Here is a 72,089-nt window from a genome sequence, read left to right as displayed (position 1 = left end):
GTATGTCTTCTTTTATGAGGGTATTTATGGATGATTTCTGTATGTTTGGATCCAAAGAGATGCATTTGGAGCACTTGAGGAAAGAGATGCAGGAAGTATGGTATGTCATTGAATCCATACAAATGTGCAATTGCAGTTAAAAGAGGAGTCTTGTTGGGCCACGTAATTTCAGAGGAAGGTATATAGGTGGATCCAAGAAAAATTCAGAGCATCATAAAGTCCAAGAGCCCAGTGAATCTGAAGGAAACATCTAGGTTTGTGGGTCAGATCAAGTGGCACAGTAGACATTTAAGATATTTGTCAGATGTATGTGCACCCTTATCACATTTAACCAAGAAAGGAGTAGAATTCAGGTGGTCAGAGGCCCAGGAAAAGGTATTTCAGACTTTAAAGAAGATGATGGTGGTAGCTCCAATTTTGCAGCCTCTTGATTGGTCTTTACCATTCCATGTATTTGTTGATGCCTCAGACATTGCAGTAGGAGCTGTTCTTATGCAGGCAAAAATCAAGAATTGGTTCAGACCTGTCTACTATGCAAGTAGAATGCTAACTTCAGCTGAGAGGAATTACTCAGTTACAGAGAGAGAAGCTTTGGGCATGGTGTTCTCTTTACAGAAATTTAGACATTATCTCTTGGCTAACAAAGTCTTCTTCCATGTTGACCATCAAGCTCTGTTATTTCTTGTGAAGAAACCACAGTTGAGAGGAAGGTTAGCAAGATGGATGTTGTTGTTGTTGCAAGAATTTGACTTTGTGATAGTACATACTCCAGGGAATCAGCATGCTGTGGGGCTGATTATTTAAGCAGACTTGAAAGTAAAGAGGATGCTGCAAGAGTTAATGATTATTTCCTTGACTCTGATATGTTTGCTGTTCAGAGTTGGAGCTCTGACTCCTTTTATGATCAAATGTTGCTGTTTCTCACTCATGGATTACTACCAGAAGAGATGAGTGTGGATCAGAAAAGGGAGTTTGTGCTGAAAAGCAAGCCATTCTTAGTCATTGCAGGAGCATTGTATAGAAAGGGGATAGATCAGATAATAAGAAGATTTGTTCCTGATTTTGAACAAGCAGTAGTGGTACAAGAGGCACATGCAAGGTTGTCTGGAGGTCACTTCTCAGGGGAAATAACAGGAAAGAAGATTTTACAATCAGGACTATGGTGGCCAACAGTTTTGAAGGATGCTCACACATGCCAAGGAATGTTTGGTTTGTCAGCAAGTGGGCCAACCCAATTCTAAAGATAGGATGTCAGACCACCCTATGCTACCTCTAGATCCATTTCAGATCCATTTCAGAAATGGGGATTAGAATTTGTGGGTCCTATCAAGCCAAAGAGCAAGACAGGTAAGAGTTATTCTGGTGGCTACAGATTACTGTACTGAATGGGTGGAAGCAGTGGCTCTCAGAGACAATAAAGCAGCTAGTGTGGCCAAATTCTTGTATAGTAACATCATGACAAGGTTTGGATGTCCCATTGAGCTTGTCAGTGATCAGGGAACACACTTCTTGAATGATGTTATCAGAGAGCTGACTCAAACCCATATGATTTTGCATAAGAAGTCCACTCCCTATCATCCTCAGGCAAATGGACAGGCTGAGAGTTCAAACAAAATCCTGCTTAAAATCATTAAGAAGATTGTTCAAGACGACAAGTCTGATTGGGATATGAAATTGGACTCAGCTTTATGGTCATTTCGAACAGCCTTTAAAGTAACCACTGGAATGACTCCTTTTAGGCTTGTTTATGGGTTAGAAGCAGTAGTACCCATGGAGTTTGTGGTGCCTAGCTTGAGAGTTGCTGCAGAAAGCAGACTTCCACTCAGAGAATCTCTGATCTATAGACAGCACAATCTGAATCAGTTTTGGAGGAAGACAGAGCAATGAGTGCTTATGTTTCAGAGATCATTCAAAAAAAGAGACAAGCTTGGATAAGTAGGAATGTCAAGTTCAAAGTCTTCAAAGTGGGAGATTGGGTCATGCTTTACAATTCCAAGTTAGGGCCACACCCAGGGAAGTTGAGGCTCAGGTACATTGGGCCGCCAGACTTAGGGCAAGGAACCTTCATGCTTTCAGATGCCTTTGGAACATTGGTACCAAAGGGGGTGAATGGGTTTAGACTTAAGTCATTTGTGGGTACTCCCCCTGTAGTTCAGAGTACATGTTCAGATCAGGGCGGAGCAAAAGATCAGAGAACAGAGGAAATTCAAAGCTTGTGTGTGGATCAGAGTCCGCTTGGATTTTTTAATTTGAACGGTGGGGAATATATTTCGCACGAGTCGGCTATCAATTGGCTTGATTTAAATTTTTGTCCGATATTATTTGCGGTAATGGCCGACGTGATGCATGAGAATCCCTATAAATCTGTAGCAGTGAGGGGACGGCATGCACGACTTCATCCAGCTCGTTCTAGCAGTGCATGGAAGAGGAGATCGCGTGAGGAGACATCTGCGTTTCAGAGGCATCCATTCCAGAAGCCTCATTGTGCTGTGTGCTGTGTGCCTCATTCTTTTTCTCTTTGTTCTACTTATCCCCCTGCTCACATGCCCCGTAGTTCTACCACTAGGCGCCAGACCTTCTTGCTCTGAATACTGTTAGGCAGAGGTTGGCCATGGTGAAGGGTAAGCAGGCTATGCAGCAAGGGCGACCTAAGGTGGAGACTACATCAGTTCGATGGTCCCTGCGAGAGCATTCAGCACCAAGCAAAGAAGTGGAGCAGTGTTTTAGCTCGGATTCTGAAGAGACGAGACAACAGGAGGAGACTTCTACGAAGGATATTTCTACTGCTGTGGGTAGCCTGATGGAGAACTTTACACCCTTCAAGTACAGCATGGATTTGGAGAATAACGCAAATGTTCAGTGGCTTACTTCAATTGGGTTGATCGGATATGCAAAATTGGCCTAGGCTGAGTGGCAAGACAATATCTATGCTCCCACACAGCTAGCTCTGCTGAGAAAGACAGAGGGAGTACTCAAAGGAGGTACAAGGGTAACCCCAGCTCTGATTTCTCAGGTATTTGACTTACCTTTTAACCCAGGTTTGGAAGCTTTGAATTTAGTTTCTGATGAGGATATGGAGAGAGAATTTGGGAACCCTGTGGGCTCCAGACATTATTATCATTTGAAGATAGTAGAGGCCGCTAGGAAGTAGCAATTGCGATGGTTTATGGAGCGTGTTCTTTTACTTCAGAAGGTTGACTACATGTCAAAGGAATCTTATACACCTTTAGTTGTAGCAGCAGAGGCAGGAGTGGATGTGGATTGGGCCACTGTGGTACATCAGAGGATTATAATTGAAGTGGGAGAGAAGGATAAAAGGAGAGCAGTTAGTAAGAGCAGGCTTGGCCCTTTCCTCAAGGCCTTATTTGATTATGACTCTTTTCAAACATCTATACCTGCAAAGCCTGTGGACCCTAGACTTTCTTCACATACATTGGCTCTGACTCTGAAGAGGAAACTTAGGGATAGACAGTTAATAGAGGAGGAGCAGAAAACAGTAGGGTGTCTCTTGGAGGCAGGTTATAGTTTGGAAGAGGCTACAACTTCTGTGTTGCGGTCTGGGATAGATGAAGATGATGAACCATTTTTAGGGGCAAAAATCTCTAGGATAGGGAAATCTTCGACTCCTTCTCAAACCAAGTTGGGGAAGAAGATACAGTTGATTGAAAAGGAACATGTGGCAGGAGGCAGCAAAAGATATGACCTATTGAAGATGCAAGGGATGCCTTCGAAGGTGACTCCGCCGTTGGCAGCAAAATCCGATTCAGATAAGGAGGCAGCAAAAGATATGACCTATTGAAGATGCAAGGGATGCCTTCGACGGTGACTCCGTTGGCAGCAAAATCCGATTCAGAGCAGTCTTGGACTGTCACTACAGAAAATGTGGGAGATACTCTTGTATTTCTGAGGAAGTTTTGTCTGCAGAGCAAGTTGAAAAGATTAGGGAATATCAAAATAGAGCCTATGCGGAAGAGCAGTTGCAAAAGGCTAATGATCAACTTAGACTAATGCTTGCAGAAAAAGCTCAAGAAGTTGAAATGTTACAGAATCAGATCAAAGCTCTGAATGCTGACATGGCTGAGTTGAAAGTTTCTTCAGCCAAGGAGATCTCTGAACAGACTAGTCAGTTGGTTAAGAATAGATTCTTTGAAGTTGTTTGAAGAATGGACAACATCTTTGAAGGATAGTGTAGAGTCAGAGATGCAAAGATTTCTTGAAAGACAGGTGGAGCTTGAAATAGAGAATAGGATGCTTTTAAATAGATTGGAACCCTTAGAACAGATGAAGGAGGAAATATTAAGTGAGCATGAAGAACTGTCTGTATAGGAGGTGTTCTGGTCTCTGAAGCAGATGTGGGGAGAATCAAATCAGAAATGATTCAGCAGGGATCAGTGATATGGAAAGAGATCAGAGAAAGAATTGGGCAGTTTGTTTTCAAGCCATATCAGAACCTCAAAGGAGTTGTGAACACAATGGAGCAAGAGGTGAATTTGAAGCGCATTGCTCAATTGGAAGCTGAGGTGGTATAGCTTGTAGCTGAAAAGTCCAAATTTTAGAGCAAGGAAGATGAAACAGAGGATATGCTGGAATATAAGACGCTGAGTGGTTTTGCTCTGAAAGGCACAATCAGGCCAGAGGAGTCCCATATGATGGGGATAGAAAGTCCTAGTTCTAATCCTTTTAAGCTTGTTAAGTTGAAATCATTTGCAGGGAAGCTGAAGAAGATTAGAGCCCTTTTTCAAACACAGGAAGAAGGAGAAGGTGCTGCTGAAGGACAAACATCTGGAGCTGTTCAGAAAAAGAGCTCTGATGAGCACGTGAGCTTGTTGATGGGTATGGATAAAGCTTTACCAGATGATGAGGACCCTGAGGCGGTGATCAACATTGCAAAGGAGGTTCAAATGGACGTGGAAGCTCAGCAGGAGCAGGCCTTAGAGATTCAGACTCACCAACAGGGTCAAGCATAGTGATGCTCGGGCCACAGTGTTTTTCAACACTAGTTTTTTTTTTAAAAAAAACAAAACAAAACAAAACAAAAACAAACAAACACTAGGCATTTTCTTTTTAGGGAAATTTCATTTTGTTCTAGACACTCTCTTTATATGATCAGAGGTCTACTGCAGAAATCAGATTTTGCTGATCAGGGATTGATGGGTTCAGGTCAAATTTTTGGGAAAAATTTAGCCACCAGGCTGTGCCAAGTGTTAGGGCTTTCTTATATAATTCTTAGACCTTAGTCAAAGGGCTTGGGGGTTAGTTACGTGTGGATGTACCTTTTGGGATCTAAACCGAGTGGTTATTCCCTGACAGTTGCATCTAGGGAATGGCGATGATTTTGATCGCTAATGAATGAAAGAGACGATCTGCTATGTCTTTGCTCAGCGTTTATCATGTCTTTCTTGATGTTTGTGCAATCATTATGTTATTCCCTGACAGTTACATCTAGGGAATGGCGATGATTCTGATCGCTAATGAATGAAAGAGAAGATCTGCTATGTCTTTGCTCAACGTTTATCATGTCTTTCTTGATGTTTGTGCAATCATTATGCTGTCGTGATAAATCAGAGTCTGTGCTCTGAATGGTGTTGAGTGAGTATTGTTTGTTAATGTCTTGTACAGAACCTTTTAGAGGCCATGTACACAATAAACCCTAAACCACAAGGGCTTATGCAAGAAGCCTAAGGTGAAGGGCTAATGCGCATAAGGCTAACACAAGAAGCCTATGCATAAGGGCTAATGTAAGAAGCCTATGCATAAGCCTATACGCATAAGCCTATGCATAAGCCTATACACATAAAGGCTATGCATAAGGGCTTATGCATAAACCTATTAATCAGCCTAAATCCTAAGCCTATTTCATAAACCCTAAACCATAAGAACTAATGCAAGAAGGGCTAATACATAAAGGCTAATGCATAAAGGCTAATGCAAGAAGCCTATGCATAAGGGCTAATGCATAAGGACACATGCAAGAAGCCTATGAAAACTCTATGCATTAGCTTCACGTAAGCTTGCAAGAAGCCTATGCATAGAGCTTACAAGCTTGCATAAGCTTGCAAGAAGCCTATGCATAGAGCTTACAAGCTTGCATAAGCTTCAAGAAAGCTTGCAAGAAGCCTATGCAAGCTCTATACATGCTCTATGCATAAGCCCTATACATGCTCTATGCATAAGCTTGCATACAGATGTAAGCTTGCAAGAAGCCTATGCATAGAGCTTACAAGCTTGCATAAGCTTCAAGAAAGCTTGCAAGAAGCCTATGCAAGCTCTATACATGCTCTATGCATAAGCTTCATGATGCAAGCTTGCAAGAGGCCTATGCAATCTCTATACATGCTCTATGCATAAGCTTCATGCAAGCTTGCAAGAAGCCTACAGCATGCTTTATCTACCTACCTACCTATCTCGGGGCCTCTTGTATACAAGTTTATAATTTAAAAACAACAACAAAAGAAGAAGGGTTATTTATTACTCCATACCTGGAAGTGAAGAGGTTGCAAAAAGATAGGCAAACCTGTAAAACAGACACAACACAAGCATAGCAACAAGTAAATCAAACCATTAATAAAGCTTGGGAAGGCATGCAAAAAAAAATAAAATAAGAAAGGGATGGGGAAAGGGAGAGGACACAATTAGACACACACATTTCCTAAAATTGAAACAAGAAAGGGATAGGGGAAGAGAGAGTGAAGAGAACGTTCAATTTTTTGAAGAGGGAAAACAGTTGCAGGTTTTCAAAAACGCTAATAATGAAGCGTCGCAAATATCGAGACTACCTTCTTGAATGGTGACTTATATGAGAAGGTTTATGCATCTCAATCTCATGGTTTTGTTGAGAAGGGGCATGAATCTAAAGTATGTAGGTTAAGAAAAGCTTTATATGGTCTTAACCAAGCTCCCAAAACATGGTATGAGAAGATAAATGCATACTTAGTTGCAAATGGTTTTTGCAACTGTCTAATTGAGAGTACCCTCTATGTAAAGAGAAGTAAAGATTGTTTTTTGGTCGTCATTTTATACATTGATGACATGCTGCTCACACGCCCTAATGAGGAGAAGATTTTAGCCTTCAATTTTGAATTATATGTGTGATTTAAGATGATATACTTGCAAATGGTTTTTGCAGCAGTCTAATTGAGAGTACCCTCTATGTAAAGAGAAGTAAAGATTGTTTTTTGGTCGTCGTTTTATACATTGATGACATGCTGCTCACACGCCCTAATGAGGAGAAGATTTTAGCCTTCAATTTTGAATTATATGTGTGATTTAAGATGATATATTTGGGCTCCTTGCATTATTATTTGGGTATAGAATTTATGTAGCATGATAATGGTATTGTGATATTGCAGTCAAAGTACATACAAAGGTTGCTTACATGGTTTGGTCTTAAAGATTATAAGCATGTGGCTACACTAGTAGTAGAGACAAGTGCTAAGCCTAGTCTCTAGGATGTAGGTGAACCATTTGGTGCATCACTTTATGAGCAAGCTATTGGGTGCCTTATCTATCTATGTAACACAAGGCTAGATATTCAATTTGAGGTTTCCCAGTTGAGCAGGTTTATACACAGTCCCAGAAGTAAGGGTTAGGTAGGTTGCTAAGCAAGTATTCATATACTTACAGAGCACTCAGTCCCTTGGCTTATTTTATGCTTAGGGGGGTGATGTTTAGTTGCATGCTTTTAGTGACTCTAATTAGGCTAGATGTTATGACATGTGAGTGTCCACTAGTGCTTTTGCTTTCACCTTGGTGATTTATGTATATCATGGCTCAGCCGACGACAAAGGCCACTTTGAGCTATGAAGCCCTCGTTACCTATACTCATAGACACAATTCATGTTAGTTAAACAATTAATTGAACACATCAATTAATCCCAACATCATCATAAGATATAGGCAACCCTAAAAATCAAATTACACGTACCACTAGGCGCACGATATACATGGGTATCCCCGATTAAAAAATAAGAAATATAATTCCCAGTAATCAAGAATTAATTCTCATATCCCAACATCATCATAAGATATAGGCAACCCTAAAAATCAAATTACACGTACCACTAGGCACACGATATACATGGGTATCCCCGATTAAAAAATAAGAAATATAATTCCCAGTAATCAAGAATTAATTCTCATATCATTTCCTCTTTTTGTTGGGGTTGCAATTGTCCTCAGTTGCATAAATCCATGAGAGGATGGCTTCATGATTGGTGTGGAAGACTAGATCAACACATAATGCATACGCAATGAACCAATCAAATAAATGTATGAAAAATGGGTCTGTATCCCATACCACATAAGTACATTCCACATATATACATAGGATGGTAAAAGATAGAATACATAAATCTGTCTAGAGTAAGTATATGAAACCAGGTTGATGTCCCATACCACCAGATTAATTCCATATAGCACTCCTTTAGAATAGAAGTTTGAGACGGAGTGGCTATTCCCTCTTAAACTTAAATTCTGACACAAATTTTCTTTATCTTAAAATTTTATTTAATTTACTGAATTTGAAGTAATCTTAATGTTCAATCTATAAGGTTCTTATGTCATAAAAATATTATACAAATGCTTAAAGAAAATATACAAATGCTTAAAGAAATATAGAACAAATTTGAATAATGTACAAAAAGAAGTAAATGTATACATACCTTGGTCATTTGTTAGATTTTTTATGGTGATAACCTCTTGCTTGAGATGTTTGTCATTAGTTGTAGATAAAAGCTTGTTCTTGTTTTTGGTAGAACAATCTATAACATAATGTCCTCTTTGATGACATCTATAACATTTAAAGACAGACTTCTTGCACTTTTTGTTATTAATAATGGAGTTATAGATTGTGTCTATTTTCTTAATCTCGTTATTTGGTGTTATTTCTCTTTTATTGTTCCTACTTAGTCGTCTCAAAAATTTCTTTTGGAATTTCTCTCGAAGTTCTCGTTCTTTATATAAGAACGCGCAAAGAGAGTCAATCTGTTCTTGAATTGTAGGACTTTGCGGTAAGTCTTGCCATTGTTGAAAACTAAAGAAATAACAAAAAAATTTGATGAGAAAAATTGGTAGAGAATACATATCTTGTTGTTTAATGTTATTGAAATGATTTGGTAAAAACAAATTTAACACTCCAAAGAAATGTGAGTTTTATGTTTTTCTATACATAAGGAATATAAACTTAAAATAAATTATTAAAGTTAGAATTAAAAACTTGCTTTTGCACAATACTAGGAACAAAAATTGAAATAATAATTGACATCATAATAATAAAAGACAATTTGATCATGGGTATAAAGATAGGGGGATACTGACCGTGAGATGAAAAGTTATTTGATACTAGAATGGAGTTCGACATGGATAAAAACAAAATCAATATAAGAAATTGAACAATAGTTTTTACAATCCTCTAATGATGCAGATGTGGTCAGGTACAATTATTTTCTCAGGTGGTAACTTGGTTTGAAGATAATGAAGTCGAGTAATAAATTCATCATCAGATATTGATGGGTCATCCTCTATGCTATATCCATGAATGATGTTTATTTGATCCATAAGGTGACAAAAATGTAAGTTCGGAGCAAAAACTGTAGTATTGCCCATGGGTATGAAGATAAAATATTCTTCATCATTATGTGTCCAAATCTTTGACCATTCGTCTTGTTGTTGATTGTTGAAGATCCATAGTAAATGTTGAAATAGAGTGCCATTCCGTTCAGACAAATATGCTAGGACACTCTGCCATGAGTTGTAGGAGTTCTGAAGGTGGATAAAGATCGCGAGGTGATGGTGGCCGAGTTATAATGCTATGGACATAAATTTTTTGGCATGAGAACTTCGCCAATCTCTCTTATGGATATTCTTTGTCCTCCTATAGACGGATGTGTGCTAGAACATTGTTGTGGGATGGCTTGAGTCTTGAGAGCCTACAATCCTATGCACCATAGTTATCTCGTGTTGACTTTGACATGGAGGTAATATGCGGTTGCACCTACATCCTTTGGTTGTATCTATTATGTCACACAATCTTGTACATTCTATGATTACATCTAGTGTGTTGTTGATTATGTGGTATGTAGTTAATTCATGATTGTGTGCAATCTATGATAACATCTATGGCTAGTTTCAGTGCTATCCCCATTACTTCTTTTGCTTTGGTGAGAGGTGGAGGATATTGATACATGAGACTGAGCACCAAGTAGAGGCCGCTTATTGTCTTTTTAGAAAATCCATCAATATTTTCGGGTTCCACGTGGATATGTACAGTTATGGGAGAAGGTGAGGGTAGCACTTACACCATTTGGTGATATTCCTCAGTTGGAGGATCAACAACCTTGGTTAGATTGGGCATTTAGAAAGCCTTAAGACATTGTCCAGTGCAACAAATCAAGTGTACCATATTATGGTAGAGATAAGCATTGGATCACTGAGAAGGCTAATAGGGTATGGAATATCAGGAAGAGTAGGGCCTAGAGGAAAGAAGAAATCTTACAGAGCTGGTGGTCTAAGATTCCATATCAAGGTAAGGTTTTCCTATGGTGCATATGCTAGTTGGAGGCCTACCATTGGGGGACCAATTGCGAAAGCGGCAGATTGTTTAGTTGGTGCAATGTTTTACAACTAATTTTGGTTTCATTTTTGGAGGTTTTTGAGAGTGTACAATATACAAAGTTGAGTTTTTCAATAACATAAGGGCTAAAAGGAGTGTCCTAATCGAAGATGTATTATTCATTGTCAATATAAAGTCCAAGTCCAAGTAAGAGAAGTTTCGTTTAAGGGTCCTAGAAAATTAGCTTGTGAACAAAGTGTTTTTGTCGAAATATCGAGGTAAAGTTCTCATAAATGTTTCAATCACATTTTAAAAAAAAAAGGAATATGAAACTTGACTAAACAAGAAACATAGATTTTAAGTTAAACTCTTTTTTTATGCTATGCTTTAAGCCTTAAAGTAAAATTGTACTCTCTTTTCTCTTTAAAAGGGAGTTAAAAGGGAATTAAATATTAAATTAAAGCGTTGGTTTAAAGAAAATTAATGGTTGACTAAAATTTAAATTAAGGTATTTTAAATTTATAGCTCAAAAGGGTAGATTTAATAGTTAGAAATAGCCATATTATTAGCTCTCAGCTAATATAGCTTGCTTATGAATGAGATATATCTAAGAGTTTTATAAGGATGTAAAGCTTTTAAAAGCTTTTAGTAATACGAAATCTATAAAGCTTTAAGGCATTAGTTTTACAAAATAAGCAAACATTTTTAATAGCTTCTAAAAAGATTTTTTTTTAGTCTCTCAATAAATTTTGTCCACGGCCATAGCATTAAGGAACATAAGGCTTTGTGTGTGTGTGTGTGTGTGTGTGTGTGTGTGTGTGTGTGTGTGTGTTAAGATTAAGCTTTAAATAAAGCTTAAATTAAACCTTCAACAAACAAGTCTTTCTCCACGGAGAACCATGCGCAACACTGAGAGAAATTAAGGGAGATAATTTTGTGCCCACGTCATCACCATCGCCGTGGTTCAGAGAAGAGTTTCAATAGCATAATTGGAGAAGGTGAGGGAGAAGGCGGGTTCGAAGGTGGTGGCGAGTAGAGAGAGAAGGAAAGTATAGTGGCACAATAGCACATGTTTTTTTTAAATTAAAAATATATATATAATTTAAAGCTTTGCTTATAGATTTGGTGAAAAGCGACTAGCGCTCAGTGCAATATAGAGGAAGAAAAAGCGAAAAGATGAATTTGGAAAAAAGAATAATTATGCACAGGCCTCATCCTCCATGATGGATTTCATTCTCCATCAATCTTCTAAAGATCAGAGAGTGGGGAAAGGGGTTTTGGGCTATGGTGAATCCATCCATATGGTTGGATTTGAGGGAGATAGAGTATAGAATAAAACCACTTTCAACCTTGAAGCATGGTTTTCTACTTGTGCAGGGTGGTTTCAACAAGAAGAAGGTGATGATTTACTCCCATCCCTTAATCAAGACCTTCATCCACGGGTTCACAAATTTCCCATAAACCTTCTAATTTTTATCCAAAGGTCCTAAGCTTTTCATTACTCTACCCTAAGGATTTTAGAGAGTTTCCTCTATTCTTCCAATCAAAGTATTCCAAGCTCTAATACCACTGTCACAAGATCTTTAAAAAATTACTTAATGAAGAATAGTACAAAATTCAAATAATACAAGAATATGACCATTCAATTAAATACAAATTGACTAAAGTGCATGAAACAAATTTGCAACAAAAGATAAAGTAGAAGGTACCACACAAGACTAGATTGGTTGCAATCTCCCCCCTCAAGCGTGTAGCCCCCACTTCCACGACTTGAGTATTTAGAGAATTGTATTCCATAAAAATAGCCCAAGGAGCTAACAATGGTTGTGGGTAAAATTTGGGCTTGCTTTTCCCACTTTTGGGTTTTGCTTTACATATTATTAACCATATCAAAGTTCCTAAGGTTTGTACATATCAAAACCTTTGCCCAAATATAAATGCTAATGGGCATTTACACAAGAAATAACCTTGTGCATATTTGCACGTAAAATAACCTAGCCACATGAAAGGCTATAAATAATTTATGAAATTATAATACATGATTTAACAAAATGATCTCTATCTTCATGCCACCACTCAATCCACCATCCATACGACACCTCAATCGGTACCCTCACACATCTCATGCCATGCGACACATAAATCGGCACCCTCACACATCTTGTTACCTATACTCATGGACACAGTCCACTTTAGTTAAACAATTAATTGAATACATCAATTAATCCCAACGTCGTCATGAGATATAGGCAACCCTACAAATCAAATTACATGTACCAAGCATCCCCGATAAAAAATAAGAAATATAATTCCTAGTAAACAAGAGTTAATTCTCATATCATCATAGCTGTATGATCTGATACAAAAATCTTTCAGGGGGTGACTTGTATTCAAGATAATTTAAATGATTAAGAACTTTGACCAACAAATTTGAGAAAAGGTGAATGATCTTAAATAGACATGCTCAACGATTGAGTATTGTTAAAATTAAATCTACAGTCAAATAGATAGAAAATAACAACCTTACACGATTTGCAAAGAGAGGAGGGAAGTTTCTAGGGTTTAGAAAACCAATTGGGATAAATAAATAGGGTTGATTGGGTGTCTTGGTGGGTACAATACATGGAGAAAATGTTGGCTAATTATTGGTCATGCACAAATCTTGTCATGTCTCCATAAATTCACGACCTTCAAATTTGAAGCTTGCTCTATCCTGTGTGATGCACCTCTAAGCATGTTTAGGGTGTATACCACCTATCTTAAATTGAAGAGGTAATCTTAATGGCCCAAAATTAGATCCCCCATATTCCTACCATCCAAATTTGGAGGGAATGCACCAACAGGCTCTATCCTAATTGGTAGAGGAAGGTCTTGCATCGAATACCGTGTAGGCATCGATAGTTTCGTAACAATCTCAACCCTTTTTTTTGGGAGGGAATGTGTCTAAACATCCTTGGTCTTTAGGCAATATGGGTCCCAAATGATTTTTCAATTAATTAATTGGCGAGGAGGGGAGGAGAGGGTCAGGTTTTTTATTTTTATAGGTGGGACCCTTGGAAGTGATGTTTTACTTTTATTTTTATTTTTAGGGTCTTGAGGTGATGTTTTTTGGAGGATCCTCGCATCTCTCTCTCTCTCTCTCTCTCTCTCTCTCTCTCTCTCTCTCTCTCTCTCTCTCTCTCTCTCTCTCTCTCTCTCTCTCTCTCTCTCTCTCTCTCTCTCTCTCTGTGCTGAGATAGGTTGGGCGAGAGACATAGATGCACTGCGTGTGCAAGGGGCAGGTTCATGAGATATAGAGTCAAAGAGAGAGGTTACGCAGGAGAGACAGAGAGGTTATGCAGTTAGTAATAATGTAATGATGAATGCATACATTATGGTAAAAGAGGTTTTAGGTCTAGTAAAGTGAGCCTCACTGAAGTAACTAGTGGCATGACCCGTCTTCGATGGGCAAGAGTATTCTTGTCTCATGGGAAGAGGAGAAAAAGACCTTACATTTGAGGTCCACTTTGGGCCTCATGGTCATCAACTTGACAACCTACATATATATATCCACACTATGCTTACCACAATATCAGAGCATACTATGCAACCAAACATACATGAGCAAACCATTAAAACAATCTTTGAGGGAGTGGATTACCTCTCCTTAGAAGCCTATACTCCTTGCCGCCACCGCCATCTGTCTAAATATATATATATATAAGACAATAACATTTGCTATTGCAAAATATAATTTTAAACAATTAAAAAGTTGAAAGATATAACCTTACAAAAGTCATTTGGTGAATCAACATTTGAAACGAATGATGTTTGAATAGGCTTATAAACAGCAAATCAGAAAATTCTATAATGTCTAGTGCCTATGCACATAAAATCTAACTTATTAGGCTTTTCATAGTCTACAAACATTACATGTACATGAAGCTGATCCACAATCTTAGATTGTAAATTCTAAGGATCCCAAAGCTCTCGTTGCAAGCATTTGGACCATACAAACCTAGCAATAATCTAGGTTCCAAAATATAAAGATATTCCTTGTTTCATAAATATATATAAATAGCAATCAAATGCAAAAACTACAAAAAAGTAAGTTTTTATACCGTAATATTTACAATCAAATGCAAAAACTACAAAAAAGTAAGTTTTTATACTGTAATACCCCAGATACACTCTAATAGTTAGATCATTAGAGATGCATTTCCTCGTCCTTCCCACGAAAGAGGGTCTACAATTGAGCCATGAAAATTAAATAGATTATGGTAAACAATGATGCCTATATTATAGTAAATATCGAGACTAATACCTTCAATATCTTGTCCATTGCCATAAACAAATGAAAATGATCTCCTTGCCCCATTCATCCTATGCAATATTGCCCGTGATATCAAATACAACACTACACTTCACTAATTCATTGTGACAGAGGATTATGAGGTCAATCTCTCTCTCTCTCTCTCTCTCTCTCTCTCTCTCTCTCTCTCTCTCTCTCTCTCTCTCTCTCTCTCTCTCTCTCTCTCTCTATGGTCGTTAAGTATTTAGAACTAAGAAAAAGTAATAATGCCATTGTAAAGGAAAGAAAGTCAAAAGGAAAACATTTGCTTTTATCCAAATGTTATAAAAACAAAGAAGAACTCACTATGCCCCTATAGCCATCTCAAAAAATTGAACCACCCCTTGGGTAATAGATGGGGCACTCCATACTTGTGGATCTACATGGTGGCTTTATCTCGTATCAACAATTTATTCCACACAATGTAAGTATATTTATACATATCAATTCAATATTACTGGCAATGGAACCTATTTAACTTGATGTCTTCGCATCACAAACAAAATTGTCATTCTAAAAGAAACATCAATCAACTTGAAAGCATGGACACTTATTACTGAGAGACAACATAGATTGCACATGTTACATCTTTGCAAACATTCTCCTTCCAAATGCTTACTTGATTGATACAAAGATATCTATGAATGTAGTCTCCAACATTTGTAGGCTCCTATATCAAATAGCTCATTCTATACCGAATGGGCATAGATACCATTTACATTCTTCTAGATGCCATTTACAATACCTCTTTGTAGACAACATTAGCTATGTAAACTTCATTTGTACCTTCGTTGCTTCTTTCATGGTCCACGGTATCTTTTACACACACTTTCATTGTATTTGATGATCTAATACGTGACATAGCAACATACAATTGTCCATGCGTGAATACTTGTGTAGCCAAATAAAGTCCCAACGCACTCAATGTTTGACCCTGGGACTTATTTATTGACATACCAAAAGCTAGCCTCATAGGAAATTGTCTCCTTCTCATGTTAAAAGGCAATTGAAGCATTGATGGAATGAATGTTATCCTCATAATGAAGACCTTGTCTCCAATGTTTGTACCTATAACAATTTCTACTTCTATCACCTTTGAGTGAAATTGCTTACATATCAGTCTGGTACCATTACAAAGTCCCTGCCAAGGATCCAAATTGTGAAGCAACATCATATAAGCATTCACCTTTAAAAGCAAGCAGTGAGGAGGGTAACGACAACCTTTAAAAGCAAGCGGTGAGGAGGGTAACGACAACCTTTAAAAGCAAGCGGTGAGGAGGGTAACAACAACCCAGGTTCAAACTATTCAAGTACTCAACTGCATACAATATTATGTCACTCTCAGAAGAAACAACCAAATTTGTGCTGAGGTATTCTCTTTCAAGTCCAGGTAATGTAGTCAAGGCTAGTTCATTAATCTTGTCCATATCTTGATTTCATGGTGCAAGAATAGCATAGTCTTTGAAGAAGCATACATAATCCTCCACTCTTTGAGGATCTATGTACGCCCATTCTACCAAACTCAGGGGAGTTCCTATGGATCAACATTCATGGTAGAATTGCCACTTTACCTTGATTGTTTGGATGATCTATAGAGCCATCCCCAATTCGCAAAGTCCAATTGGCAAAATCTAGTTCTGTACAATCATAACCACTCTGAATGACCCACATGTTTTGGGTGAGCTTTAAAACATTCACATATCTCCAAAGAAATGACTAGCACAACGTTGCCATCAACAATATCCTCACATGAACCCTTTGCAACAACATGTAAGATTTGCCTAAAGTTACACCACCAAAGAGCATAATTTTTCCACCAAACACTATATCACTTTACATGATATCTTTTAATGTTCTATCCAATGCTTCATATGCATACCTATGCATCATTGGAGCCTCATCCCAAATGAGCAATCTTGAAAGCTTCAAAATCTTGACCAATGGGCTATTAGCTTTAATACTACATGTGCTAAAAGCATTCAAAACCAATAGGATTTTGAAACATGAGTGTGTAGTGCGTCCATTTGAAAGTAACAATGTAGCTATTCTAGAAGATGCACATGCCAAAGAAACTTGGTTCTCTCCACATAATCGAGATAGCAAGGCATTATAAAGATATGTTTTACCTAATCCACCCAGTCCATCGAGGAAAAAAACACCATTGTTCAAATTAACGGCCTCAAGGATGGTATGAAATGCTCTTGATCGACAACTATTAAGACTCCTTTCCATGCAAAGAGCCAAATCAGCCTGTTGAATAGCATCAAACATCATCTCTTCCATCAACAAATCATTGTTGACAATAGCAACAGTAGATCTATCATAAAAAGATAATCCTTCAAAATCATGTAGACGTTTTCCATATTGTTATAAGAGTTCTTCTATGTGTAACAGAGTTTGATTCTTAGCTATAGATTGACAAAAACCAACGTCAGCACACCCCCTCTGCAAGCCATGGAAAAAATCATCTAAAAGTTTGGCACAAAATCTAACCCAAGGTTGTTCGGGAGACATAGGCTCACAAAAAACCAGAATGATGATAAAGATTTAGGATATTTGGAATCGTGTTTTCTGAAATGCAACTTCTTGAAGATGAATATACTGCTCATCATCACTCTCTAGCATTCCTCTCGCTTCACTGTAGCATTATATGGTAGTGATGTGTGTGAACACACTTAGGACCGCCAGGGCACTTTTTCCCTCACTAGGAGGCTTTTTCCCCTGTGTGTATGTACACCCTCTTATCTAGTCATTTTGGGGTGTGTACTTATCTTTTGTATCTGGCATACATTTGTTAATTCTAATCTAGTGAGTTTGTGTGCTCTCAAGCTTCTCTATCTTGTGTGTGTGCATTGTTGTAATCCTAACCCTAATTCCAACAATTGGTATCAGAGCTAGCTTCCTTGATACTTGATCTAGTAGTCTGCCTCCATCCTCACGACCCTGTTTTTTTGTCTCCGATTGAGATACCCTCTTAGGAGAAGAAGGTATATATTGAAGTGACAGTCATGGGCTGGCAATAGGATTGTATTCAACATGTTATCTGCTGAGAACAAACTTGATGGGACTAACTACCCATTGTGGTCCTATATGATGAGTCATGTATTGGTTGCTAAAGGCCTTTGGAATGTGGTCAATGATAGTGAAACGCATCCTTTTTCACAACTACCAGTGCAACAGGCAGGTACATCTAAAGTAGAATTTGATACAGATGTGGCTCCTCCACATGCACCACCAGTACCTCCCACTACTACTCAAACGAGATGGGATGGAAGAGATACACAGGCACATGCATTGCTTGCACTTTCTGTGAAGCGAAGCATTATTCCTCATATTCGGTCATATAAGACTTCAAAACAGGCATGGGATACACTTGCTGCATTATACCAAGTGCGCAATGAAGCACATGTTGCATATCTGCGCAAATAGTTGGAGTCTGAGCACATGAATGAGGGAGACTCAATGGACAGCTTCTTGACTAAGATTAAAGATTTTAAGGAGCAACTCGCTAGTGTGGATGAGATATATCCTGATAGTATATTGTTGCCCACAGTTCTCAATGCATTGCCGGATTCTTATCAGAGTTTTGCCTCTACCCTTAAACTCATGGATGAAGGGAAATCCAAATACCCTTACATTTGATGAGTTGGTTTTAGTACTCTTGCAAGAAGAGCAGTCTAGGCAAAACAGATCTGTTATGGAAGTTGGTGACCAAGCTTTTGTTGCCAGCCAGAAAGGAAAAGGTAAAGCTTCTTCGCATGGTGGCTATAAGCCAAAATTAGAATCCTCAGGTAAGGATGCAAAGAAAGAAGGTGATAAGCCTAAAAAGAAGGGCAAGTGTCACAATTGCAGGAAACCAGGGCACTACATAAATGAGTGCTAGAAAAGGCTAGAGAAGGAGAAAAGAAAGAATCAGGCATGGCTGTGTGGTTGATGCATTTGCACCAAGTGCAAAGAAGAAGGAATTTGCAAGTTTTGCTCAAGATGATTGGGCATGGACTGTACATTGTAGATATGACCCTTTTGTTCATGATGTATGCATGTCAGTGGAAGAATCGGATGCTTGGTACTTTGATAGTGGTGCTAGTAAGCACATTACTTCACAAAAAAAATTGTTCTCATCTCTTGAATCTATCCCAAGTGCAGGGACCATCACATTTATAAATGGTTCCTCATATCTTGTCAAGGAGTTAGTAGAGTTGTGCTCACTACTGCAAATCACTACTGCAAATGGGGGCGTATTTACTCTTCCTAAAGTTTTATATGTGCCAGGCATTAAGAAGAACTTGCTGTCAGTTTCAGCCTTAGCCTTGTCAGGCTTGATGGTGAAATTTGTGGACGACAGATGTACAGTTTATGATAGAAATGATGGTTATTCCATCATTGTCTCAGGTACCTTGTTTCATGGCCTATACAAGATGGATATATTTGAGAAGTTGCAGCATGATGCTTGCTCAGTCTTTACGACTCGTGCTATGAGTTATGTAGAATTATGGCCTACATGATTTGGCCTTCTGAATTATGGCAATTTGTTACGCCTTCAAAGGTATGATATGGTGTATGAGTTGCTAAATCTTGAGACCCCTGCTAGACATGTATGTGAGGGGTGTATTCTTGGTCAAATGCATCGGGCAACATTTCCAAAAGGATGGATCTATGAGAGCTATTAAGAAATTACATGTTATACATAGTGATGTATGTGGTTCTATAAGGACACCATCTATTGGGGGATATCTCTACTTCGTCACTTTTATTAATGATTACTCCAGATATAGCTGGGTGTATCCATTAAAGTAGAAGTGCTTTAGGCACTTTGTATCCATGGCTGAAAATGCATGTGAATGTAACGTTGGCACCCTTTGTTCAGATCGAGAGGGGGGGAGTATATGTCCAAGGAATTTCATGCACATATGACTGAAAAAGGCATAAGGCATCAATGTGAAGTGCCATACACACCTCAGTAAAATGGTGTGGCTAAGAGGAAGAAAAGGTCTCTCATGGAGATGGCACGATGTATGGTGAAACCCAAGATTTATCTCATGGTTTTTGGTTAGAGGCAACTATGTGCGCAAACTATGTGTGCCTAAGCAACAACGCAGTAAGCTTGATAATAAGGCAATTAAATGTATATTTGTGGGATATAGTTCAGAAAAAGCAAGGGATATAGACTCTACCATCCGGCCTCAAAGCGGATTTTGATAAGTAGAGATGTTGTTTTTGTTGAAAACTCAGTTCATCCCATGCTTTCATGCAAAAAATAGCAGAATGTATGCTCACAAGACGTGTTTAATTCGCTCCTACCTTTGTTTAATAGAGGACAGCCATATGTAAAGCAATTGAATGCTCGACCAAGTGCTAAAATTCAACCTTTGCAAATCAGGTGCAAAATTAGCCTACAAATCAGCCTTTTGATGAGGCAATTATTAAGGATGTAGTGGATGAGGAGAGAGCAGCCATAGAAGAACTCGTGCAAACATTTAGGGATAGTAAGTTGGCAGCTCCTTTACCTAGGAGAACTCGAGCAGATTCTCATCATGTAGATTATTCTCATGTGGATCATGTTCTCATTGCTACTTTATGTAATGAGGAGAAACCTAGTTACTTTGAGGAAGCACAGGATGATGATCATTGGATGCATGCTATATAGGATGAGTATAACTCTATACTCAAGAATGACACCTCGTATTTGACAGATCTACCTCATGGCAAGAAGGCCATTCGTACTAAGTGGGTTTACAAGCTAAAACATAAAGCAGATGGTAGCATTGATCGCTACAAGGCCAGACCTGTTACAAAGGGGTATGCCCAGCAAAAGGGCATTGATTATAATGAGACCTTTGCACCCACATCTCATAAAAATGAATACCATTAGGTGTCTCATTGCTTTGGCAACACATCATGGGTGGAATGTACATTAGTTGGACATTAAGACTGCATTCTTGAATGGTGATTTACATAAGGAGGTGTATGTATCGCAGCCTCCTGGTTTTGTTGTGAAAGGAGAAGAGTCTAAAAGTATGCAAGTTGAAAAAGGCTCTTTATGGCCTTAAGCAGGCTTTTAGAGCATGGTATGAGAAGATTCATGCATACTTGGTTGCAAATGAGTTTTGCAACAGTCCAATAGAGAGTACCCTCTATGTGAAGAGGAGTAAGGACATATTTTTGGTCATCGTTCTTCTATACGTTGATGACATGTTGCTCACGGGCCCAATATACATCAAATTTTAGCCTTTAATGCTAATTTGCAGTCATCATTTGAGATGTCAGATTTGGGACCCTTGCATTACTATTTGGGGATTCAGTTTATGTAGCGTAATGATGACATTATTATGTTGCAGTCTAAATATATACAGAAGCTATTGAAGAGGTTTAATCTTGAAGACTGTAAACCTGTGGCTACACCTATGGAGATAGGTACTCGACTTAGTCTTCAAGATGTAGGAGACTCTTTTGATGCTAGTTTGTATCACAGTAAGCTGTTGGATCCCTTCTTTATGTGTGCAACACGAGGCCAGATATACAGTATGCGGTCTCACAGTTAAGATTTATGCATAGCCCAAGTACGAAGCATTGGCAGGCTATTAAGTGGGTTTTTCGCTATTTACAGGATACTCAGTATTTTGGATTATTTTATCCAAAGGGGGGTGAGTCATAGCTGCATGCTTTCAGTGATTCAGATTGGGCTAGTTGTTATGACACATGAGGATCCACTAGCGGGTTTTACTTTCGCCTTGGTGATTCATGTATATCATGGCTCAGCAAGAAGCAGCCTATAGTGGCCACTTCCAATTGTGAAGCTAAGTACAGGGTAGCTTTTACAACTACAGTTGTTGAGTGTGTGTGGCTCAGATGTCTTATGGCTGATTTGGGTGTTGGACAGTCGTCTAGCACTACAATTTTCACTGACAGCCAGAGCGCATTAGCAGTTGCGAGGAACCTAGTGTTTCATGCTCGCACTAGCACATTAAGGTGCATTACCACTATGTCAGGGAAAGAATCTCTGCAAAGCTGAGATCAGATTGGTCTATGTGCCTACACATGACAACACAGCAAATTTATTCACGAAGGCTCTTCCTTGTGAAAAGTTCAAAGCTTTTTGTAGAGCTTTGGGCGTACTGCCTTTTCAGGATTTATCGACCATACCCTGTACATGTTCACATCATCACTCTAAGGGGGATTTGTAGCATTATATGGTATTGATGTGTGTGAACACACTTAGGACCACTAGGACACTTTTTCCCTCAATAGGAGGTTTTTTTCCCTGTGCATATGTACACCCTCTTATCTACTCATTTTGGGGTGTGTATGTATCTTTTGTATCTGGAAACATTTGTAAATTCTAATCTAGTAAGTTTGTGTGCTCTCAAGCTTCTCTATCTTGTGTGTGTGCATTGTTGTAACCCTAATCCTAATTCCAACATTCACATGCAGCCTTAAAACATGGATACAAATGCCCATTCACTGTTCATATTTCCTCAAAATATTTGCAGCCTTTACACAATGTTAGTAGCATGCGTAGATAGTATTACTCACCTACATTCGGGCTAACATTATACATACGTCCAATCATATTTCCCTTTTTTCTTTCAGTCCATGATTGAAGAGATATATTCCACACCCACTTGTAAGGGTAAGGGAAATCAACATATAGCAAGCTATTTGCATCTACATGCAATTGATTATCCCTAAACCATTCAATGAGAGTAGTTCTTTGGTTTCTATCACAACTAATTACATCACGCAAATCATCATGGTCGTTGAATATAACATGATTTTGCAAGGGAAGATGAACATACAACCTTTATATATCTCACTTTTCATCATGCAAATCATATTGGTATAGGCGCTTACTTACCTCTGATGCAAACACGTATCTTGCATCCAAATATTAACTAAGCTCATCAATAACCCCATGTGTATCTTGCAACTCTATAATAGCTCTGTCATGTCCTTTATATATATACTTATACAAATATTTCACTGCTATAATGGTAGAGCATACTTCTATGTTAATATGGGCTTTGTATCTGATTGAGAGAAAGGGGTTATATGGAACAACTCATTGACTATCCACCCTATGATCCTTTACTTTGATAAAACTACCATCATCTCGTCGCATATAAGTTGGATACCCATTGTCATTAACAATAGTAGTCTCATAAAACTTTCGGGGATAACGATGTTTGCAACTCCGGTTAACCATGCAAGGAGAATGCATATTTTGTTCCCTGCATGGCCCATGAACATTACACTGACTGATTATCTCATGCAACTCAGGAAACATCACCTTATCTGGAAGTTTAGCACATACCAACTTATCATAGTCAACAATCTCAATAGGTTTACATGTACCTTCTAATATCAATAATATATGTGCATGTGGCAAGCCTCTTTTTTGGAATTTAATAACAGAAACAAATCCCACTACCCTTTTAAATAATGCTTTTTTCACCAATAAGTGCAACATACTTCTCATAAAAAACCCATGCCATCAAGTCAAGTCGATCTTAGGCAGCTTGACCCGGCAATAAATCATTACTTATTTTATCCCACTTTGGATTGCAGGTAAAGGTAATAAAGAGGTCAAGCTTACCTATCTTCCTAACAATTGCCATATTGAGGCCCCCAAGTGTATGTAGACAGTAAAACTATCCTGCGTCCAACAATGTCCCTAGAGACTCTATTGACCCCATCACTTATATTAACCATATCTGCAAGCCATTGGTATACTTCAGCACATAAGGCTTTCTGGTTATTGCTTATCCATACTAATCTTGATTCATCCATGCTGCTATATGCATCAACAATATACTATTGCAAAAGTCAACCACCGCGTAGAAGGTAGGCATTTGTATCTTCCCTTATTTGTAATCTATATGCATAATATTTCCGTTGAGTTATAGTCTTTATCTCCTCATTTGAACCTTGTGTATTCCTACCATGGAGTGGAATTCCAACATGCCAACTATCCTCTCCTCAAGAAAACAGAAGAACGTACAATAGAGGTATATGTGAACGATGCAAGTTAGATCTTCTTTTCATAGCACATGTGCGAGACATTATTTGAATATCTCTATGACCTACATGAAAATCATCCCTTTAACCCGACATGATAGCAGCTACCTCACTACCCATAGGAACCAAGTATTTCCTTGACGTTGATTGAGCTTTAGTGTGATGTGACCATTCTCAAATCTGCATGTGTACTAGACTATAATATTTGTCTCATTGTACAAAATGTGTTGGCATATGGATTGTGTTCATACATCATTGCTTGTAACCTTTCAAGCACATTGTGATTTAAAGAAGGCATCCCATGAAATCTGTTCTCCAATTCATGCTCCGTATCGTACACATACAATTGGGCGAATTGAGGAGCTTCATCTTGTGTTTCATTAGATATTACAGAGCCAACACAATAATAGGTAGTACCATGGATTCAAAAATTAAATACACCTCTTCCCCTAGTGAATTGATTATCCAATTGAGCACCTTATGAAACGAATGCTAAGGCATTATTATAAGAGCGTATATTCTTCATGTATTCCTTACTAACATTATCATTACACAGTAATAGATCAACCAATGTAGTACGAGGATTTTTCAAAGGTGGTAAAGAGATGTTCCCACTTCCACAACAATGTAACGTGCCCCAACAAGTAAAACCACCTCTGAGCCACTGATGATGTAGGCCATGTGGTAGATGTATGTGTGAGCACTTTAGTCAAGGTCACGGGAACTTGTAGTAGCCTTGGACACATAGAGAGAGAGAGTGTCAAGGACTATGCATTTAGGGACTTGGGGCACTGGTTTGCAGACTACCAAGTAAGAGGGAAACTTGGTATAGGGTCCAGGTGTGCTAGGAGTATTCACTTGAGGGGAGGTGTTGAAATATACAAGTGAATAGGGTGTGTGTGGGAACAGGCCCTTAGCAAGAGGCTGTAAAAGAGAATCTGTAAATGAGAGTGTTAAAAGGTGAGAAGTATCTACTGGGAGAGAATAAAGGGTAGCATGAGAAGATTGAGGATGTGTCGAGATATTCACATATTGTCGAAGCTTTCTTGACACCTCACATTTCCAAATTAGTGCCCCACAAAAATGGCACTTTTAAGCAAGGGGCCCTTAGGAGTGGAGAGTACAATCTCCACTCTTTAAAACCATGGTTATCGCATTATGAGGAAATGAAAACACACGCCTTATAGAAGGACATTCGGATCTAATACCTTTCACATCTCCAATTGAATAGAAAATAGGTTGAAAATTAACAACACGACCAATCTCATCTATAGGTGGCTCATTTAAATAAAAAGAAATAGGGCCTCCTGCCATATCTCTATGTGCCCGAACATTCGGATGTTCATTGATAGGTTCTTGAAGGACTTAGTAGTAGGAGTTGCTCTCTTACCCGAATCCAAGTTGATTCCAGCATAGAATTCTCTATACTCCTCGTCTTCAACCCTTCCAAATGTTTCGATTTCATTTACATTGAATTACTCCATTAAATCAGCATGGCTAGCCCTTGTTCATAAATAATTACGGCGAGATGTGTGTGTTACATCTAAAATTCGAAGCCCATGAACTTGGTTCGAGCTTAGGCATATATAGCTCCTAGCCATCTTAAAACTCCCTTGAAAAACAAAAAAGAAAATACTAATTTTCTTATTACATTTATTCTACTTCAAGTGCCATTATCCTCTCGTATCATCTTGGCACGTATATCACACATGTGACCCTACTCTCAAGGATAGACTCCGCACATTCGCAAACATAATGTAATTATTAGAGAAATTTATAATAGAAAAGTGTGTCTAACAAATACAATTAATTTACACTAATAAGTGATAACCTCTCTCCGTCTCTCACCTTTCTTTGTTGTGACCCTACTCTTAAGGGTAGACTCCGCACATTAGCAAACATAATGCGCCAATGGGCTCTATCCCAACCGATAGAGGAAGGTCCTGCATCGAGTACGGTGTAGGCATCTATAGTTCTGTAATAATCTCTACCCTTTTTTTGGGGAGGAAATGCGTGTAAACATCCTTAGTCTTTAGGCAATATGGGTCCCAAACGATTTTTCAATTAATTAATTGGAGACGAGGGGGTAAGGTTTTTTATTTTTATAAGGTGGGGACCCTTGGAAGTGATGTTTATTTTTAGGGTCTTGAGGTGATGTTTTCGGGAGGATCCTAGCAATTCTCTCTCTTAGTTGGTGCTGAGATAGGTTGCGTGAGAGACATAGATGCAATGTGTGTGCGAGAAATGGGTTCACGAGAGAGAGAGAGTCGAAGTGAGGGTGCAGGAGAGACAGAGACGGAGACAGGGGTTATGCAGGAGAGACAGAGATGGAGAGAGGGATTGCGCAATTTATGGTCGAAAGAGGGCTAGGCAACCTGTCGTTAAGGTAGGGCTTGGGATTAACAAACAAGCAGTAGACAATGTAGGGCCTGGGCTAGACAAGGCAGGGCTTGGGTAGCATGTGCTTGATGAGGCAGGGCTTGGACAACTTGTGTGTTATAGATGAGAGAGGTGTGAGAGTAGGGAGGCACCAACGCCTCATGACCTCAGGCTAGGCTAAGGTGTTAAATAACTAATCTGGTGTGGCCTGGGCAGCTTGTGTGTTATAGACAAGAGAGGCGCGAGAGCAGGGAGGCACCAAGGCCTCATGACCTCAGGCTAGGCTAAGGTGTTAAATAACTGATCGAGTGCCGCGAGAGGCATGAGAGTAGGGAGGCACGAAGGCCTCTTGACCTCAGGCTAGGCTAAGGTGTTAAATAACTAATCGGGTGCAGCACCCGATTAGTTATTTAACACCTTAGCCTAGCCTGAGGTCATGAGGCCTTGGTGCCTACTCTCACGCCTCTCTCGCCTATAGCTAATATGCATATATAGGTACTTTGCATGTGAGGCAATAATAAAAGGATGATGTAATGAGAATAGAACTAATTTAGAGTTTAGGGGGGTGCTTAATAGCGATCAGGTCTCCTACGTATCACACATGGGAATAGTGAGTGGGTCGGTGGTGATTTTAATGAGCTCGAGTGGGTGTATGCCCAACGTATGTCGACGGGTGGTCGGCGTATTGGGTCTTGCATGGCAGTGGCCCCTAGTAGGTGGCTCCTTCGCGAGGATGAGGGGGCAATTGGATGGGGAGATTGGATGGGGAGATTGGGATTCAAAGGCAAAGGAGGAGATGAAGCGCAGAGGTGAGGAGGTTGAGGTGGAGTGCGTCAAAAGGAAGTGTGTTCTTGACTGGCTTAACGAACGACTTTGTAACCATGTGAAAAGTAAGATATGCCTGAAGCTGAGCCAAGATTTCATCAGAGGCCAAGTAGGGTTATTCTTAATGTGTAGTGTGTTTCTTTTTTGTCTGGGCAAGCCTTCATCGAAGGGAAAATTAGGCAGGTGGCTTTACGAAACTATCTTGCATGACTGTGTTGTGTCTAAGATTTTCTATCTAGGTAAGGGTTTTTTAAATGTGTTGTTTATCAAAGGACAGTTTGTGTCTAAGTTGTTTGTTGCCAAGGGATCCTTGTTCTTTGGTCAAAGGTTGATACATGTTTTCCCCTTTGACCCTTTGTTTGATGTTAATAAAAGCCTTCAAAACGCATGCCCGGTTTGGGTTGAAGTGATTGGTTTGCCTCCTTGGCTTAGACCAGCGTTGCGTGATATAGCTCAGTCCCTTAGCCCGATGTTGTTTGTTCCTAGTGATGAGGTAGGAGGAAAGCAGGGTAACAGTGTATACATCACATGGGACCCCTCTAATGAGACTCCAAAATCTATGGAGGTAGGCTTAGGCCAACTAGGTAAATTGGAATTAAGCCTTAAGCTCGATGCATTTCCTGGAGCGTGCTTCAGGTGTGGGGCTTTTGGGCATATTGCTAAAGACTGTCCGGTCATAGAATCCATAAGGGATGAGCCTAAAGGGGTGAATAGAGGGGGAAGCAACAAGGAGAGTTGTCCGGTGGAGATTCAGAAAGTAGATTCAAAAGGGAAGGAAGTGGTGTTAGAAACTAGGGAGAATAAGAAAGAAGGGGGTTGGAACAAAGTTAAAACCATAACCAATGTTAGGCAGAGTAAGGCTGAAGCTAGGAAGGCCCAGAGCAGTCGAGGTTATGAGAGTGGGAGGAATGGGAGGGGGGAGAATCTAGATTCTATCATCTTTTCTAACCCTTATAGCCCACTTCTTGAGAGAGATAACTCTTTGTGTGTTGGGGTAGAACAGTTTTCTGATAGGGCTTTGAGTGAGACTAGAAAGGAGATTGATCTCGCTCTCTCAGAGTAGTCAGAAGGAAGGCGAGGAAGTGGAAATGGTTCCGAAAACTGCATTAACATGATGAATAATAAAGAGTTCAAAGGATGCACATGGAATGTGAAAGGGATCAAAGAGAAGAAGAAAAATACTATATTTTGGGATTTAGTGAAGTCTTGGGACTTATCTCTTTTGGCTGTACAAGAACACAATCTTTTTGGGAGAATATCTAGGATACATAGTTTTAGGGAGTGGGATGTTTTTTATGGGAGTATTAATTTAAGTTACATCGAGGTTATGACTATAGCTAAGAGGGATCTTAAACCTAGTATCATAGCTAATCATCCAGAGGGAAGAATATTGATTGTAGAGATTATAGTGAACGGTGAAAGAATATGGGTTATTAATGTGTATGGGTCCCATAATCCTAAGGTTAGGAGTAGTATGTGGTATTGGATTGCAGGGTAAGATGTTCATGTGCCTTGCATTGTATTAGGGGATTTTAATATGGTAGAAAGAGCTGTTGAAAGATGTGGTGGTAGCATTGTTCTATTAAGGAAGGAAAAAGGGAAGTGGGAAGATCTTAGAAGGGGCTTGGGGCTCAAGGATAGTTGGTGTCTTGGGGACTGGAGAGACAAATCGGGGCACACATATTTTAGCCTTCAATATTTATCCTCCTCATCAAGAATTGATAGAGTTTTCTTAGTCAGCATGCCTCATGGGTACCTCACACTTTGAGGGTGGCAGTGGATTGCAGCTCTACCTTATCTGACCATCTCCCTCTGAAGTGGGGTTGGTCGCATTTTGATGGGAATGATATGGACTTATCTCATTTCCCAACAACAAGGAAATTGAGAGTGAATAATTTACTTCTGAAAAACCCTCTTTTTGTGGAATATACTGAAGTAGCCATTAATAAATTAAAGAGGATAAAGGGGGCTGAGGGTTCATGGAAAAAGTTTGCCAATGAGATGCGAGGAGTCATTAGTGCTGTGGGTAAAATTGAGGGCTGAGGAAAGGAGAGGTGAGAAAAAAAAAATGGTCTACATTGCTTAAGGATCTGCTGCCTGCTGAAGTGATAGACTTTAGGACTAGACTATGATGACACTGAGTTGTGTTTTAAGTGTCAGGCCAACATCAAAGCTGAGGAAGATAAATGTTTTAGAGAACATGAGTATTGGACTAGAAGGAATCTATTCAAAAATTTAAAAAAAACTTGACAATAGGTTTTTTAAACTTTCCAAGAATAAATATGATAGAGTGATGGGGGGGAATATTCTGGATGAGGATGGCACTCCTATACATGACACCAAATCACTTGCTCTGAAATGGGTCAAGTTCTTGGGTTCAACATTGAGCTTGAAAGAGGACTACTCCTTGAGGAGGTTTCAAGCTGTAAATAGGTTGCTTGGCCTCCTTAATCAGAAGATGGATTCTGATAAAGCCAAGTGGTTAGAAAGAGATATTGAGATGGATGAGTGCTGGTGTGCTCTACTAAAGTTGGGTAGGGAGAAGGCTCGTGGTTGGGATGGTCTTGAGTTTTTCATAGCCTTTTGCCCATCATTAAAAGAGATGGTCTCTCAACTGAGTTTTTCATAGCCTTTTACCCTTTATTAAAAGAGATGGTGGCTGACATTTGCAAGAGAGATTTTAAATTGGGTCTTTGGGACAAGGCTTTTAAAGAAGGGTTGGTGAAAATCATTCCTAAATAGACTGCTTGTATAGCAGGTTTGGGCATTGGAGGCCTATCACTTTATTGATTGTGATGTATAAAATTTTAGCCAAGGTGATTAGCCTCATAATTACTCTTGTGCTGCAAGAGATCATCTAAAAAAACAACATGGATTTATTAAAGGCATGTCTATTTATGATAATATTTTTACTGCTCTACTAGGTAGAGACGTGGCCATTAAAACTCAGTAGAAATGTATTATGATGCAATTGGATCTTGAGAAAGCCTATGATAGGATACAGTGGTCATTTATTGCTAGAGTGATGGAAAGAATGGGATTTGGTGCTAGAATGGCCACATGTATTTATACTCTCTCCTTGGGTGAATATTCTAAAGTGCTTCTCAATGGAAGAATAGTAGGGGTTTTTGAAATCAACAAGCCAGTCAGACAAGGGTGCCCATTAGCTCCCTTACTTTTTGCCATTGCTTCTCACCCTCTAATTTTGTCACTAGAGCTAGCTTGCAAGGAAGGGAAGATTACATGTTTAAAACTCAAACACAATGAGCAACTGGTTATTCAATGCTTTGTTGATGATTCTCTGTTATTTTTAAAGGCTGAGAACAACAATGTGAGATTGGCCTTAGAAATTATTTAGGAGTTTGCCAATGTCTTAGGTTCTAGATGTAACATTCTGAAATCTAGGATCATAAGCTTGCTGACTGAGGACAATGATTTTGATCTTCAGAGGTGGGGATGTGAGGTGGTACAAAAGGGTCACATTGTTAGACTACTTGGGGTGCCTTTTGGGGTTGGACTTACTAATAAACAGCTGGTCATGTGGGCCATAAATAGGTTTGTGGAGAAATTGAAGAAGTGGGAAGGCTTGAAAGTTCCCTTTGATATCAGAATTGAAATTTGCAATTTAGTGCTGAATGCTTATGTCATGTTTCTAAGTCCTATATTAAAATTTGGGAAGTGTCATTGTGGAAGGAGATCATAGGTCCTATCAGAGACTTTCTGTGGAGAAATGGCATTGGTAAGAAAAGAGGTCCGGCTTGGTTGGCTTGGGAGAAGTTGTCAATGCCCAAAAAGGAAGGGGGTATTGGTATCATACATTTGCCCACTCACTGTGCTGCTAGAAGGACTTTGATGCTACCTAGGGTGCTATCTCAAATTTCTACTTGGACCTTGATGATAAGGGAATTGGTGGAAATGGTTAAGGGCAGATGGGGGAACTTAATCTAGATAGACAAATTGTTTTCATTTGCTCCTTGAAAATCACATGCTCAGATTTTTACAAAATGCTCTGTAATTGTTGGAAAGATAATCTGGGCCTTATGGTTGGTATGGTGGGGGGAGGGTAACTGGGAATTCCATGCTCTCTTTGGGGTTATGGTGGACTCACAAGTTTAACCCCCCTTTAGCTGCACTTGATACTGAAGTGGCAAAGTCCCTTATAACAAAGGCATTAGATATCTGGCTGATTGTTGGGACAGAGATGTGGCTGGGTGGAAAGAGATAAACCTGTTATCTATGGAGTTTTAGTTAACCAGGAAAGAGAGAAACTTGATGACTCAGGTGTTGGAGTTGCTGCATAGTGAATTATGCTCCACAGCCCCACTGATATTTCAGTCTGGATCAAGGACTGGTCTTGGATTAATGGTGTCAAATTAAAGGAAGGAAAAACTAGGGATTTTTATGCCTTGATGAGAAAAGGGGATACTAATGTTATGTACTGTAACAAAATATGGAATGTAAAGTGGAGTGCTTCTAGCTGGAAAAAGAGATGGCACTTGATATGGAACTGTCAGGTCCCTAAGAAGTTTCAAGTCTTCTTATGGAAGGTCTACATGTGGGCACTTTCTATTGGTAATAAGCTGCATAAAAGAAACATGGCTAGTCGCATTTGCCCTAGATGTAGGTCCTCTATAGAAAGTGGCAAGCATGTGTTTTGGGAATGCCCAGCCTTAAGGAGCACCTGGTGCAAAATGACTAAGTGGATACAGAAGGGTCTCAATATACACACCTTTTGGGAGGACTGGCTACTTGGGAAGTGGGCAGTCAATGATGAGCTCAGTGGGTTGGTATTTAACATTATCAGAACTTGCACTTTATGGGAAATTTGGGCTAGCATAAATGAAATTGTTTTTTTGAAGACTACATGTACAGGATTGCAGGATACTGAGTTGATGTATAAATGTATATGTATGTGTTGGTCTGTATGCAATGTAAATAAAATTAGGTCTTTGGAGCTGGATTTGCTGATTCTACATAGGAATGCCTTGATTATTTCCCTGTTTTTGGCAGAGCTTCATGCATACTAGGGGTCTCTCCCTAATGTGGATTTGTTGGATGCAGGTGAGGTGCTGGATTGAGAAGAAAAGGCCTCCTAGATTTGGTCCTAAAACTCAGAGATGGTACTGCATTGGATCATACTTTTGTGGCTTTTATTGAAAACCTTGTCGGCACTAGACCAACTGTCAAGGTGTGGTCAAAGCATGGAGGAATGTTGAAAAAACAATCTCCCTGGGGCTGCACTGATGGAGGCTTGCTTATTATTGGGATATCAGATTTCATGGGATCAGTCTAGCTTCTTATGTGAAGATGAAGGATGGGAATTTCTTTGTAAAATCTTGAATGAGATAAAAAAGGAGTAGATAATTGTGTTTGTGGGGGTGATTTATGACTGAGTTTGATGCTTGGGTTCTTGGGGGTAATGTAAGACGGATTTTGAATAGTTAATATAAATATATTATTGATTAAAAAAAAAGGATGATGTAATGAACGAATACATTTTGGTAAAAGAGGTTTTAGGTCTGGTAAAGTGAGCCTCACTGAAGTGAAGTAGATGCGTCTCTTTCAATCAAAGAGCAAACAAGCAGCATGGCTATGAACGGGCTTGGCCTCTTCGTCGATGGTGGTGTTTCCATGGCGTCTCCTGCTGTTGACAAAGCAGCAGACTACGCCAACTACTTCTGCACTTACGCCTTCCTTTACCACCAGAAGGAGATGCTTTCTGATCGCGTCCGCATGAACGCTTACCACAATGCCATCTTCAAAAATTCCAAGCACTTCAAAGACAAGGTATGCCCGTGCGCTTCTCCCTTTGTTAAGCATTTCTAGGAGCCTTTCCACACTTCTGTGATCACTATTGATCCTATCAAGGACACATGAAACAGTACATCACATATGACAAGGGTGTATCGTGCACACATTACATCGGTGTGTTGGTTGCCACACATGAAATGGGTGTGTTTAATTGTCAAAATACGCAGCGGAGATGATAACAAAATCTGTGACTACAAGAGCAAGTAGAGTGCAGAAAATAGACAGCACAAGAGAAGGAGAGAGATAGGCGTGTAACTCTTCTCTATACACAAGATCCCGCAATGAAAAGATGATACAATGAGTGGGGAGCCATGGGGCCATTTTATATGGCCCCATATATGCAGTCGGCCTGCAGTAGGGACAGCCGACAGGACAAAAAATGCCCACGACCAGTGAATATTCGGCTTGCTTCTCAGGGTCGGCCCTCACACGTGTGGAGTCTGCCAGCAGGAGAGAGATTCTGGGACTACCTCCTGTGACCAATCAGCCAGCATTTGGTACAGCCGACAGGTCCAATACTGCCTCCCATACCCTGGAAAAGTAGGGAAAAATGGGGAAAAAATACGGGGAGTGAGGAAAAATGATAAAACACCTACAAAGGGCGGGCACACCCACAACAGAGGCCCTGGTGTTTGATAAAGACAGGAGATGACTTCTAACACCCCCTCTCAGCTCCTGGCTGTGAAATCAACCCTAGGGAGCTGGAGTGCCGCCTGAGCCTAGCCTGAGGTAGAGACTTCGTGAAGAGGTCCGCCGCATTGTCCTCCGTCCAACAATAAAGTAGCAAGATGTCACCAGCCAAGATTTTCTCACATACAAAGTGATACTGTATCTCTATGTGCTTGGTCCGGGCATGGAAGACCGGGTTCCGAGCAATAGCTATACAACTCTGGTTATCACACTGGATGACTGTGGGTTCCTTCTGTGGAAACCCAATCTCACCTAGCAGCCTCCACAGCCACACAACCTCGCAAGCAGCATCACAAGCAGCCTGGTACTCTGCCTTTGTCGAAGATAGGGCAATAGTTGGCTGCCTCTTACTGCTCCAAGAAACTACTCCTGAGACGAGGGTAAAACTGTAACCTGAAGTGAACCTCCTCGTGTCCTGATCTCCTCCCCAATTTGAGTCACTCCAACCTTGGAGTCTGACTCCATCCCATCCTGTGTAAAAGAGTCCTAGCTTTTTCGTACTCTACATATACTGCAAGATCCGCAATCCTGCGTCCCAATGAGACTTCAATGGCGTCTGCATAAAAGAGCTCAACAGCCCCACGGAGAAGCTCAAGTCCAATCTGGTGTTGAGCAACTAGATCAATGAACCAACCAACTTCCGATATTGTGAGGCATCAACTGGCTCACAAGGATCATTAACAGTTAACTTTGTGTTTGGGTCCATCGACGAAGTAATAGGCTTGCAGTTCTCCATCCCAAAGGTCTCAAGCAACTCATGAATATACTGCTGCTGAGAGACAAAAAACCCCCATTTGGGTCTGCCAGATCTCCAATCCCAAAAAGAAGTGGAGTAACACTCAAACTCCTTTGACAAGGCAGCCTTCGTCACGCCAATGTGCTCCACATGACCGCCGGTGAGAATGAGATCATCCACATAAAGGATGATAATCGTAACCATGCCGTGTTCTCGAAAGAGATACAAGTTGGGATCTGCAACCGATCTCTGAAAACCAGTCCGAACAAAGAAGGAATCAATCTTCTGATTCCAAGCCCTGGGAGCTTGCTTAAGACCATACAAGGCCTTACGTAACCTGTAAACCATCCTTTCTGATCTTGGAACAACAAAGCTTGGAGGCTGCTCAACATACATCTCCTCTTGCAGGTCACCATTAAGGAAGGCAGATTTTACATCCATTTGATACACTGGCCACCTCTCTGAAGAAGCAAGGGCAAGAACGGTCCGAATCGTGGTCATCCGTGTTGTTGGTGCAAAGGTATTCTCGTAGTCGATGCCTGGCCGCTGAGCATAACCTTTAGCCACAAGTCTGGCTTTGTGTTTGTCCACCGAACCATCTGACGCATATTTGGTCTTAAAGACCCATTTGACACCAATGAGTGACCGTTTCGACAGCCTCGGTACCAACTCCCATGTTTTGTTCTTCTCGATGGCATCAAGTTCCACCTGCATGGCTTTCCTCCAAGTATCCTGTGAAAGGGCTTCCTTAATACGAGACATCAGAGCATAGTTTACCTGAAGAAGCTCCACTGTATTGCTTTTGTCGCGGACTCTGTGTGATCTTCGAGGGCCGTCCTCTGTTGTCCACTCGGAGGGTAACTCCGTGACACCCGACTCCCGAAGGGTGTCCAACAACCACTTGGGTACTCGAACAGATCGTGGAGCCTCTTGCCGTTGCGGGGGCTCTACTCCAGCTACGGGCTCAACCTCCTGTACGAGCTGGGGTTGATCAACTAACAATGGTTTGGGAATTATCATGAGACTCTTCTGGATCTCCAAGAAGTGGCGGCTCCTCGACAGTGGATACTGGAACATGCTCATCAAAAACCACATCCCGGCTGACAACAATCTCATTCATATCTGGATCATACAATCTGTATCCCTTGGAAAGAGAATTATACCCCACAAATATAAGCTTGCGGGATTTGGAGTCAAGCTTCCCTCTCTGTTTCTTTGGAATATGTACATACGCATCACTCCCAAAAGCACGGAAGTGCGAGACATCAGGTTTCTTGCCAAAGTATGCCTCAAACGGAGTCATATTAGGCACTGAAGTCGTTGGAGACCGGTTGAGGGTATGGACAGCCGTTGCCACAGCATCTCCCCAAAGTGGACGAGGAAGATCACGATGCTCCAGCATGGTCCTCGCCATCTCCACCACAGTCCTGTTTTTGCGTTCTACAACGCCATTCTCTGAAGGCGATCCTGTATTGGCCAGTTCCCTCTTGATGCCATGATCTGCACAAAATTCGAGAAATACATTTGAGGAGAATTCACCCCCTTTGTCAGCCGTGATAGTCTTTACCTGCAATCCAGACTCTCTTTCCACCATCACGTGCCAATCCTTGAACCGTGCAAAAGCTTGGTCCTTCTGTGAAAGAAAGTAGACCCACGTGAATCTCGTACAGTCATCAAGCAGCAGCATAAAATAGAGAGATCCTCCCAGTGATGGTGTCTGCTGAGGTCCACACAAGTCAGTGTGAATCAACTCCAATGGTTTTGAAGCCCGCCTGGAAGCTTGCTTCGGAAAGGATTCCCTGTGCTGCTTACCATGTATGCAAGAACTGCAACGTCCTTGCCTGCTGCCAACATCTGGCAAGCCAAGCACCATCTGGTCCCGGAAAGCTCGCCGCAGTGCATCCACATTTAAGCGGCCAAAACGAAAGTGCCACAGATCTCCGACCCGAGAACCTGTCAATGAGGAGAGTGCAGAGAGCTTGTAGATACCATTCTCCACACCGCCTTCCCAAACAACTTGGCCAGTCTCACGGTCCCGTAGAGCAAGTGAATGCTCCTCAAATTCCACCCGAAAGCCAGTCTTGCATACTTCATGCACGGACAGAAGATGAAAACCAAGAGCAGGGACGTAAAGAACATGGGAGGCATGCTTGCCCCCCTTGCCGTCGGGAATAATCTCCATCCGGCCCTCACTGTGAATCAGAATGGTGGAGTTGTCGCCAATGAAAATGTGACGTGACTGCCGTTTCAGATCGAGAAAGAAGTCACGGGACGGAGTCATGTGCCTGGAAGCACCACTGTCAAGAATCCATTCTCGGGTATCCTTTGCGATGAAGCCAACTGCCTCCTCGTTTGAATACGATGAAGCATCGGAGTCCATCATCTCTAACTGCACAAATGCAGGAGTCTTTGCAGCTGAGGCTGAAGAATCAGCACTCTTCCCAGTCCGCTTAGGTCACTTCCTCCAGTAGTGGCCTTTCTTGCCACAATCATTGCAGGACCGCTTGGCCTTCAGTTTCTGGCTTCTTCTCGGAAGACTTTTGCGGTGAAGCCTTCCCTTTGCCCTTGTCTGGCCTTTCGGCCGTTGGCCAATTAAGGCCTCCGAACCTCCGCTGTGAGGAGGGTTCGTGAAACGTTCCTCCTGGTCTAGAACCATGGGCACCAGCTTCTCCCAGGTAATGGTGCTGAGCCCGCCACTAGTAATCAAAGAGGAGTAGAAAGCGGAATACTGAGCAGGCAAGTGGGACAGCAAAGTAAGGGCCATATCTTTTGATGATATCTCCTTCCCAGCCTGGAGGACTTCCTGCTGAAGGGCCTGCTGCTTGTTAATGTGCTCCCGCATCGTCGACGACTTTGCAGGGTTCATAACCCGCATCTGTACTTCCAAGGAAATCCTCTTCATTGTTATAAAGAGAAGCCAAGTGCTGCCATATGCCTCTGGCCAGCGTCATATGCTTTACGTGATTGATTACTTGTGGTGTGCAGTTGAGGAAGATAAATAATGATCGGACCCTGGCGTTGACACGATCCCACATCTGTGCCTGTGCCTCGCGGTCCTTCTTCATTGCCCCTTCCTCTGCTTTCGGCCGTGGAACCTCGATAACAATGAAATCAGCAAGGTCATATGACTCCAGCACAGACTCCATCATCACCTTCCAGATGTCGTAATTGTTCCCGTCCAACTGACGGTCCACAGGGAACGTGGGGAGAGTTGGGATCTTTACATGCTTCTCAACCATCTCTAACAAATCTGCCATCGCGGGGATGTAACTGAAAAGGGTGGGTGGGTGGGGAAAAAAAACTTTAAACCTACAAGTGGCTATCCAGCAACTTAGCCCGCCTTCCTCTTGCTACTTCTCTTCCCGAACAGTCCCTAACAGTCCACCAATCAGGAATGTAACAATCCCCCTCTTGATCAGAAAACTCCCAAGATCTTTCAAGAGCCTAGGGCTCTGATACCATGTCAAAATACGCAGCGGAGATGATAACAAAATCTGAGATCACAAGAGCAAGTAGAGTGCAGAAAATAGACATCACAAGAGAAGGAGAGAGATAGGCGTGTAACTCTTCTCTATACACAAGATCCCGCAATGAAAACAAGATACAATAGGTGGGGGGCTATGGGGCCATTTTATATGGCCTAGCAGCAGAGAGCAACTGGGATTGCCTTTGACCAGTTGGCCAGCATCTGGTACAGCCGATAGGTCCTACATTGCCTCCCACACACTGGAAAAATAGGGAAAAATGGGGAAAAAATACGGGGAGTGAGGAAAAATGATAAAACACCTACAAAGGGCGGGCACACCCACAACAGAGGCCCTGGTGTCTAATAAAGACAGGAGATGACTTCTAACATCAGCAACGTAACAATCCCCCTCTTGCTCAGAAAACTCCCAAGATCTTTCAAGAGCCTAGGGCTCTGATACCATGTCAAAATACGCAGCGGAGATGATAACAAAATTTGAGACCACAAGAGCAAGTAGAGTGTAGAAAATAGAGAGCACAAGAGAAGGAGAGAGATAGGCGTGTAACTCTTCTCTATACACAAGATCCCGCAATGAAAAGATGATACAATGAGTGGGGAGCCATGGGGTCATTTTACATGGCCCCATATATGCAGTCGGCCTGCAGTAGGGACAGCCGACAGGACAAAAAATGCCCATGACCAGTGAATATCACCAGTTGGCCTGCTTCTCAGGGTCGGCCCTCACACGTGTGCAGTCGGTCAGCAAGCAGAGAGAATCTGGGATTGCCTGTGACCAGTCGGCCAGCAAGCAGAGAGAATCTGGGGTACAGCCGAGAGATCCAATACTGCCTCCCATACCCTAGAAAAATAGGGAAAAAATGGGGAAAAAATACGGGGAGTGAGGAAAAATGATAAAATACCTACAAAGGGCGGGCACACCCACAACAGAGGCCCTGGTGTCTGATAAAGACAGGAGATGACTTCTAACATTAATTGTATACAACACATAACTTCGATACAACATATGGGTGTTCTGCTTGTAACACATCAAACAGCACAAGGTTATTCATACATGCATAACAAGGGAGTGCTAATGCATGTGAAGACACAAACCAGTACATGATCACACAGACAAGGGTGTGTTAATGCATGTCAACACTTATCCTGCAAACATCATACATAACAAGGGCATTTTAATGCATGTTAACACATCAGACTGTACAAGAGCATACATTATCAGGGTGTTTTAATGCAACACATGCGATAATGTACTATCAAGGTTTGCTTGTGCATGCTAGCACATTAGAATTTACATGGCCATACATAACAAGGGTGTGCTAATGCACGCTTTTGATACCTCAAAGCATAAGACGGGTGTTTCAGTCGGTCCAACACCTTAAACAGTTGTGGATCATTCATAGTAGGGTTGTGTTCAATGCATGCCAACCTACTAGACATTACACGATTGCACATGGCACATGACATCTGGGGTATGTTTTTCTCCTCTTGGAAAGCAACACTCTCGATGCATCAAGAGTACTGCTTTAAGACAAGTGTTTCAGTCGGTCCAACACCTTAAACAGTTCTGCATCATTCATAGTAGGGGTGTGTTCAATGCATGCCAACCTCTAGAGATTACACAATTGCACATGGCACATGACATCAGGGGTATGTTTTTCTCCTCTTGGAAAGCAACACTCTCGATGCATCAAGAGTACTGCTTTTTCTTTTGAAGGAAGACATACCCTTTCACATCAGGCATGGTCATAGATATCAGAACATGAAGGGTATTCCTCTATTGGAAAGAAACACTCTGGTCCCTTCCTGCATCAATGGTGCCTCTCAGCCGCAGTTTTGTAGCTTATGTTGGTGGTGAACTGACACACTTACGCACACAGTGATGTTTCTTGCATATTAAGGCTAGGTGCAGGAAGAAGAAGCTCACACAGAAATGAGAGAGAGAGAGAGAGAGAGAGAGAGAGAGAGAGAGAGAGAGAGAGAGAGCCAAAACACCAAATGTGTGGTAGCCACAAAATGCAAGTCAACCCTTGCATGTGTGCCACATCCATATAATATAGAAGTACAAAAGTTATATGGATAGAGTGTCCTTTCACACTTGATATGCAACGGGAAAAACCACATGGGAAAAAGTGCCCTTGGTTAAGCCCTGTTCACACATAGCACTACCATAAGTGAGCATATGCCTACAAATCCCCCCCTGTGGTGAAAGTGTGAACGTGTACAAGGTAGCAGATCACTCTCTGCATGGGAGTAAGCCCAAAGCTTTGCGGAAAGCTTCAAACTTCTCTCGAGGTAAAGCCTTTGTGAATAGATTTGCAACATTATCCTTTGTAGGGCAATAAGATAAACTGATCTCCCATGCATGTAACCTCTCTCTCTGACGTAGTGATAATGAATCTCAATGTGCTTGGTACGTGCATGAAATACGGGATTTCGTGTCATGGCCATAGCACTCTGGCTATCAGCGAGAATGGTGGTGGGTGTCTGCTGACACTCATGAAGATCAGCCAATAATCTCCTCAACCATACACAATCTACTGTAGCTGTGAAGATTGCCCTGTACTCAGCCTCACAAGTAGATGTGGCAACAGTGGGTTGCTTTTTGCTCAACCAAGATATGCATGAACTGCCAAGAAAAAAACAATTCCCACTGGTGGACTGCCTGGTATCATAATCACCAGCCCAATTTGAATCACTGCATGCATAAAGCTGCAAGCTGCCCCCCCTGGGATAGAACAAACCAAGATCTAGGGTGCCTTGAAGATAACGAAAAATGCGTTCGACTTTGTGCCTGGGTTGTGCTTGAATTTGCTTAACAAAGACACCCCAAAAGATATGTCAGGCCTCGTGTTACACAAGTAAATGAGGCATCCCACTGCCTTGCTGTAAATGCTGGCCTCAAAAGGCTCTCCAATATCATGCATAGTAAGCTGTACACCTAGTTCTACTGGAGTAGAAATGGGCTTACATTCATCCATGTGAAACCTTTTTAGCAAACTTTTTATGTACTTAGTTTGCTACATAACAATGCCATCATCTGTATGCATAAATTGTATGCAGAGATAGTAGTGTAAAGGCCCCAAATCTGACATATCGAATTCAGCTTTCAAATCAGCTTTGAAATCTGAAATTTGTGCTTTGCTAGTCCCTGTAATGAGCATGTCATCTACATACAAGATGACTATGAGAATATCGGCACCGGTTTTATTCACATACAATGTGCTTTCAGCTGGACTATTCACATAACCTTGGCTGGTTAGATGAGCATGTATTTTATCATACCAAGCTCTTGGAGCTTACGTTAACCCATACAATGCTTTTTGTAACTTGCATACTTTATGTTCCTCACCAGGAACTACAAAACCAACGGGCTGATTTACATATACTTCCTCCTGTAAATTCCTATTTAAGAATGCAGTTTTGATGTCCAATTGATGCACTTTCCATCCTTTATATGTAGCCAATGCAAACACTGATCTTATTAATAATTGTAGTCATTCTTGAAGTAGGAGCAAAAGTCTCCTCATAATCTATTCTCTTTTTCTGAGAGTAGCCTTTAGCCACAAGTCTTGTACTTGTCAATAGTACCATCAGGCTTCCTTTTGACTTTGTACACCCACTTTGTTCCAATGACATGCTTGCCTTTCGGTAAGTCCACAATATCCCAAGTATCGTTCTTCATGATAGAAGAGATTTCATCTTACATAGCTTGCACCCAGTGCTCATTCTTATGTGCTTCTTCATAAGAAGAAGGCTCTTCTGAATCAAAGAGACCACCCATGGCTAATGCAGACTCCCCATGATGCATATTCAATGCATGACTGGAACTAGCCCTTGTTCTACCTGTGAGTGGAGCTGCAAGTTTACTTTCTTGCAAAGTTTTCAGCAACCATCTTGGCACCGACTTGGCTGTGTCTATGGCTGTTTGCTCTTCCCTGACAAGATCTTCTACTTCTTCCATAGAAGGGGGCTGAATGGCTGGCTGTTCCACATGTTCTACATGAGGATTTTCTTGTGTGGGGCTGGCTGATCTGAATCCCCCCTAATTGCAATGGGTAATAGCCTATCAAACATGTCCTGTATGCCTGTATCATGACTTTTATACAAGCTGTACATGGGTTGTACTGAATTTTCAGCAAATACCACATCTCTATTGACAAAAATCCTGTGTGTTGTTGGATTATAAAGACGGTATCCTTTGCTCTCATTGCTGTAGCCCATAAAAATGCATTTCATTGCTTTATCATCTAGCTTTGTTCGGAGTTGTTATGGCACATGTGCATATGCCAAACACCCAAATGTACGCATATAATCCACTTTTGGCTTTCGGCTATACTAAGCCTCAAATGGTGTTATGGTTTTCAAAGCTTTTGTTGGATACCTGTTCAACACGTGAGTTGCACACATTATAGCTTCCATCCAAAAATTGTGAGGCAACTTTTGTGCTTTCACCATGCATCTTGCCATCTCCATGAGAGATCTGTTTTTCCTCTCAGCTACACCATTTTGCTGTGGTGTATAAGGCACAGTACATTAGTGTTTGATGCCCTTTTGAAGCATATGATCCTTGAATGCATTTGACATGTATTCTTTACCTCTATCTGAGCGGAGTGTTTGGACTTTACATCCACACATATTTTCAGCCATTGCTACAAAGTGTCGAAAGCATGTAAACACCTCTACTTTTGCTTTCAAGGGGTAAACCCAAGCAAACCTGGAGTAATCATCAATGAATGTGACGAAATAAAGATGCCCCCTTATGGATGGTGTCCGCATTGGACCACATACATCATTGTGTATGAGTTGTAATTTACTTTCAGCTCTAACAGCTCCATCCTTGGGGAATGGTTTTCGATGCATCTTTCCCAAAATACATCCCTCACATACATGTCTTGTTGGAGACTCAAGAGGCGGCATATTATCAACCATATGATGCTTCTGCAAAAGTATCAAACTCCGAAATTTTACATGCCCAAAACGAGCATGCCATAGCTCTGCATCATGCATAGCAGGAGTGTGGCCAGCCATTGTATTTGCATCATAAGTATGCTTGTCATAGCTGTCCAGCTTATACAAGCCTTTGTATAAGCTGGACAGCTATGACAAGCCTTTGTATCGTGTTCTCGAAGTGACTATTTCATAACCCTTTGATGGGTCTTTTACCAAACACTTCCCATCTTCAAATTCGTTTATGGCTGAGACGGAGAGCAGATTTTGCTTTATCCTTGGAACATACAACACATTTTTCATACATATTTTGGCACCATTGGCTGCAACAAGTATGACCCATGCAAGCTTCGATGTCTTGTAAGACCGAATGTGTGGAATAATAGTCCTTTTCACTGAAAGGGATATCAAGGACATGGCGTGTGCATCCCTAGAGTCCCATCTCTTCTACTCTTTTGTGGGAGCAGGTTCTACCTCAGGAGCTCTTTGAGTACCTCCCCTTTGAGGCGTTGCTGGCTGAATGGTAAGTGGGCGTGTGTCGTCACCACACACGATGCCCCAAAGCCCTTTGGCTACTAGCAAATTACGGATCATGAACTCAAGAGAGTAGTTTGATCCATCCAACTTGTCCTCTTGGGTGAGCACACCAAATACATCTGTAGCATTTTGAGCCATGTCGACAAAATACACCTGCAAGCAAACCAAGCACCAATGTGCACTGCCAGGCAACCAAATGTCTTGTACAAATTTTTGCCTGCAACCTGAAGCAAGTATAAACCTGCACCAAATTGTCCAATTACACTCAATGTGTATACATATGTGACAAATCACCGTTGTAATCCCCAATTACATGCTCCAATCTGAAAAGGCCTAATTTTTATGCATTGCAATTGCTTCAATGTGCAGTCAGTTGCCCAATTTTCACAAAAGCCCCAAATTTCTGCAACTAGAAGAGGCTTAATTTGCTGATTTTGAACTTCATTTGGAAAACCCCCAAATTCCAACCAAAGCAGCATGTTCAATTTTTGGCAATTCTGTACCAAATACTCTCCATGCAATTCTGCCTCTTGCAATTTTCCATGCAAAAAGGGGGGGGGGGGGATTTGCCAAACCCCCAAATTTGCTGAACCTACACTAGAATGCCTGCAAAATTTGCTTATATATTTTTTTGGTTTAATCTTTTGAAATAAAAGTACCTGCCGAGATGACCAGGTATAGCAAGCTAAGTGGCGTGGATACAGTAGGCTAAGCGGCGGCTATTAGATGACCAGGAATTACGCTGGACGGAAGTGTGCGCTCGGACGGAAATGTGCGCTGGATGTGGAGGGGCCAGAGCTCCTTGTGAGCAGAGGCGGTGCAGCCAATGGGTGAGGCGGCGGTGGAGCTGGCAGCACTAACTCTGCCAAAAAGGGAGGTGGAATAGCGCGGCGGCGGAGACATGCGTAGTAGCGCCGCCTGGCTGGCAAGCGGAGACAGGTGGCGGTGTTTCTGTACCCAGTAAGGCCGCCGGCGTTGGAGGCAGGACTGGGCGGATGTGGGCCAACGTGGGCGGCAGCGGCTGTCGACGGAGCTGATCGTCGGACGGACTGCGCCTGTTGCTCTACTGGACAGACTGCGATGCTACCGGACGGACTGTCTGTTTGACGGATTGCAGCGATGGAAATCCACAGGCGATGGAAAGAAGACAGACTAGACAATGGCAGCCCAGCTCTGATACCAATTGTTGGTGGTGGACTCACACACACACACACACAGAGTGATGTTTCCTGCATATTAGGGTTAGGTGCAGGAAGAAGCAGCTCACACAGAAATGAGAGAGAGAGAGAGAGAGAGAGAGAGAGAGAGAGAGAGCCAAAACACCAAATGTGTGGTAGCCACAAAATGCAAGTCAACCCTTGCATGTGTGTCACATCCATATAATATAGAAGTACAAAAGTTATATGGATAGAGTGTCCTTTCACACTTGATATCCAAGGGGAAAAAACATCTCGTTTGTAGCCCACATAATGATTCAGGGTGTATGAAGTGAGTAGCAAAGGTTCCCCTTAACATAGAATTTGAAGCTAAGTGGGCAGCACAGAACTGCTGAGCCATTTTTACACAGCTGGCAGGTAGGAATAGGAAAGTTCTATTAGGGGAATTTACCCTCATCTAGTTCAGATATACAGAAGGGGTTTGGTGGTTATGTTGGGTCCCTAGTTTATGTTCTCCCTATCTCGAGCAATTCTATCTGGATTTCAGCTATGTTTTGGGCCCTCTTGGAAGGAACCTTCCCATGGGATGTTGATGGAGTTCAGTCTTGTTCTTGGAGACCAATATACAGAGCTCTAACACTATGGTGGCTCTTTATGTTTTGTGTAGAAAATAGCTTAGAGAGAGAGAGAAAGAAAGAAAGAAAGAAAGAAAGATATATTAACGTCTACGAGAGGCCAAAGTCGGCCTATGAGAGAGAGAGAGAGAGAGAGAGAGAGAGAGAGAGAGAGAGAGAGAGTCTCTAACCAGAAGTACCTTTTACGTGGAAAGATTATTTTGGATGTTGGAACAGGCAGTGGCATTTTGGCTATTTGGGCTGCCCAAGCAGGTGCTAGGAAGGTTTATGCTGTGGAAGCCACAAAGATGGCTGAACATGCTCGTCAACTAGCTGCAGGCAATGGGGTTGAGAACATTGTGGAAGTAATTGAGGGATCTATTGAAGATATAGAGCTACCTGAAAAAGGTATTAAATTTGCCAACTTTTTTTCTTTGATTTGTGGAATCATGTCTTCATTATCCTTAAAGCGTTGCATTTCATTGACAAAATTCCAAATGCTTTGCATGGTAGTTGATGTCATTATATCAGAGTGGATGGGGTACTTCCTTATACGTGAGTCTATGTTCGATTCTGTGATTCATGCTCGTGATCGGTGGTTAAAGTCAACAGGGATCATGTGAGTCCTCTTGTCAATGCTTATTTAAACTTTTTATTTAACAGCTGAAGCCTGATAACAAAGTAAGGAAGTCTAAGGTTAGTTCTTCATCCTCCAGGATTTAGAGTAGATAGAGAGTGGTATTTGAAGCCCACATTCAAGAAAGCTTTTGCAAGACATGTAGAAGCCTCTTTAGGAGAAGATGAAAGAGCTAGAGGATTCTATGGGCAGCTTATGCTAAGCAAAAGCATGTATCACGTGCATCACTTAGAGAGATGCCATGCGGACATGGTTAGCTGGCTTAGGGGAGGTTTAGAGTCCGGACAGGAACCAATCAAGAGGCCCCAGAGCTGCCCAGATATCCCAAGGTTGGAGGACCTAGAGTTGCTGGCAACACTAATAACCCAGATCATGCGAGCCCAGTTTCAGAGTTCATTTCCAAGGAGAGTCCTACTTTAGGGATTGTACCGTGACCAATGTTCCCAAGGATGTAGTAGAGCCAGTCTTGACTGAGGAGGAAAAGCTGGAAGAGAACGAGCTGTGCCTACGGTTGGAATTCGGACCGGATGCTACATGGACATGGTTCACCAAGATTAGGGGCTGATTTAGAGGCTGGATAGGCACCAATCAAGGGCCCAAGAGCTGCTCTAACATCCCAAGGCGAGGCTCCCAAGCGTGAAGGGAAATCAGTTGTGTTTTGGGGATTGTGAGCTGGTCGCCCAACAATCCATCAACCCTATTGTAGTTTGACCATCCAACTTGTTTGAGACCTACAAAATTATGGACAAGGGTCATTTTCAAACATCTAACGCTAGATATGCAGAGTCGAAGTTAGGCGCATCAGAGGTGAGTCTTGGGTTAGTAGCAAAGCATTTGTGTACTTGTAGCATTAAGTGATTAGCATTAATTAGCACCTAATCAACATTTCAATTGGTGTTAATCAATGTTAGATGCGCTTTGTCTCAAACTTATTATCTTGAACATGTGGAAGCTTACAGGAAAGGATCATACTTTGATAAATACTTCCAGTATATATAGCACAATGTAGAGAAAGTAAGAGTGCAGAGAGACAAATACACAGGAATCCCGAATACCCTATGAAAGCCCCCCTCACCACGTATTGTGTATTTGCTTTATTAAATGAGTAGATTGACAGACTGTTCGCTGTAAATAACCAGGACTGAATTGACTTGGATACCTTCACTTGGCTGAGATAGCATTCAGCCTGAAGATGACCCCTTGATCTACACTTTTCACTTTGCCTTTAGCCCCTTCTTGGCTGTCTCAGCCCTTGGACTTTAACTCTTGCAGAAAATATGAAATGAGATATGCAAAAGGCTGGAGATCTCTTATATATGCTGCTCGGTTTTCTACTCCTGTTTATCTTCTCACGACTAGGATAAAATAGCATTTAATGCTATCTCATTCACACGTGTGCTGCTGGGCAGCCCTTGATGCTGGCCAACAAGGTCGCATGGGCTGGCTTTAAGTCGTAGGCTTTGCCTATGGCTAGCTTTCACATCATTGGCCTCCTTGGTGGCTCTTGGACAAGCCTTACATGGCTGTCCATGAGATAGTCTTCTACAAAGCCTATTTCTTGGCCTAGATTGGTGCCTGTGCATCCGGCTGGAAGCCCAACAAATGTCCGTTACATGTCTACATCATTCCAGAGGGTTACATATGCACAATTGACCATGACCCTCTACAGTAGATCCCTAGTTGACTTGTCCCGGACAAGGACTCACAAAGGGCCAATTACCACTCTAAGATTTGCACTTGGTGCAAAGATATGGCCATGTGGCATCCAAGTGCGGGATGCCCGTGACATCCCCTTCTGTGTAACTTGACGGAAGCTGCATAGCCTCCAAATAGTTTGTTAATAATGTTGGATAATCTTCAAAGAAGTTTTTGTCAAGCCAACTGCTTCATGCATCCCTTGGTCCCAAGACTTTGTGAAGGATTGGTGATCTTTACAGCGTGAGCCATGCTTGAAGCGGTGCAAAAGGATTTGTTCTGGAACCATCACTTTGGCTTTGTCGACAATATTAGGTTCCGGTTTATCTTGGACATATGTGGGGGGAGGTCCTGCATAGTGCTTCAACCAAGAAACAGTGAAACACATCATGCATAGTCTAGCTAGAAGTAACTTCAACTTCATGGACACCTCGGTGATCTTCTTCAGAATGGGAAAGGTCCGAAACTTCGAAATGATAACTTTAGGCATCGCTTGCCGACTTGTTTCAACGTTTGTTCCATAATCCGGAGATTACTCAATCCCCTTCTGTTACGACCCTGTGTTTTTCTCTGGTGCCGCCTGCTGCCCCTGCTGCCCTCTCTCTTCAAACCTGCTACATACACACTCTAGTCTCTCTCTCTTCGAACCTGTGTCGCCTCCCTCTCCCGCCTGCTGCCTCGCCTGTTGCCCTCTCTCTCTCTTCGAACCTGTGTCGCCTCCCTCTCTCTCTCTTTGAACCTGTGTCGCCTCCCTCTCCTGCCTGCTGCCCTCTCTCTCTCTCTCTCTCTTCGAACCTGGGTCGCCTCCCTCTCCCGCCTCTCTCTCTCTCTCTCTCTCTCTCTCTCTCTCTCTCTCTCTCTCTCTCTCACTACGCCCCCACAAGCTCTTCTCTTCTCTCTGCTCGCCCCAAAAGGACTCGGCCATCTCTCTCTCTCTCTCCTCGTAGCCCCCTCCCGCCACTCACTCTCTCTCTCTCTCTCTCTCTCTCTCTCTCTCTCTCCCCCCCCCCCCCCCGCCTGCTTCCCTCTCCCACCTGCTGCCTATCTTTCTCTCTCTTCGCAACAGCCCCCTCTGGCCTCGCTCTCCGTGGGAAGTGCCGCAGACACGCACGGAGCTCTTCCTATGGCCAAGGGTTAATTAATTTTTAACTAGAAACCAGCCTTTTTCAGCCCAAGACAAGATGGAGAGGATCGACATTGAAGACTTGATCAAGGCAGCCATCCAACAACACAAGAAAGAGACGGACAATGCAATTAATATGGTCAACCGGAGCCTTCTTGACAAAGTCAAGAAGCTTGAAGCACGGATAGCAGCCCAAGATGCAGAGATCGCAAATCTCAAGAAGGAGATAGAAGAAGCACGTGCTCAACGTAAGCTTGAGGAAGGTGAAATTCAGCCCGTCATGATGGAGGAGCTGAACACCATCAAGGCCCAAGTGAGAACACTTAAAGAGGGAGAAGAAAAGAAGGCCCAGGAGACCTCCTCGTGGGTGGAGGTGCTCACGAAGATGCAAAAGCAAGTAGATGAAACGGAGAAATGGATAGAAGTGGTCAAGAAAGGTAAGAACAAGGAGGCCGAAAGCACATCTACCTCGAAGATTATCAACCTAACCATTGAGGAGGAACAAAGAAGAAAGACAAGGGAACTTCATGTGCGGATCACGGGTCTTAAGGACAGTGACAATGTAGAGGAGGAAGCCAAAGATTTATACACACGCATGGGCATTTCGAGGCCTACACACACGGGGGCTCGGAGAGTGGGCAAGAAAGACAAGAATGGAGGAGAGAGCCTGAAGGAGAGAGCTCTCATTTTACGCTTTCCCACCTTGGAGGCCAAGAAGGATTTCTTGGCCAAGCGCTCCGCCCTTAAGAAAACGGGCATCTTTTTAGGAGATGACCTCACCTTGGCACAGCTAGCACATATGAGGGAGTGCATGCCGGAGATTAGGGCAGCCAGAGAAAAAGGGAAGCTAGCATTTTACAGAGGAGGCAGAGTGGTGATACTAGAGAGACGCAAGAGACGCACCACTTGACGGTGCGAGACCTACGGGACCAGTCTGAGACTTGCAGAATGGAACTGCAATGGAGCATTGAGATTGGATGTGGGGGCCTTTGAGGACAGCTTCAGAGATAAGGACATCATCTTCTACTCGGAGACACATCAGGCCCTAGGCAGCACATTACCGAGAGTGGCGGGATACAGATGGGAGACGACTTGTAGACAGGAGGCCCGTTCAAAGCATGGTGGTCGCGGATTTGGAGGAGTTGTAGTTCTTTTTAGAGAGGAGCTTCAGCCACTCATCCATGTTATGCGCCGTGATGAGAGCGCGAGGTACATGTGGGTCAGAGTGAGGGCAGATGAGGGTAGACCCCTATACATTGCTATATGTTACTTTCCACCCAGCACATCTCAAAATCCACCGTAAAGGAGAGAAGTCCATGATCCACCGTAACTCCGATGGGCCTGGGCCAGTCGCAAAATCTTGGATACTCGGGATGAAGGTTGGCGAGGCTAAAACATAATCCACTGTGCTGGCCCCATGTCTCTGTGGAAAGCAAGTAAAGCCACTGGCAAGTGGATACCTCTCTAGGCCATTTAAAATGGCCAGCCCATGTGCAGTCCCCATCTCCAAGAGGTATCTCCCATACTCAATACACTCCACCTCATCCTGTGATCTCCGGGTCAAACACATATCCTCCACATCTATCTCTCTCAACATCTCCTCCGAAGTGTCAAAGAAGGAGGTCTGGTACTCCCTGGAGAGCTCCCATATGTCCTCATCTAGAATCATATATGGAGATTGCCCCTTGGGCGCTGCATAGACCATGTGTGAGGGGTTTCCTGGGACTTTTAGTACTTCCACGATTGTGCCGGTACTCAAGTCTGGAGATCCGAGCCTGCCGACTAACTACCGCACCATTATGATTGGTCACTCGCTGGCCAAGCTATATGCCTCTATTCTTGAGCAGGAGTTGAGCAGATGGGCAGAGAGACAAGGGATCCGAGCTCAGGGACAAGCTGGTTTCAGGAGATTCTCTACTTTGGATCATATCTTTACCCTCAGGGCTATCATTGAGGAGGGCAGAGCACATGGGAGGAGGTTCTACTATGGATTTCCGCAAGGCCTTTGACACAGTGCCGAGAGCTAGACTGATGCGCAGCATATGTATCCAAAAGATAGAGTTCATGGGAGGATTATATTCCTATGTTAGAATTTGCATATAACAGTACTAAGCATACGAGTACAGGTTTTAGTCCTTTCATGCTTATGTATGGGTTTCAACCTAGATCACGTGTTAGAGTGGGATTCTCAGGACTTCAGCATGATGCAGCACGTAATTTTTTGCATGATATGCAAGAAATGTTACAAGTTGCGAAGGAATCTATTAGAAGTGCTCAAGACCGAGACAGATTTTATTCTAATAGACATCGTTCACCCAGAGAGTTCTATGAAGGAACGATGGTGTATTTGCGAGTTGCGAAAGATTCCGAGACTTAACGGACAGGTCGATCTCCGAAATTATCCCCTAGATACTGTGGACCATTTCGTATTACACGACGGATTGGTTCAGTTGCATATGAATTGGATTTGCCTTCTCATGTTAAAGTTCATCCTGTATTTCATGTCAGTAGACTTAAGGAAGTACTGGGTGGAACAGACCAGTTAGTTACTCCTCAAGAAATCATAGATGTCGGGCACATGACATTTGTTCCACACGAACCTGAAAAGATTCTTGGATTTCGTGAAAGAAGGTTGCGTAATACGCTTATCACGGAATGCAAGATCAAGTGGAAGAATCATGTTGAGGAGGGCGCTACATGGGAGACATTGACTACTCTTCAGAGAGATTACCCTGGCTTTTTAGTGAGCTCAGGAGTGAGCTCTTAGAGGAAGGGGAGTATGTCATGTGCACAGTGTGTATCTACCGTGTGCTACACGCACACAAGAATAGCTTCGAGGTTTGGGGAAGCTTGGAGCTAGGCAGGTTGATTGGCGAGCTGAGATAGGGATAGACTAACGGGCGGGCACCCAAGTATGGACGGGCGAGCGTCCAAGTGTGGACACCCGATGACCAGCCAAGAGCCTATAAAAGGGTGGCCAAGGTTAGTCATTAGTCATATAGAGTCTCGCGTGATTTGTGAGAGCTCTATGGTCAGGAGCCTGGATCTAGTGCAGACGTGCACCTGCTTCATGCAGCGGAATTAGCTCAGCTCGTGGCTCGGTGGGGACAGCTAAGTCTGTGGGCTTGTCCACGACTGTCGTGGTTGGGAGGTGAGTCAGGCCTGCACCCCCTTCTTGTTTGTTTGGTTTGTTTGCAGGTTTCGAGTCTCGTACCAGGAGCGTTCTACGAGGAGGTCCTATGGGGATTTGACAATCGTAGTCGAGGCTCTTGCCAGATCAGTGTCCTACATTCATAGCACCTGGGAGCTTCCCCGACACCAGTATGCATGACTTGCTTTAGAGTCCTCTCGTCAGCTAGCCATGGAGGGAGACACTTCATGTTGGTATGCGTAGATAGCATCCTGGTTTGACCTCCATGGGTTCAGTTTAGACAGACTTCCACCCTTCCAGTACTCTCTGGAGGCACCCTCTCTCACCTTGACAAATTCTGAGATTAGTAGAGTCATCAGACAAGACCTCATTCAGTTGGACACTAGGAGGACCTGGCTAGAGCCCTCACAGGAGTTGGGGATGAAGATGGCTTTCTATAGAGACCATCTTCTCCGCACCATTGAGGATGGCTCTATACTTAGACCGAGCTACATGGATACCCATCTGTCTCATGGATTGAGGTGTGCCATTGGGTAGATCCGCACCTCTTCACATCAGTTAGAGATAGAGACAGGCAGATTTAGAGGCATACCTCCAGGGGACAGGATTTGTCAGATTTTTTGGATAGAGCCAGAGACGGAGGAGCACTACATCTGTCGCTGCACAGCATATTATGAGATTCGAGGGCGCTACCATTGCCTTTTCAGAGAGGGATTTGGACCACTGGCTAGAGTCATGGACTATTGTGATCAGCGATGCTTGGGTTTTTATCTCCTGCAGATCCGCAGGCTGAGAGAGTCCATTATTAGGAGCAGATGCCCGACTGGCAGGGAGTCCACACAGAGAGATTACTGACTTCTTTAGAGGTACTACCCGGCCCAGCAGTGGGCACCCCGTGGGACTCTAGTTGAGAGAGCTATTTAGTTGGGCAGATCCAGACGCCCAAGGGCTCGCGGATCCTCACATCGGAGACGGTGCCTACATCGGAGGATTCAGAGCATCATTGCAAGGCATCGGGATCGTCCGACTAGGCATCTCACTATGGCAGATATCCAGGCCATCCGGCAGAGACCCATGCTAGAGCTCCTAGGATGATTACCACTCCAGCCATATACTATTGTACTCACTGTCACTTTTGTACTCCCCCATATTCATGTATTCATGTATCCATGTACTCATGTACCCCATTTTGACTAGTAGTATTAGCTTCCCACTCTCCCTAGTTGCTGCTTCCGGATACTTACCTTTAGTTCTTTCTTTTCTTTTCCAGACAGTGTATCAGATGTCCACTTTGGTCTCATAGGTCACTTTGGCCTTTTGAAGACGTTAATATAACATTTCATTTCATTTCATTTATGGACAACAAGCAGGTGGGCACGAGCACGGGATGGACAGTGTGAACAGGCATCAGTTTGGATATGAAAAGGAAACCCATATGTGTGGCCAGCCCAAGTGTGAAAGGGGACAAAAAAGGATTTTAAAGTTTATAAGGTTTTATGACCTTTGATGATTAAAAATCATTATTATTTGGAAGATGCGTTTTTGCTAATCGCTTTTGGGGTTTTGGAGAAAGCGAATCGCATCCTGGTTATTTAAGCGAAGGGTGGCGGAGTCCAGGAGAGGTGGTTGTCGTGTGGTGCATGGTGTATGGCGCATCCCCCTCTTGAGCGATCGCGATGGTGTGTGGTATATGCGGGCGCATCACCTTGGAGCAGGCCACGTGTGGGCGCCAGGCGGCTGCGCTTATGGAAACAGCCAGCAACCGGTGCCAGGCGGCTGCGCGTATGGAAACAGCCAGCAACCGGTGCCAGGCAGCTGTGCGTATGGAAACAGCCAGCAACAAGCGCCAGGCGGGCTGTACGTGTGGAAGCAGCCAAGCGGGCAGTGTTTAGCAGCGTGGAACAGGCCGGAGAGCACGCATGGGCTGCTGATTATGCGCGCCACTATGCTATGGGCGAACCTCTGCAGCGTGGAGCAGGCCTCATACTGGTGTGGTGGCTGCGTGTGTGGAAGCAGCCAGGCTTCAACTTTCAGCAGAGAGCTATGGTGCAGGTTCTTACCGAGCTTCTGCTAGAGGGCTATGGTGCAGGTTCTTACTGAGCTTCTGCTAGAGGGCTATGGTGCGCAGAGAGCTTAGTCGAAGGACCGGAGGATGCTCTACCATGGAACCGTGATCCATGATCAGAGCCTGGTTGATGGCATGTCTGGAGCTATGGCCGGTGGCATCTCTAGCACTGTCACCTCACAAGCTGTGGCAAGAGGCCTTACTCTCCAAACCTTTTTGGTGCAGGAGAATAGAGATAGGCTTTTCTCTTTCTCTCTCTCATTGTGGATTGCAAGCCTTGTTTCAGAGATTGGGATACAGAGGATCAAGATGCATAGGATGATGTTCTTGGAAGAGATGTGTTGTTGCTCTTCGTCTTGGACATGTGTATTCAGGGATTGCTTGACACGTCTTCTATCTTTCTCTCTCTAGGTTTTGGCAACCGTGCTTGGATGGTATATCTGTCATGGAAACAGGACATTGGGTTTTCGAGAGGAAACAGGACTTTGGTATCGAGGAAACAGGCCTATGGTTTATGGGATACAGGTCTTTGGTTTATCGGATACAGGTCTTTGGTTTCATGTGGAAAGAATGTCCTTGGATTCATGTGAACAGGTTGTAGTTTTCTCGAGGTAACATGCAAGCTGTGACTATAGGGAAGGAGTCCGAAGGACATATGGTTTGGTACAGCCCTACTGCTGTTTGGGAAAGGGTTTGAGGGATCCATGGTAGAGATGGAGAAGACCTTTTCAAGCAGGGAGATTTTGTACAGGTGTGCCTTCTCTATGGAATGCTTTGCTGTAATAACGAGAGTTCTTATTTGGAAGTCCTGGGTGAAGCTATAAGGAATCCTATTGGTAGAGGATTCTACAAGTTGTACTTTGTACTCAAATTTTTGATCAAGTAAAGAAATACCGCAAGGGGCGCCACTGCGTTTTGGGGCCAATCGGTGTCCTTGTACTATTTGCAAGAGCACTCTAGTTCCCCCTGTTTGTTTCCTTTTCCAGGTACCCATGGGTGATGAAGTGTTTTGTGTGTGAGTGTTTGTTTCACTGCTCTTTATATTTCTGAAGACTGGTTTCACCTTCCGAGAATTTCACATCCCTTCTGTCCTTGTTGGCTTGTCGAAAATAGGCCTCTTGTGCTTTGGCCAACCTATCCTTCATAGACTCCAAAATCTCCTAGTACGACTCCGTCAATTGGTTAGCGTTAGGTGCTAAAGACGACGTCTTGATCAACATTGACTGGAATGGTCTTCCAAACGCTGCCTCATATGGAGTCCTGTCAATAGCTAAAGAAAAAGAGTCATTCAGAACAGCTTGAACCAAAGTCAAACATTGTTTCCACTTACCTTTTGCTGATCATGGACATAATACTTTAGCATGTTGAATGCCAAAATCTTTGTTTGGTCGTCCGTCTGTGGATGGAATGCATTGGAAAAATTCAACTCAGCACCAAAACTATCAAACAATGCCCTCCAAAAATGATTAGTAAACTTGGCATGGTGATCTGGTACAGTGGTCCTAGGTATGCCATGAACTAGGTACTAGTGCCGGATAAACAACTTTGCAACATCTCCGACAGTAACATTAGATCTCCAAGGAATGAGTAAAACAAATTTGCTCAAACGATCAACAATTAGCAAACACTGTGTGTTACGCTTACCTGGACTGGGAGGCAAATTTGCCCCAAAATCCATAGAGATATCTTGTGAAGGGCCGTCGAGAATTGGCAATGGTTGTAACAAACCCCCATTCTTTCCGTGCGATGCTTTCACCTTTGACAAATTGGATAATGTTGCACATAAGTGAACATGTCTCGCCTCACTTTGGGCCATTAGAATTGCCTCTTGATTTCTCCAACATTGAGTTCATGCCCCTATGACAACTAGTGAGGCATCATGGGTGTCGTGGAGAATAGTTGCCCAAAGTTGCTCCAAGGCACAGGTCGACTTTTGTAGAAAAGTTAACCATCCCAAATCAAGAAATGGCACGGTCTTGTGGCATCCAATGCTTGTTTCCACTGAGTATCGAATTCATTGGAATTTGCATACTTGTGTTTCATCTCGTCTAGTCCTGTACCAACGAGATCTATCCGTGTGGATTGAATGTAGGAAACGGTTCCTTTTTGCTTAATACATTGGCCAGTGGGTTGGTCTTGCCTGGAGATACTCAATTATGTATTGTTGAAAGATCTGGTTCTAGCGGTGCTGTTGGTCACTCCATTGCACTTGGCATCGTCTAAAGCCAGTGTAGTGCCTAGTGATCAGTGCAAACCCCAAAATCGTGCCCATATAGGAAATGTTTCCAATTCTTCAAGGCTTGGATCATGGCAAGTTGTTCTCGATCACATATCGAGTAATCACAGCAAGGAGTTCCCGATCATAGACGGAGTAATTCTTCTCTGTAGGGATCAACTTACGAGACATGTAAGTAACTGGCTGCGCATTGGTGATTACTTGGAATGGATCATCCCATGAGGCAAGCGTTGAACAAGGGGCTTCTTCTAAAGTAAACTTGAGGTCCTTTGAAAGCCTGCAGAGTCATGTGGATGGGCTGCCTACGGGTCTTGACATCTTTGAGGAGATCTGTGAGAGTTGTGAGAGGTCGGAGAACTTGTCGATGTGGGTGGAATATGCTTGGCAAATCCCCACAAACGACCGTGTATCATACGCTGTTTTTGGAATCTCCCAACTCAAGATTTCCGCCACTTTGGCAGGATCTTATCGGATGCCCTCGCCACTAATAATGTATCCAAGGTAATGAACCTTGAACAAATAAAACTCCAATCAATGCCGATTTCTTTTCATTGACATAAAGCTCAGTGCTTTTGAGCAACTTCATCAATTTATCCACGTTAGTGTCATGTTGCGCAACTGGAGTTGAAAATATCAGTATCTCACCTAAGAAAATGAAGACACACTTTCCAATCAAGTCACTAATCACACGCGTCATCATGCGGTTAAATATTGTCGAGGCATTTGTCAGTTTGAAGGGCATGACCACAAACTCGTAGTGGGCCCGTTCAGTGCGGAAGGCCGTCTTTGGGATGTCCCTCTCCACAATCTTTACCTAATGGAATCCACTTTTTTAGGTTAAGCATGTGGGAAATTAGGTTTGTGTGAGCTGAAACAGCTATGGAGGATGGAAGCATTAGGTTTATGGTTAGTTAGCACAGAGCTGAAGCAACAACTATGGGGGATCAAACAAATCCATGTTGTTTGGTAGTGTGTGCAGAGAGAGAAAGCTAGAAACGTGAGAATAATATTTCTATTGTTTGATGTGTTAAACTTTCAAGGAGTACAATGCTTTTATAGGCTTTAGAGCCTTATCTTTTGACACAACACACTAGGGCAATGACACATGGCAAGTGCCTATGACATCATTGCTTATCACATTCACACATAAAACGGCTATAAGAGGGGATTCACATACATAAACACACTAAGCCATCTAAGGATTGTTTCACACATACATGGACACATAAACACATACATACAAACATATAAAGGGAAAAAAACACACACAGGGATTATTTACCTCAGATTTTGGGGGATTCCCTAGATAGATAACCCATATTGACACTCACAAAACAGAGGAAATGATGGAAATTTTAGACCTCCCTTGAACGGGAATGCCGGTGAAGACGCTGATTTCTTGTAGTGACACTTCCAGGCTAGTGCCGAAGTATCCTCCATAGTGCTAGCCAAAAACAAAGATGGCGCCTTTGCAAGACAACCAAAAACAATCTCCAAATCATTAAAGATCATGCTTGACCTGCTACTCTCGTTGTAAGCCTGGATTGATACCATTCTTGTTGACTCTATCATGTCTTCCACCTCATTCTCATTCATGCTACTATGAATTCCTTCAAATTGTTGAGGAGGTTCCGGCATAAAACTGACGTCTTTCAACTTTTGTAACACAATTGAACATGATGTGGTGGCTTTGTCAAATTGAAAACCGATCAAATACTTTTTGGCAAATCAATGTTACTCCATAGATAAGCATTCCACGAAGAAGAAGATTCGTTGGTCTGCGTTGAAGAGAATGTGCAGCAATCCATAACAGACGCATACAAAAACATAGCCAGAGCCATCACCAAGAGCTTTTGCTTAACATTGCTTGCCTTTGCTTAGCCTGCACACTATGTTGTCGGTATGCTTATGGTGGACATCAACGAACTAGCGAGCCATGGGATTTATCAAACAAATATCTGATTGTACTTGTTCCATTGGATGGGGCCAAGCGTGTAACATTGATCTTTGACAAGAAGATTTTGTGTAGATTGAGAAGAATTTTGCGAGATCCATTGAAGAACCGAATAGAAAACTTGAAGATGGACGTGATCTAGGTGGAGCTTGGAGATGATAATTTCCCCTCTTTTCTAATACAAGCAGGATGAGATGTCACATGCATCTGTCCTTAGACGCTTGTACCATGACAGTTGAGGACACTTGCACAGGGTAGTTAATGTATGCATGTGTATAATTAGGGTTAGCATCAGGACAAAATCAGTCGTAAATCAGAATGGTGTAGAAATTTGGAGGTTTGCAGCAATTTTGGGCAACCTAAGCATGTGCTAAACACCCTGGTCAAGGGGCCAAGGGTTGGGCACCTTTTTACTTTTTCCCTTGAGTAGATCCTTTGATAGTAGTAGTTTTTTCTACACTTGTAGGTGCCAATTGAGTGCCCACTCCATAGGCGGTATTTTTCCGTGGCCTCGGCCATGCACCAAGGGGTGTGCCAGCAGGGATTCGAACCCATGACCCCCTGGCCCCCTGGCCGTGTCAAAAGTCAAGAACCCATACCGCTGCACTGCCACCCTGTTGGCGGTTGGGTACCTTTTCAGCCCAGTTTGAACATGTTTACTGAATTTAATGACATTATTTTAGGGCTAACAAAAGGCTGTCCGACTGGAGTTACTTGGACAAGGTTTTTTCCTTTAATTAGGACCCCTAAATCTGCATTCTACATATCTTTTGGAGAAGCCAGGAGAGAAGGAGAAATCAGGTTTCAGTCCAGACTAGCAGTAGAGTTAACACATAAGAAATCTAGATGTTGCAGGCATAATTGTAAGTATTTCATTTTCAGTTCATCACTTATTATATGCAAAAGTTTAGGTTGATCAACCCAGCGCTGGGAACGAAAGCAAGACACTTGAGCATGGGCACTTGTCTTCACATATTATTGCATCTTTCCATTTGCACAAGATTCTACGACACTTGAGCACGGGCACTTGTCTTCACATATTATTGCATCTTTCCATTTGAACAAGATTCTACTTGCTTAGTGCGTCTAAGGAGGAAGACTCCGGAGTAAGATGCTTTTCCGATCAATTTCTAACTTCAAAAATGTTAGCAAGAAATTGTTGCTTTGATGTAAATCATTTGTTGGACTTGCAGGTACCCTAGTCATGCAAGAATGTGGGTAGCTCCTATGAAATCAGATCTTGGGGAACTAAAAATGCAGGATTATGAAAATGTGATGGCTGATTGGGATGAATTCACCCAAGATACTCAAGATTTTTATGGTGTGGATATGAGTGCTCTTACAGATTCCTTTCGCGAAGAGCAAAGGAAATACTACCTGCAGGTAAGAGACTCCCTGAATAGTCTGCAGATTGATTGAAGAAATAAAGGGCTCAGAGGGAGGGGAATGTGAGAAAAATTGAGTAACGGGATTCTGTTTAGCACTGGTTCTTGGAGGGCATTTATGCATTTCAATGCCTCTTAAGTGCTATGCCCTGCAGCTCAGTTCTGGTCCACATTTGGGCACCTGTGCTTATTGACATGTCTGCTTAAAATTTGCCACCCGAGTCTGGTCCTCACATTTGGACGTCTGTGCTGGTGTTTTATCTGCTGGAAAACTGCTGTAAACAGCCTGCCAATTGGGCCTTCCTGGTTATTGGCATTTTCTTGCAACCCTGCTCCTGGTGCTTCCTGCTTCACATTTGAGTTGGCTGCCTCACAGTGGTACACCCTCATCCTTGGCAGTGCAGCCTACAGCTACCCCTTTTTGCATACCCAACTTACATTCTCATTATATATTAGGGCTCACAAATTCAGCTTTTATGCTCTCATCTGTCAAGCCTATTACCTAGAAATGTCCTCATGCAAATGTATGTGGAAGGAGCTATCCTTTTTCATTGCTTTATGGAAGCACCTCAATCTCAGACGACTCAGAGAGGTATAAACCATTGGCTTCATGCATAGTCTATACCATACTCAATGAACAAAGATGGGTAAAACATTGAGAGAACCCTATTCCATGGCAAGGTGGTTATAAATGATAGGTATGATACACACAATATGTGCTGGATATGAGTACGGTAAGTAGTATTGATAAGATTGAGGTATGTCAAGTACGCCATTCTTTTTTAGTTTGACTAGTAAAAATATAAAATGTGGTATGCTGAATACGATCGTGTACAATATGCGTGCAGGCCGCATAGCAAAGTACATGGATGCATGGATGAGTCATAGGGGGCGCATAATAAGGTCTAGGAATTTATAGAACCTTGTGCATTTTGTATGGCACACAGAACGCCCTGTATGGTACGTGTGCGGTATGAAAGTGCAGTACGGATCACGTGGTTGAGTAGGAGTACAGAATGCAACTATGTTTCATAGTCAGTTAACTTGAGTCAAAGGAAGGCCGATGTTGGTCAACACAAGTTAAATGCTGGTCAACTTTTGCCAACCTTTTTTCACCATAATGCCTGCTTGTGAACATTGAACTACCAAGTGCTTAAAAACAGTTCTGTAGGTTTCTAGTCGAGACACGAAGCTGAGAAACCTACATAGCTGTTGGCTATTACGAGTAGGGTAAAATATTCAATAAAAAAGGAGCTTAAGCATGGATTAATGAGTGAAGCTTTAAATTGAAAAGGCTAAGTGTTGGTTCTCATCTCTTCTTCTGGTGTGTTTTATCATGGCAGACATCTTTGTGGAATCACCTTTATCCAAATCAAATCATTGGAACGCCTGTAATTGTGAAGGAGTTTGACTGTCGCACTGCCACACTCAAAGATATTGCCAGTGTTCATTCTCCCTTTCAAATGGTACTAAGGGAGAGCCAGTCAAAACTTTCTGGCTTTGCTGGATGGTTCGATGTTCACTTCAAGGTAAACTCTGTTGACATACAAGTGTGTGAATATTCTCAATAGCATATGGTCAAATTTTTTTTTTTTCCCAGGAATTCTCAATTCAAATTTATACATGCTTTTGACTCCTGCCTTTTCTGGGGTTTCAGGGAAGTGCGAGTGACCAAGTGAGTCATGAAGTTGAGTTAACAACTGCTCCGAGTGCAAACAGAACTACTCACTGGGGCCAGCAGGTATGGTGCTGGAAAAGTCACAGATGGAGTGAGGCGGGTAAATCCATTCAATTCTGGCATTTGGCATCCGTGAAATGTGTGGGTCTAAACCTTGAAAATAATATGCAGGTCTTTCTTTTACACCCACCATTGGATTATGAATCTGGGGACATTCTCGAAGGCGAACTCAATATCACACGTGCCAAGGACAACCACAGACTGATGGATCTGAAGTTCCAACACAGATTGATAAAGTCCAGTGGTGGAGGAGCTGCTTCACCAATTACGTGCTCGGATTTCCACCTGGATTAATCAAGGGGGGCAGCCTGCATTGTATAAAATTGTGTGATATTGGCCTGGTGCGCTTGCACTTGGAAGGCAGATTCATAAAGAAATTTTGGGAAAAAAGATACTGGATCGTTATGTTTTTTGCCAGTTTGGACTCATAAAAATGATGAGCTGCCCATTGGTGGTACACGACTATCACTTTCTTAAGGGTTGATGATTGGGCTGGCTTTATACATATATGGGTTCTCTTTTGAAGGACTATATGTCCTGTCGTCACCTGTGATGCAGTTGAATTTTGTGAAATGTTAAGGACTATATGTCCTGTCTTCACCTGTGATGCAGTTGAATTTTGGCAGCTTCATACCTTTCTAGTAGCAACTCCGAAGTACTCCCAAGCCTGCAGGTAGTGGTCAGAACATTGCCTTTTTAAACACTCTTAAAACCCTTTCAAGGTAAAAACTAATCCTTTTTTTTTGTTTGTTTGTTTGTTTTTTTTTTTTGCAGGTTTTCATGGCTTCAAGGATAAAACTCTGATACATCTGCGATTGGTTGCATTTATCCCAACGATGGCAACATTCAGCTTTTTGGGCAGCTTTATATGTATCCATGTTGCTTATTGATTTACACACTTCGGAGATCTTGCAGAGGAATGTGACTTCTACAACCAAGAATACAAGTGAAAATTTCCCCAATTCACTGGCAATGAAGTGCCTGTCCTAATCTTTTTGCTGCTGTATTGATAGGTATGAGCAAAGTGATTATGGATGGATATAAGCAGGGTTTACGACCATGGATTTGATTAAAGGACAAGGCTGAAGCTGTAGCTTTTGCAATAGGGGGAGAGCGTGTCTCATAGTACTTAATCAACAATGCGATAAAATAATCATGCCACACAAGAAAAGATCACAGGAAACCTTAACAAGCTAGCACACCAAGATTTCTGACACAAATATGACAAGCTTCCCGTGTCATCGACCTACCAAGCAAGAGATTCAAGCTGTATCACAAGCTGGCGACTTAGTAACGTGGTTCTGTGACTTGCCACTTCGTAGCTCTATTAAGGGTCTTCCTTGTCTTTGGTCTTCAATGGAGTCCTCCCAAGTCTCCGAGTCTTCAAGAGTTCGCAAAAAAGCTTCTGAAGTCTTGTACTCTTCAAAATGAATCCCCTTGATTAGCTTGGTAAACATCCACACCACTTATTCAACGCATGGATAGTATCATCAAGCTTCTTTGGGTAGCTCCAAATGAATTAAAGACATGTTAGAACAATTGTAGGACATGTATAGTTCTAGATGGCCATGCAATAGTGTATGATTAGCTTGAAGGTGTTCGTACAGCCATAGCAACACGAGGTAAAAATTTTCAACAGCAAGCTAGAGAGGAAACAACTATATAGAGGCCTCGCAACCATAAGTTGGCCATGTAGTTTGTACAAGGGAGCTCCTTTTGAATGCACAACAGGAAAGGTTGAAGTGGAAGATTTTGGAGGGAGGTGTGATTGGGGCTAGATAAATCCCACATCAAGGAAGTTCTCTGGATTCTTATTCTTATCATTTTGGTATACTTTGGGAAATGAGCTGCTACGAAAATTGGACTCCTCTTATGTTATAGTGAATACATTTGAGGTGAAATACTTGCCTCTTCAGTATCATGGTTTATTGTTGTTATTTATGGTTGTAAGAATGTTTTATATACATGCCTTTGTGATAATAATATGGATGTTACACATGGTTTTGAATGTGTCAATGAGACTTTCTTTTGCGTAATTTTTGAAGTTGGGATTATTGGTAAGTGCAATATCCTTAGTTGAGTAATTCAGAGCTCATACACCAAGACTTAAGTAGATCTAACCTTGCTAGGAGAGAATCCAAAGCCACTAGTGCATGTAAGAGAGGATTTGCCCGATGAGAGGCTAGCAAAGACCTCTCATGGAGTTTTGAATAGGGCTATAGAGATGTAAAAGGAGTTCCACAAAAACAATGATATCATATTGTTGATGACAAATACAAGGCATGTAGCACATGACTCTACAACCATCCTCGAGCTCCAATCACATCACCCCTATAGTGGTGTATAATAAGAGCATGCAGATCTCCAAATGTACTGAAATACCAGTGAATTTTGTAGTCCAAACTTAGGGCATCCATCATAGTGGTAACTTATCACATTGTAGAGTGTAACTTATGCAGAAGGATGGGATCTATTGCAGCAGCAGAGAGCCCATCATTCCATCGTAGTTGTTCAAGAATGGACTTTGTAAACTCATGCATATTGTATGTCATTAAATCTTTATTACAATGGTTCATATCTTTTACTTATAGAGCATATATGAAATATCATCTAACATACAACAAGATAGTATTGCATGAGATTCTAGAGGTGCCCACGCTCTTAGATTAAATAACTAAATAGTACTATAAACTTGTCAAACTATCCCAACTTACCCATGGCATATTGAAGAAAGACTTTCTATTGGTCTGCTTATATGTCTTGGTCTTTTGGCTCCTTAATGTCCACCTTAGATCTACTTTCACTAGATCCAATCATCCTCTCTTCATGTGTGTAGATCGGCATAAATTCTTCAACCCTGTTAACCACTCCGTTGGTTAACATGGTTTTGCTTGTCCAACCTACAGTAAGATCCTTTGCCATCTTACCCATGCAAACGGGTACTTAACTTTTGTAAGACGGTGCTGGAACATAACCATATGCTTAATGTCCAATAGGGAAGGTCTACGGACTTGGTGTATATAGTTACTTAAGACTAGTAATAGAGGTCGGACCATTTTTAAGTTTGGTCACCTATTGTGAAAACTAGTCACTTGTATATAAGCCATTTTTGACAATAAGCAATACACAATCATTCCCTTGTAATAGTTTACTTATGAGCTCTCCCTCTTCCCTCTTCTTGCTTGCTTGATGGATGTATATGCATGATAGGTTTGATTGTAGGTTTTCTTTGCAATAGCTTCCTCTTCTTAGCTTGCCTAAGTGAGAGAGAACTATCGCGCGGAAAGACTATCTCTTCTTGTCTCCATCTAGGCATTGAGAGCTCCCGCCTCACTCCTTTGGCAAGGAGCATTTCGGGGTGATAATGGAGTGAGAACGTGAGGGGTGAGCTAGCGCATCCACATGGGAAGTTACATTTATGGCTCTTAAGGGAAAACCCAATGACACATGCTTCGATAAGACTAAGATAAGATCTTGACTTGAACATATTTGGCGCCACTGTTGAAGACTAGCCTAGGGCCAAGCTCCATTTTTCTGTCCGTTCCAAGCTACTGGGATCACCCAATATTGCGCCCGGTGTTGATTAGGAGGTCACACTTTGAAAAACATAAGGTTTTAGAGTAGTGGATGTGTTTGTTTGTTGTGTTTGATTTTGATTTGGAGTTTATTTTGCATTGGGGTATTCTATTTCATCTATTGGTAGGGCAAAACTTTCATTTTTTGATGACTTGCATGAAATTGAAACCTAATAGGCTTAGATTTCATTGCTTTGATCTAAGAATCATCTTATTAATAGTGATTAGAAGTGGAATCCACTCCGAAAACACGAGCATTAAGCTTCATTAGGTTAAAGTAGAGTGAAATTATCAATTCTTATTTATGCATTTTACATTTTTCATAATTTGTTCATGCATTGTGGAATTGGTAGAGTACAAACAAGAATTTGTAGCTGGTATAGATTGTATGACACTAATATCTTCCAAGAACATGGGTAGGTGTGTCCGTACAATACATGTCTTTATGGCTGTAATAGATGGTGTGTACTATATTAGGTATACCTGCCTCCAAGCTCACATCTACAAGATTACCTTTATGTGTCCACGACTCACGACTCACGTCTACAAGCTCACGTGCCCAAGTTCATGTCTTTTTGCATGGGGCTATGGACTCACGTCTCTACCAGAGAGCGGGTTTGGCTTGATTTTTTATGGTTTTGTGATTTTTTGGACTCGATGAGGTGTGTTTAATGTTCCCAATCCTAACTAATTGTTGTGATGTAACTAATTAAGTGATTTTTTCTTGTTTTTAGTAGATAATTTTACAGAGGAAAATTCTTATCCTTTACACTTATTGGGAAATTTAATACATTTATTACCCACACCAACCCTATCACATAGGCCTAGTTCCTAGATTTTTGTGTCCTAGATAGGCTTATTTCATACTAGGAAAGTACATGAGTCGAGTTCATACTAAAAAGGCATGAGAATGAAGACATGAACCTGTACACGTGAGCTAGGAAGTGTGAACTTGCATATGTGAGCCAGGAGATGAGAGCCTAGAGAGGTGAACCTGCATACGTGAACCTACATACATGAGCCCACATGTAGACATGATCCTACAGACGTGAGCCTTGCGATGTGAATCTAGATGTATGAACTTGGACACGTGAGCCTAGTAACATCCAAACACTACAACACAACTCCCCCTTTATAGCGATGATAGTTTCTGTCGCCAAGGGGTCAAGTATGGGCATTGTTACCAACGTCGCTTTTGTGTGTCATTTTAGAGACACTCCAAATGACAGATTTTCGTCACATAACTGATGTTTAAAGCATTGCATAAATGACATTTGACGTCGCAAAAGGACGTATGTTTGCAAACAAACACTGTGTCACATAAACGATGATGGGCAACGCTTAAGCGACGCCCAACGTCTCTTTTATCCGATTAAATTTTTTTCCATTATTGTGTGTGTGATCTCTCTCTCTTTCTCACATACACACATTAATAATGTAGTCCTCTCTCTCTCTCTCTCTCTCTCACACACACACACACACATACATATAACATCAAAGTATTCATTCTCTCTCTCTCTCTCTCTCTCTCACACACACACACACACACACACAAACACACACGCCTCTCATATGCACACACCTCTCTCTCTGATATGCACATACCTGTGTCTCTCCCTCTCTCGAATTGTATTGAGTAGACATTAAAGAACTCTCTCTCTCTCAGGTCAAGCACACAAGCAAGTAAAGATCAATTCAACATGGAGAATTATAACACTAGTAAGCACATAATTATACTTTCACAATTTGCATTTGTGCATAAAGTTGAACAAAAATAAAAACGCATGTAAATATATGTAAGCGTACAAGAGTACAAAGTATATAAAGTAATCAAATGTCTACAAATGGTAAAATCTGATTAGTATAAATGGTAGAATGTGAGGTTGGCAGAGTCTAGCTAATTCTATACAAATGATGTGGGTGATAGTATAACTATGTACAAAGCCTCCAAATACAAAATGGGGCTCGAAACAAGGGATATAGAGTAATGAGGAGGAGGGCCGTCTAGTCATGATCATCCATGTCGTCCTCATCATCCGGCTCCCTATCACCATGCTGCTCCAATGTAGATCTATCAATGGTAGTCTATCGATCTACCTCCGCCATGCAAATCCTATAGTTTAGAAAACTAATTAGCTAATGTTTGAATACTTTAATTAGAAGTAGAATGACATTTAATCAAGATTACTTACAAAAGTGGCTGGTGGGCTCACAACCATAGTCCTTCACCTATTATTTAAAAAACACTAATTATCGGTTGATATAAAGAACATATGATATACACTTACATTCACGTATAAGACCAAATGTAAACATTTTAATAACTACTTACGCAATAAATCCCTTCTTACCCATCTTGCCACCGCGAGATGTGATGTATGCCCAGCTTGTAGCCTAACTCTTGCTGCCTCTAATAGACATACGTTTGGAATCAAAAAACACGTATACATAGACCCAAGATTTAAGATAGGACGACTAGTACATAGCTAGAGAGTAACTATTACATACCTTTTGCTGATCCCAATGTGTCCTGAGTCGCATCTCCCCGCGCGCCGAAAGATCCTCCATGACTTAGGATGTATACTAGTGGGACGGGTATTCTCTAGCATAGAGCAATAATGCCTATACATTTCCAAGTCACATATAAGAAGTTAGAATAAAAAATTAATGCATGTGTCGACAACTGTGAGCTATGAAACACTCGCCAATCAAGTCACCGAATTTCATGTTATGTAGACAACAGAAGTTGCAGCAAACAATGAGTCCAAATATAGATTACAACTAGAGACAATATTGACTAGGTTTGTATGAGTGAAGAACTCTAAATTAATTGAACTTGCTATGAATTCTTTCACTACAAACTCATACATAACCGACTTTAATGAGTAGTTGTTCTAATTTTTCTTCTGTTCCAATGGTAAACAAGTTCCGACTCATCCTCCGGTACATTGCCTCCTCTAGCACGCCTATGAGCTCTTATGATAGGACGAGGAGGTGTGTCCGCATCTTCATCAACATCTTCTAGGACATCCTCTAGATCCGTGCAGCATGCAGATGATGAGGCACATACATACTATGAGCAGAGAGTTCTATGTTGGTGTGTGAATTGCCCAGGCACTCCACCGACGAACACAACGGCAATGCTGTACCCATGAGCTAGAGTTTGGAAGATGTTGTGATGCACTAGTACTAGAGAGACACGATCAACCTATGGTAAGTGATGTTTCTTTTTTGTAAGCATTGTACATTGACTCGTTCAAATTCTATACGATCTTGATAGACAAAGTGATATATAGCATGCATCTAGGTACAACTATTATGGCCATGCCTAATTGTACATTTTTCTTAATGATTGATAGATAAAGTGATATATAACATGCATCTAGGTACAACTATTATGGCCAGTTGTAATTTTTTCTAATGATGATGGCTTTCACGGGCTTGATCTATCTATGCTTCCTCGCACACGTGACTTCAATTATAGATGGAGGCATGTGTGCACCAATCACCTCACCTGGTCCTCAGTTCTAGACCTCTGGCAAAAATCATCTCTTACCCACTCGCCTCTACTACCCTCATAGAGACATATAAGTGCACACATTATGGAGGCTACTTGGGAGCATCACTTCCAATTGATTGAGAGTTTTTTTAGCTTCTAGGATGCTTGCTATGTGACTGCACCATATACGATTGTGAGTGGGGGACCGAGGTCTTTTTATTACATAGGATTTACATGTCGTCCCACTTAACTTTGAGGTCACTTTTATGACATTTTATAGACATACCTACTCATGGGATCTGTGGCATTAGCTTGTTCACTACATTAGGAGTATGACCACATATGGGCTATGTGTGCTGGTTGGCCTAGGTGACCACCAGCTCCACATAAGGAATTTGAGTGTATTTGAAACAACATGTGTATATGATGTTAAAATTTGATGAAACTCAATTTGAGTATATTTGAAACAACATGTGTATATGATGTTAAAATTTGATGAAACTCAAGTATAATCCTACTTCTCTAGTAATTCTTCTTTCACGATACCTTATTTATGATAAGAGATTTAAACATGGTTATTCAAGCTTTCTCACATACGTTCAGAGGTTTCTCATATACTTTTAGAGCTTTCTAACATCATGTATAAGTTCATACCCTAGTTTCAATGGGTTAGCCACCATAGAGATAAATTAAGGCAATGGGAAGTTTATATAGATCTATGGACAATATTTACAAATACTATTCTTGTGTAAAAAAAACTATTCTTGGTAGCCATAGAGATAAATTAGAGCAAAAAATAAGGTTGTGTATTATTACCGTGCGTTCTCTCTCTAGTGCCTAAGTAAGACCGCACATTTGTGTAGAACACCCTTGTGGCTCCACCTGAACTTGAACTCTCGCTCTAGCTATGCGATGGTGACAAATTTCTTGATGACCTCGTCTTGCGTGCATTTAAAAGAAAATTTCTTGGTATGCGATGACAAAATTCTTGCTGACCTCATCTTGATCCCGGTATTTAAAAGAGAATTCTATGTTTATTAATTAGTTTAATTACAATTTAAAACCATGTCATATTATAATCAAAACCTTGCCTCTGTCTTGATCCACAATGTGTCCCCGCTCGTCAATGGAGCACTCTAAGTCCACATCCCCTATACAAGATTGTGGCGCTATAGGTGGTAAGTTTGGCTGCTCAGATGGTATAGTGATGCTCCACTCATCACTACTATAAAGAAATTAAAACAAATAGTTGTTAGATGTTCAAGTAACTAGTATAACATACAAAGCATACTTCATATGTCGATGACACCTTTGCTGAGAGTCCTGGGGTGATTGCACACCACGCCCCTGCATACCTCTCCTCTGTGTCCTATATGATTGACCAAATATAATCGTTATCACAATTGTCAAACAAATTATAGCTTAAAAGAGGGAAATTATACATACTCATCCGCATGGCACTATATCTTGCTTCCGATATCCTGCTTCCGATCCTGATCCTTCGGTGCCATGTGCTGCTTCCACTCTTGCTTTGGATCTTCCTCCTCATCTTCTTGATCCTCCTTCCTCCTACAGATCTAGAGGTGCCCTAGCTAGGGGCTATGGGTTGCAAGGAGCAGGTTAGCCAAGTGATGGTAGCCTCCAACTCATTAACACTCAAGGCAACATACTTTGTCATATCCTCCTCTATCTCAGATCTACAATGCACAATAGATTTAAGAGACCTGCCTTCCCGGAGTCCACCATGGATTTCTATAGAATAATATCAATCCTAAACCTATAAGTGTACACTCGCAATCCACTAGTACATATACGTAGGATAACACATGCACACAATCACCATTGTCACATTCTCGATAAAATATATATTCTCGCACAGTCAATAATGAAATCAACAACATATTCAAATACGATTCCAAATTCCACCAACGGCAACAACCAACAATATGATGTATCTCTAAATGCCACCACAACAGCAACACCAACAACATTATGAGAAAGCCAATAGGGATATAAACTTGATACTTCCACAAGCCTCCTCTGGCTGGAAGCACATGGAGGAAAATATCTGTATAACTATAGAAGTTGATTATCTAGGTCCTCCATGGCTTGTGTAGCCTTAGGGTCACTAGAAGTATCAGAGTCATCATCTTGTATATGATCATTGCCCATCTTTGAAAACTTGGTCCTGGCCTAGGAGGCTGCTGTACCTTTGGTCTTGTAATCCTTGGCCAAATGAACCTACTTTTTCTAGAAAAGTAGCAATGACACAGTCCTGTATAGCAAGTGCTTGTTCTTGTCCCCACACTAGGAGGGAACCTTACCTGCTCTTGAGGAACAAGGGTAGATGCCTCCTCCAAGAGGGAACCTTACCTGCTCTTGAGGAACAAGGGTAGATGCCTCCTCCAAGAGGGAACCCATATCCCCACGGGCAGAAGCACACCTCTGCAAAAGCCGCCTTTGTGCCGTTGATGATCTCAACACTCCACCACCATTCTCCAACACTTCTCCAAACGGAATGAGGTACGAAGATCAAGCAGTGCCCTCTCAAAACTAAGAGAGAAAGAGGTTGGAGAGTGGCAAACAGTCCACCAAAACTTGCCGAAAAACACCCATGAAGTATGTAGAACCATCAAAGAAGAGGCAGGTTGAAGATGACAATTCGGAAGCACTCCACACGCGAAGAAGAGAACCAACGAATACTGTCCAAGGTTGAAAACACATCCCACGCACCACTAGCAGCTATCATTGATGGACAAGGAAGCGGAGGAGAAGAAAAATAAGTACCAAGCAAAAATTCAGCTGCATGCTGAAAAATGCAGCCACCAAGGAGAAGATGCAACCACCAAGCAGGGAACATGAAGCCACAAAGGCCCCTTGATGAAGATGCAACCTTCTTAGAGAAAAAGTAGTGTCAAGGTGAAAATGCGGATACCTATCTACTTCAGAAAAAATGCAAACCTTCTTGCAGAGGAGGGGGGGAATGCCATGTGGAAGCCAATACCTAAACGACTGATAACATGATAAAGTTGCACAATGCGGAAGCAAAACATATGAGAGAAGAACAGAGGTAGAGAGAGAGACATTTGAAAATGAACATCTTATTATGTATCATGAGGCTTTTACAATGGTAATACCGGCCAGCAGATGATGTAGAACAAGTGCCTATGAATGAATGGATTGGATTACAAGTGATGAATGGAAGAGCCCTTTATATAGTGAGAAGAGAAGCTAGCCGACTGCCCTCAAGGAGCTCTCGTTTTTTGGTGACTTGCATGAAATTGGAGCCCGATAGGCTTAGATTTCATTGCTTTGATCCAAGAATTAGCTTATTAATAGTGATTACAAGTGGAATCCACTCCAAAAACATGAGCATTAAGCTTCATTAATTTAGGTTAAAGTAGAGTGAAATTATCATTTTTTGTTTATGCATTTTACAATTTTTCATAATTTGTTCATGCATTGTGGAATTGGTAGAGTAAAAGCATGTAAAATTTCCTAAAAACAATAAAAATCACTTAATTAGTTACATCACAACAATTAGTTAGGATTAGGAACATTAAACACACCTCATCAAGTCCAAAAAATCAGGCCAAACCAGCTCTCTGATAAAGATGTGAGTCCACAGCCTCATGTAAAAAGACATGAACTTGGACACGTGAGTCATGAGCCATGAGCCTAGACACATAAAGGTAATTTTGTAGATGTGAGCTTGGAGGTAGGTATACCTAATATAGTACACAACCATTTATACAGCCATAAAGACCTGTATGGACACACCTACCCATGTCTTTGGAAGATATTCATGTCATAGAATTTGTACCGGCTATAAATTCTAAGGAAAATTATTATCCTTTACACTTATTGGGGAATTTAGTACATTTATTACCCACACCAACCTTGTCACATAGGCCCAGTTCCTAGATTTTCGTGTCCTAGATAGGCTTATTTCAT

At 41.8% G+C, this 72,089-nt stretch overlaps 2 protein-coding genes across 3 annotated transcripts; both read left to right on the top strand.

Moving 5' to 3' along the window:
- The first annotated feature begins 32,599 nt into the window (after positions 1-32,599).
- Positions 32,600-63,061, top strand: LOC147606981 (protein arginine N-methyltransferase PRMT10-like). Of its 2 annotated transcripts, none has more exons than XM_086790969.1 (8): positions 32,600-32,885; positions 45,293-45,485; positions 45,609-45,696; positions 59,132-59,321; positions 60,667-60,852; positions 60,981-61,064; positions 61,173-61,734; positions 61,836-63,061. In XM_086790969.1, the coding sequence occupies exons 1-7, from the start codon at positions 32,685-32,687 to the stop codon at positions 61,353-61,355; spliced, it is 1,125 nt and encodes a 374-aa protein (XP_086647095.1). In that variant the 5' UTR covers positions 32,600-32,684; the 3' UTR covers positions 61,356-61,734; positions 61,836-63,061. The 2 variants fall into 2 exon arrangements, with proteins under 2 accessions (XP_086647095.1, XP_086647094.1); XM_086790968.1 differs by having other exon boundaries at positions 45,591-45,696.
- Positions 48,477-49,575, top strand: LOC147606982 (uncharacterized). Its single transcript, XM_086790970.1, has one exon. The coding sequence runs from the start codon at positions 48,591-48,593 to the stop codon at positions 49,440-49,442; it is 852 nt and encodes a 283-aa protein (XP_086647096.1). The 5' UTR covers positions 48,477-48,590; the 3' UTR covers positions 49,443-49,575.
- Positions 63,062-72,089: the final 9,028 nt, after the last annotated feature.

Source organism: Cibotium barometz, chromosome 56 (genome assembly GCF_041138505.1).
Source record: "Cibotium barometz isolate CiBa-2024 chromosome 56, ASM4113850v1, whole genome shotgun sequence".
Classification (NCBI taxonomy): domain Eukaryota; kingdom Viridiplantae; phylum Streptophyta; class Polypodiopsida; order Cyatheales; family Cibotiaceae; genus Cibotium; species Cibotium barometz.
The sequence above is the reverse complement of the archived record's forward strand: the minus strand, read 5'-3'. Positions and strand labels throughout refer to the sequence as shown.

Excerpts from the sequence above, each read along its gene's own strand:
- LOC147606981 (XM_086790968.1), top strand. The coding sequence starts at position 32,685 with ATGGCTATGAACGGGCTTGGCCTCTTCGTCGATGGTGGTGTTTCCATG. Across the intron at positions 45,486-45,590 it reads TATAGAGCTACCTGAAAAAG|TTGATGTCATTATATCAGAG; the intron begins GTATTAAATTTG and ends TTTGCATGGTAG. Across the intron at positions 61,065-61,172 it reads CTACTCACTGGGGCCAGCAG|GTCTTTCTTTTACACCCACC; the intron begins GTATGGTGCTGG and ends AATAATATGCAG.
- LOC147606982 (XM_086790970.1), top strand. The coding sequence starts at position 48,591 with ATGGAGAGGATCGACATTGAAGACTTGATCAAGGCAGCCATCCAACAA.